This window comes from Rhododendron vialii, chromosome 10a (assembly GCF_030253575.1).
Source record: "Rhododendron vialii isolate Sample 1 chromosome 10a, ASM3025357v1".
Classification (NCBI taxonomy): Eukaryota; Viridiplantae; Streptophyta; class Magnoliopsida; order Ericales; family Ericaceae; genus Rhododendron; species Rhododendron vialii.
This window is the reverse complement of record NC_080566.1, coordinates 25,146,204-25,218,292: the sequence shown is the minus strand read 5'-3', so window position 1 is coordinate 25,218,292 and position 72,089 is coordinate 25,146,204. Positions and strand designations below refer to the sequence as shown.

Below are 72,089 nucleotides of genomic sequence, written 5' to 3'. Positions count from 1 at the left end.
TCAAATGGGATTGAAGTCCTTAAAGGCAACCAGAAGGTGGCAATGGAGCCCCAGCACTTGGCCATCTTCCCCTAAAGGCTCGAATGCTCCAGTCACATAGAGGAAGTCGATCTCATGGTCACGAGCAGAATCTGGCAGATTGAGCACGAAGCGCTTCTCTGCCCTCCTAACTTTGAAGTAGTAAGTATTGTACTCAGGGTTTAGTACTATACTATACCACCACTGGATGTCCCAGATTCCTAAATTGGTCTCTATAATCCCATTTAGGGCTATAGTCCCCATTATCAGTCTAAAAACGTTCGTAGAAACTTGCATGGGTGTAAGACGGTACTAGCTCAAAATCTGGCGAAGTAATGGATGTAGGGGGAAACGGACCCCACCTTCGACAATGGACACGATTGGGATACACATTCTATCCCACGATCCAGCATCCCTATCCGCTCCTAATGGGGCGAGTTCAAGCCCTACGTTTTCAGGAATATTGTATTTTTCTCTAAATGCCGCCATGGCAGCAGGGGTATCACAAAGCTTCCTAAACTTACTGGGTCTATGAGGGTTGTCATCCGCCATGAGTATATTCAGAAAAGGAGAAACAATGGAAATGGGTACGAATTGAAACCCTAGAAACGACCCACGAATCTGAGAAATGAGATCTCAGATGGAAATCTAAGCAGATGAAATGAAGTGAGAACGAGAAATCTTACAAGAGTACTGTGACGATTCCCTGGGTTGCAATCAAGTTTGCAGATGGCGGCGATGGCGGAAAGCTTAGAGAGAAAGACTGAAAGTTCGAAAGTTTTGGGTAAAAAACCAAAAAGAGCCCTTTCAGGGGTTTAAGGTTGAGAGACGGGGACGAAACGTTTCCTCTCACGCCGTTACAGGTAAAAGTAACGGAAAGCAGAAACCGTTCTGACGCCGTTTCATAGAACGTTAGTTCGAATTTAATGCTAGGCATATGAAACATGCCACGTGGAGTCACTTACCCCGAAATGGTATAATGACAAAGGCGCCAAAAGGCATCAATGAAATTTTGAACTTATGACTGCACGGGATCAGAGGGGTCTGGTCTAAATAACAATTCAGTTTCTAAAGCATCATATATTGCCCCCGAACAGTGGTAAATAGATGAAGCTGGGGAGCAATTGTAGGGAGGTATTCCCGAGAAAATACATTTAGTTGCCGAACACGTGAGGTTTGGGAGCACGTGGTGAATACAACTGGACTTATCTCCGGGCAGTATGAAGAATAGCGATATGGAACAAATGACATGTGAAGTCCCTGGTCCATGCAGTCTGTTCGGCTAAATAAAGGCCAATGACATGACAAGTCATTGGTGTAAACTATCTGTTCGGCAGATAGGAGACATTTTGATTACGTTTGGACCAAGTTACATGTGAAGTCCCTGGTCCAGGTAGTCTATTCGGCCATGAGACAGCCGAACAAAGAAGGAGCTCCAATCGAGAGTAGGAGCAGAGGGAATACTCTAGAAGATTCCAGAGTAGTCATGTTCCATAAAGGGATAAAGATCCCAAGAATATAGGATCTGAGAAAGATACCCAACGAGTATGGGATGTTCGGCTCTTAAAGGAAAAGAATCCTAAAAGGACTCTTTTCCATAAACTGATAAAGGAAACGAGACTCCTTGATATCCGGGGTTTCCTATACGAGTTAGGAATCCTATGGCAACAAGGATGCTTGGGCAACAAGCATACGAAAATATATAAATATGAGGTAAACCTAGAGGCAAAAGGTACGCAATACTTTGCATTCTTGCTTTCCTACTGATAATTAGGGTTTAATTGCTAGTACGTGATACTAACAAAGGCATCGGAGGGCCTTTGCCACGAGAGGCAGAGGTGCGCTCACCCCCTGTCTATTTTGCAGATTAGGGTTCAGACGACGAGTTAGGGTTCCGGTGAAGAGGCACGAATTAGCCGTTGCGATCCAGTTGATTCGAAGTACCAATTGTTTTCATCCCCCTACAATATTAAAAATACCACATTTCATAATAATCGTCGATTTCGCACATCTTTCATGAAAACGTTTCAACCAAAATCTAGAGGAGCGACCTCTAAAGTATAAAGGGAATGATGTCAAACCATCAGGATACCTAGTCAATACCCCCAACCTTATAACTCCAAATCCACTTTGTCTGTTTAAAGTCCTTTAAGCATGGACACTTGTTTAGATACATCGACAGAAAATATACATTTCATCAAGTTAATCATTATCCATGATTCGACTTAGCAAACACTTCTAAAATATTCCAACAATATTGAAACTCTTTAATCAAAACATGTAAAAAGGACATGCATGTTTCACCTAGTTCTTGAAGACGCAGCTATAGGTACACACATCCGTACCCCAACTCCTCAGTCAACAACTCCTAGTTGAAGAACACAAACCATATATAACTATCCAAATGCCTAAGCTCACAAAAAAAGAAGACTACTCTCCTAACTTATAAGGGCAAATTTTCATAGTCGTCCCTCTAGTTTTACAGTTATCTCACTTTCGTCCCTCTAGTTTCAATTGCTACCAAATAAACCCTGTAGTTTGTTTTACGTTCCAAATTGGTAAAATCGCTAACACTATTAATGAAACTAATGGAAAAATATGATTAAAAAATTAAGTGTTCCACTTTTCAATCCGGTTGAATCGGTGCGAAGATCTTTTTTTTTTATTTTATCATTTTATCCTAGTTGGTCCTAATGAATTTTTGGCTCTAAGGCCTTTCAAAGAGCACCCGAAGACTCCTTATTTAGTTTCAGGGCTCTCTTAGGGTGCTCATTGAAAGACCTTAGACCCAAAAATCCATTATGACCATTTAAGGTAAAATAATCAGAAAACTAATATTTTCGCACCAGTTCAAACAAATTAAAAATTGGAACACTTAATTTTTTAACTATATTTTTTAATATATAAACGGTGTAAAAAAATAAGTGTTCCAATTTTCAATCCATTTGAATAGGTGAGAAGATCTTATTTTTTTGATTTTTTTTAATCTTAAATGATCATAATAGATTTTTGGCTTTAAGACCTTTTAATAAGCACTATAAGAGAGCCCTGAAACTAAATAGGAAGTCTTTGGGTGCTCGTCGAAAGACCTTAGAACCGAAAATTCATCACGATCATCTAGGATAAAATGATCAAAAAAATAATATTTTCGCACCGATTCAACCGGATTGAAATTGGAACACTTAATTTTTTAATCATATTTTTCTGTTAGTTTCATTAATGGTGTTAACGATTTTACCAATTTGGAACGTAAAACAAACTACAGGATTTATTTGGTAGCAATTGAAACTAGAGGGACGAAAGTAAGACAACTGTAAAACTAGAGGGACGACTATGAAAATTTGTCCAACTTATAATTCAAGTAATTGTGCCTATTAGGGGTAAATGGTTACACTCACACCCTTCTCCTATCATAAACATCCAAGTTTAGAACATTAGATTTGGTTTAAGAACTCAAAACTTCATACATAGAGAGAATTTTAGGTACAAAGGCTTTTATTGAACCGGTTAATAAAATCTGCCATTTTTACTTTGAAAAATCATAACTTATTCATACAAGGTCCAAAAATGTTGAAACCAACGCCAAAAGTTGCATAATTTAAATTATTATTCTTAGTAAAATATCTCAGATTCATAAATTAAGATGATAGTTCTCAGTAATCAAAAGAATACAGATGAACTGCAATTTATGTTCCAGTCACACGGCCCTACTTAAAAAATTCACTGAAAATCGTATATTTATCCAAATAACTTGAATCCAACGCGCAAATGTCCCTAACATAAAGGACTAGTCCTTGTACAAATATTATAGCCACAAAAGTTGTGAGAAATTTCTAGAAATCAAAAGAAGATAGCTCTGCCCAGATTTAGAAACATATGTATCCATCCATATTCCAAATATCATAACTAATTCTATGTTGATCAGTTTTACATGTTCTTGGTACCAATCTTTTCTTCTTTAAATGTACTTTAAAAGTTGTGCAGACTTTAAAAATTGAATTATAGCAGAAGGGTTCTCAAAATATGAATTTTTCAAAGGGTATTAATTTGTCTCTAGAAACTGGAGTGGTTTTACCTAATCTTTTTTTATGGTAATCAACTCCTAACACCTTAAAACCCCATACATATATTGAGAATGTGATACTAGATGTCCAGAATCAAAGGCTTAGAAATCCTTAATTAGGGTTATTCACACACACAAAAAAAAAAAAAAAAACAATTACCTAGTTGATATTGGCAGAGAAATTTGGTGTCTAAGGGCTTGAGGGTGCTAGCTACTGCTGCTGCTTCTTCTCCTTCTTCTCCTCCTCTCTCTCTCCCTCTCTCTACCGTACTCTCCTCTCTCTCTCTCTCTCTCTCTCTCTCTCTCTCTCATCTATGTCTCACTAAATTCCTAGAGAATAATAGTAGCATAATTTCATATATGCATTAAAGTAAAAACAAAATATACTAATTTTCCTAGGGTGCCACCACACATACACTTGCCCAAGTTAGTGGGTTTTGCCAAGTGTTAACTTGGTCTTGACAACTAGCCATGCACACATGGCTAGTTTTAGAGTGCAACTCGTCTGTGGCTCGAAAAATTGTATGGGCTTCGGACTCAGAAAAATATGAAATTCGCACAGTACCCTAAATAAAATATTCTAAGAATAACCCCATTCTCGGAATTTCAAGGAAAAATCCATAACTGAGAGATTTGAAATGCCTCGCCCGATTGACTTGTGAAAAGTGCTTATGACTCCGTTCGCAACCGATAACTAATGTCAGTCACAAATTATCATCGTACTAATATTTCTAACGTGAGGGCTCTCACAAAAATAGTCTAACCGATAAAGAACCAAAACAGACCCACCATAATATTGTTGCTATCGATAGGACCAAAATTCCTACTGGTAGAACTTGAGTTTTCAGCGCACGATTTCAGGTTTTTGACAGATTTCACCCAACAATGAAATGAAAGTTCAAACACCCGTAAACACACCAAATCAATACATAAACACATAAAGGAGGAGAGAAATCCCTATCTCAAGTCCAAAAGTCGAAACCAAAGAGTTCCAAGCAAACTCTAGCTCCAAAACCTTTGAATCAACCGAATACTCCCATTCCAAGTTAAGACCTGTGAATTCCAAGCACGAGAACACTTGAATACAACAAATGCAAGATGGATCTTTGTGAGTTCAAGGTATTGAGAGTGTTCTAAGGTGATAGAGAGTGAGAGAGTTGAGTGAGGGAGAGAACAGGAAAGAGGCGTGAGGAGAGAGAGATAAAGGAGTAAAGTGAGTTTTGTTTTTTCTTGACTTTGATATATATAACAATTAATTTATAACCATACACACTTACACACACAAAATACACTTACACACACAAAATCTAGTGTGTGTGGGCCCCACTCCTCATGTGAGGAGTTTGTGTTTTTTGTGTGATCGTAGAAGTGTTAATTAACCCTAACACAAAGATTCAGACGCAGCTACAGATACACACGTCCGTAGTTTCCCCAACTCAGCAATCAACAACTCCTAGTTGAAGAACACAAACCATACATAACTATCCAAATGCCTATGCTCACAAAAATCGAAGACTACTCTCCCAACTTATAATTTTATATAATTGTGCCTATTAAGAGTACTAAATGGTTACACTCACACCCTTCTCCTATCATAAACATTCAAGTTTAGAACATTAGATTTGGTTTAAGAACTCAAAACTTCATACATAGAGTTAATTGTAGGTATATAGGCTTTTATTGAACCAGTTAAAAAAATCTACCATTTTTATTTTGAAAAATCATAACTTATTTATACAAGGTCCAAAAATGTTGAAACCAACGCCAAAAGTTGCACAATTTAAATTATTATTCTCAGTAAAATATCTAAGATTCATAAATTAAGCGGATAGTTCACAGTAATCAAAAGAATACAAATCAACTGCAATTTATGTTCCAGTCACACGGCCCTACTTTAAAAATTCACCAAAAATTGTATATTTATCCAAATAACTTGATTCCAACGCTCAAATGTCCCTAACATAAAGAACTAGTCCCTGTAAAAATATTATAGCCACCAATGTTGTGAGAAATTCCCAGAAATCAAAAGAAGATAGCTTTTCCTAGATTTATAAACATATGTATCCGTCCATATTCCAAATATCATAACTAATTCTGTGTTAATCAGTATTGCATGTTCTTGGTACCAATCTTTTCTTCTTTAAATGTACTTTAAAAGTTGTGAAAACTTCAAAAATTGAATCATAGCAGAAGGGTTCTCAAAATACAAATTTTTCAAAGGGTATTAATCTATCTCTAGAAACTGGAGTGGTTTTACCTAATCTTTTTTTAGGGTAGTCAACTCCTAACACCTTAAAACCCCATACATATGTTGAGAATGTGATACTGATGTTCGGAATCAGAGGCTTAAAAATCCCTAATTCAGGTTATTCACAAATAAAAAATAATAATCTACTACCAAGTTGATCTTGAAAGAGATATTTGGTTTCTAAGGGCTTGAGGGTGCTAGCTACTACTACTTTTTCTCCTCCTTCTTCTCCTCCTCTTCCTCCATCTTCTTCTTCTTCTTCTTCTCCTCTCTCTCTCTCTCTCTCTCTCTCTCTTCTATGTCTCACTAATTTCCTAAAGAATAATAGTAATATAATTTCATATATGTAACAACCCTGATTTTTGGTCAGTAAAAATTTTGTTAAATATTTAAATTTTATTTGAATTACTTATTTTCTCTTTGAGTGGCTATATGATTTCTTGTTAATTTTCGTCGTAGTTAGATTTTGGTCTCGACTAGAAATCCTACTTGGCCAATTTAGTTAGTTTCTAACCGACTAGTTGGAGGAACCGAGCAACCAACTCACCTAGTTGCTAGATGAACCTTTTGGACCTTTTGAACCTTTTGCCTTTACCCATTGGTCCATAATGGTTAGGGTAAATTTTGTCCATTGGACAATAAGCTTTTCATTATAATATTTGTTTAAAGTACATGTAGTCTTTTCAAAATCTTATTTTAAGTATAAAAGTACTTGTACTTCTTTTATCCATTGGTCTTTACCCGCTAGGGAAATTATTACCCATTGGGTAATAGCCTTAATCTTCCAACAAAGTACAAGGCTTTGTTTTAATAATCAAGATTTGGATTCCCATGTACTTTTATGCATTTAAATATTGGGGTATATCTAAACCCTAGATTTCTAAAGTACTTTATTGAATAAAATAGTACTTGTACTTTATTATTATTTTAATAGAGAGAATCCTAGCTTTTTTATTTAACTGGGAGACTCGGTACCACACTTATATTTAAATATAGGGCTTTTATCACATGCTTTAAAGAACTTTAATTATTTTAATATAAAAAGTTTCCTTTTAACTTTTGTCCATTGGACAATAAAAGTTAGGGGATTTATTATCCATTGGATAAAAGGTTTAGTCTTTCAAGCAAATACATGGGTGTATTAAACTAGTCTTTTTCTATTGGGGTATATCTAAACCCTAAATTTCTAAAGTACTTTATTGAATAAAATAGTACTTGTACTTTATTATTATTTTAATGGGAAGAATCCTAGCCTTTTTATTTAATTGGGATACTTGGTACCACACCTATATTTAAATATAGGGCTTTTGTCACATGCTTTAAAGAACTTTAATTATTTTAATACAAAAAATTTCCTTTTAACTTTTGTCCATTGGACAATAAAAGTTAGGAGATTTATTATCCATTGGATAAAAGGTTTAGTCTTTCAAGCAAGTACATGGGTGTATTAAACTAGTCTTTTTCTTAAACCCCATGTGATAAAGTACATAATATTTTATTATGAAAGTACTTATTAGCCTTAATAGCCTTTAAGGCCTAAGATTCTTAAAAGTACTCTTTTATTATTTTATATTGGGGTTTTGTACCCAATTGGATTAATTTAAAAGGGAGTTGATCTTCCTAGAGTATATTAGTACACTAGTTTATTTGTTTAATGGAACATGTGCCTAATTGGATTTCTTTAATGGGATTTTGGATTTAGAAAATCTAATACCTTGGTACTTTCTTATTCTTTCTTGTAATATATATATATATATATATATATATATATATATATATATGAATGTACTTTTGCAAGAGAGAGAGAAAGAGGAGAGAGGGCCGAGAGAGAGAGAGAGAGAGTAGCCGAGAGAGAGGGAGAGAGTAGCCGAGAGAGAGGGAGAGAGAGAGAGAGAGAGAGAAGGAAGATTTGATTGTACCACTCTTGATTCCTATTATCTTCCTACATCTTTCAAATCCATGGGTGAATCTTTTTCCTAGCCAAACTTAACTCCCCATTTGTACTTCTATGATTTGTTTAAAACCAAATCTTGTACCATTGTCTTCTCCTTTCCAAACAAATCTTCCTTAATCATCCTTAGTACAAATCTTAGCCATGCAAGCCTAGGGTTAGACTTTGACCTTCCATGAGTGCTTGACAAGTGTCAAAATTTGAAGTATGGAGAGCGAGGGGGGGGGGGGGGCCTTGAGAGAGAGGAGAGGGCCAAGGTTTTGCCTATAAATAGAGCCATTCCCATGCCATTCAACTCACACCTTCACCTAGCAACTTCTCTCTCTAGAAAAATCTTGTTCTTTCTTTGTTCTTTCTTTTGTTCTTCATGTTCTTGAGTTCTTCAAGAAACTCATCCTAGACCGCCACTAAACCGCCACCCGACCACCCTCCGATCCAAAAAGCTTAAGTAGTTTAGTCAAGAAGAAGTTTCGAGAGAGACCTTTCTCTTTCGAAGCTACCGGAAGCATTTCGTAGGAGGTTACTCCGTCCGATAGCCGACTACCGCCAAGAAGTAAGGTAGGATCTCCTTATCTTCCACCCCAAGTATAATGTAGGAATTCCTTATCTCTATTCCTAAGTATGATGTAGGAACCATATTTACTCGATGAATACGTAGGTTATTTACCATGTGAATCCAAGTATTCGTATTTTGATCTTTAAGATGATTATGAGTATGCATATATGAATTACTTGTATTACTTGTGGTGTGATAAAAGCATAAGTGATTTCACTCCAAGGGCGTCCGTACATGTGGCGTTGTGCTTTGAATAAAGCATAAGTGATACACTCCAAGGGCGTCCGTACATGTGGCGTTATGCTATAAGTGGTGATTGAGCGTGATAAGTAATATAGAATTGGATGATCTTGTTAGAATGTTTCACGCTTACTTTTGTCCTACCGCGGAGTCTATGCATGAATATGAGACACAAAAATCGAAAAAGTAGAAACATGACACCTATGGTGTGGATAATGATGAGATGTGTTTTGAAACCGCAATGTGGCCGGACTTGGTAGCCCATTGTGTGTATGGAAACCCGCGATGTGGCCGGACGTGGTAGCCCATCGTGTGGATTGTGAAAACCGCAACGTGGCCGGACTTGGTAGTCCGTTGTGTGTATGAAAACTCGTAATGTGGCTGGACTTGGTAGCCTATTGCGTGGATTGTGAAAAGCACAATGTGGCCGGACTTGGTAGCCCATTGTAAAGATTGCCAATGCGGTCGGACGTGGTAGCCTCATTGGTAATGTGGCTTGGTTATCCGCGGAGAGGAGCCAATGCAAGTTTTGTGTGCCAATGGGAAACCGGGATGGCGGAACCATTGTGAGGATACTCGGGAACCTAGAACGGCGGAACCGAGGTTGGGTGTGTTAAACAAATGATTTTGAAAGGTTGATTTGTATATGAAAATGTTGACACGGTCTACGATGAGTCGCGTAGGAGAAACTCTGAAATCTTGGACACCAACGATAGTTATATAGCGATTGCGTATGTGTTAATGATATTGTCTTTTGTAGCTGTGTATACACGTATCATGTGGAAATCGATATTTTATTATAACCTGTTGTTTGTAAGTTATGGGTTAGTGGGTATAGGATTGTTCTGCTGAGCTTTTGTAGCTCACCTTCTTTTGCACTTGGAGCTTGCGTTTGTGAGTACACAAATCCTTCAAAAATTTAGCATATGATGGAATCTGTTTGATAGCGTCAAGCAAGGGAAGATGGACGGTTACTCGCTTAAGCACATCATAAATATCAGTGTTCAGATTTGGCTTGGCAGGCGACTTAAGTCGGTTAGGATATGGAGCGGGAACGGTGAACGCTTGTGGAACCTCAACTTCTTTGGCTTTTCCCTTCTTTTCTTCCGTAAGAGCTGGTTTGGGAGATTCCCCATTTGGTGTTGTTGGCTTCAATGGTGCCGGAAACGGTAGTAAACTCGGCATCACCGGCGGCTCCACTTGGGCATTGTTCACTGTCTTCCCACTCCTCAAAGAAATAATAGCCTTGGATTGCTCGGGGAAAGTCACCGAAGAGCTTCCAAGCAAATTTTGACTTTGAGGGTTTGCCAAAGGTTGAGTGGGAAGCTTCCTTTTCTCTTGTTGTAGAACGCCAATTGACGTAGTCAACTTGCCCATTTGATTCCTTATATCGTTTAAAGCTTGAGCGGTTTGCTCGTTGGTAGTAGTTTGCATTTGACAAAACACATTCATGGTGTCCTCCAAAGATCGTCGAGGAGGAGGTGCTTGAAGGGGAAACTGATTTTGCCCTTGAAATTGGTTTGGCGGTTTGAATCCGGGAGGTCCTTGAGATGGAACCGTAGGGAACCGTGGCTGACCTTGAAACTGAGGTTGGCGCCAAGTTTGATTCTGAGGAGGAGGAGGACCTTGAGAAGTTGACGAGCCGGCCTCATTCTGGTTACCCCAACGGAAAGCCGGATTAGACCTCAACCCCGGATTGTAAGTATTGGAATATGGATCCCAACGTTGGTTCAATGCACACACCTCTTCCGTGGGAAGTTGACTATAATGGTGTCGAAGCGCGGGGATCGTATGGCAATTGTCAGTAGAGTGACCCACTGTCTCACAAATGACACAAACTTCTTCCACTTGGCGAACCTCCTTCACTTCTTTCACTTCTTTCACTTGGACCGAATCTAGCTTCATTTTGTCCAACTTTAACGATAACTCATCCAACCGCGTCTTTAGACCGTTATGCTCGTTCACCGAAAACTTACCGGAGCCTCCCGGTCCTTGATTTCTCATAGCTTGGTCACCCGGATCAATGTATTGCCAAGTTTGAGCTCTCTTGGCCAAAGTGTCTAAGAATTCCCAAGCGGCGTCGGGGTCCTTCCCCATAAAATCACCACTCCCCATAGTATCCAATAGCTGCTTGGACTCCCGATCACAACCCAAATAGAAATAGTTAATCACAAGATACATGGGAAAATTATGGTGTGGGACAGCTGCGAGTAAATCCTTTTAACGCTCCCAATACTTATAGAAGGCTTCCCCATCTTTTTGCTTGAAATTTTGGATTTGATCCATGAGACGCTTAGTTTGGCTGACCGGAAATAACTTTGTGGTGAACACGTCTTGCACTTCCCCCCATGTATGCAAAGAGCGGGGTTTCAAAGAATGGAACCACTGCTTAGCCTTGTCTTTGAGCGAGAAGGGAAATAACTTCAGGCGAGCTTGATCTAGCTGTCCCAGCCCGGTCATAAAGGTGCTAACGATAGTCTCGAATTCCCGAATGTGAGCATAGGGATCCTCCAATTCACGCCCCCGAAACTCTGGTATAACCCGATGGTACTCTGGCTTGAAAGCGAACGCATTAGCGGCAGTGCAAGTGGGAATGGCTATAGGGGAGACATGTGGAGCTCTTTCTGGCGTTAAATAATCGCGCAAGGTACGAGCTGCCGGTTGATCTGCCATTGGGCTTAATGGAGGTGATAACTCACGAGATGCAGATCGATGTAGCCGATTCGATAAGGGGCTACAATAGATATTGAGCATACAACCTGCACAATCCAATTAAGCAGACTAGAGGGGCTATGCCGCCGCCTCGTTCTCAAACAGTCCCATGGGGTTATGCCACCACCACGGCTATATAAGCAATAATAAATAGAAAGTAACAAGGCAATTGATGTTCGACTAGCTTCGTTAAACCTCAAGTCGAATTGGTGGCTCAGTTAGAGGTATCCGCTAAGTCGACCTCAAAGTACACAAAGGAAAAATAAACGGAGTACTTACAATGGTTTGTCGATCCTCCAAATAGGCTATATAAAAAAATCCCGGCAACGGCGCCAAAAATGCTTAACCTTCAAACCTCGCCTTCAAATAAGGTTGAGAAAAACCCCAAGCGTAGAGCTAGGTCGTCGGTAGCATAATAAACCGGTAAGACTGGGATCGTACCACAGGGAATTCGAATATAACCTAATCGGATTGTAGGTTAAAATGGTAGAATGCAGCGTTCAAGACGGGCAACTTGGTGATGCTTTGAAACGGTGAAAATTGCCAAGGCAAAAGACTAGGAAAATGCTTAATTAACTTAAAAGAGGCAAGTCTAGGGATTTTCTAACCCTTGGCTTAATGAAGAGAAAGAGAGTTAGAAACGAAGGAAAAAGAGAGAAAGAGACTTGGGAGAGTTTAATGAGAATAACTCTTGTGAATCCCCTTGCATATAAATGCAATGTGGGGTATTTATAGCCAAAGGGAGACTGAGGGAGGGTAGTAACCAGATGGGTTGAGGCTGGTTGGGTTAGAGAGGGAGAGCCTCCCATGCATTAAATGCATGGGACTATTTGATGGAAGGTGTAGGAGAGAGAAGGGAACAACTCTACACGATTACAATCATTAAGAAACTGTTCATCGTACTGGGGTGGCCGCAAAAGTCTTGTGCACATGGTTGAATAGTGGCATTTGACGGGCGTTGATCGGCGTACGTAATCTGTGTACCTGAGTGTGTCAGTGGCAACTGAGTCAATGGTCGATGACTGACACATGGCAGTGTACTAGTATATGCAAGTAGGGTTTTGCTAAGGCCATTTGGTTCTGGCTTGAGAGGCTTGGAAGAGGTTCGACAATGGTTTGAATGAGGTTAGGGACACTCAAAGCTCAGACACACCAACAATCTCGAGATGTTCTTGACCTTAATCATCATCGGGGAATCAAAGATCGTAAGTAAACTAATCCAGATAGTCCAGAATAGGGTGTCTACAGGCACAAATTCGAGTGACCTCACCCAATCCATCTAAGGAAACCTGTCTATACCTCTCACGGAAGGCTAAAGGACACGCTACCTTAGTCTCTTTTGTCCCCTTGCTTCTTCCTTCACCCCTCTAGATCACTCATCTATTCTCCTTTCTAATCATTATCCAATAGCACATCTCCAACTCATACAAAGTTCACACGTAGGCTACCTTAAAAGAACCCAATCCTACATCAGGCAACTCTACTGGAGAGGCGTATTTTTTGTTCATGATCGAGACACGATTGAGAAGTCAGATAGAAACCCTACAAGAGTGAGCCATGCAGTGCGAGGAAGTAATATTAGAAGAAGTTGCTGAGATTATCAGTGGCGAGGTCGCCATATATGCTCTTAAAGCTCCAGGAGGGACAACAACAGATACAAGATACTCAAAAGCAGCTGCTCACAGCTCTCGCAAGTCTCATAGAGGTTATTATCGGGGCCTTGCTTAGCGCCCTAGCACAGGCAATAGAGGTTCCTCAGCAAATCCATGGTGGAAGCGTTCCACCAGAGACGGTGTTACCTTAGGGTACACCACAGAGTCAGAATCTTCCTCTAACATCACTTGGAGGTCAGAATACACTACAGGCTACACTGGGAGGAACAAGGGTAGCAGCGGCGTTAGGGTCTATTGATCAAAGACCCATTAGTGCTAAAAATAGTTCTGCCATCAGTCAGCTCATCACTTTGGCTGATGTCCAGGTCATTCTATTGAAAGAGAAAGCTAAGGTTGTCTTATCCTTCCTCCAAAGCCAAGAAAACCAACCTACTATTGTTACCACTTCAACCGCACAAAAGTAGCAAGGGGCAGCGACAAGAAGAGAAAAGATAGAGAAGCTTTCAGGCCTGCACCCGATTATCCTCAGCATGACAACTATGAAGAGCCCTACCCAAATTACAGAAATCAAGAGAGAGCAGTGAACATGGCAGAGTGTTACCCTTTCATGCTAGATGAGGAAGAAGTTTTAGAGGGCTGGGTTTATATAGCCTCTTGTTACAAAATCATTGAGGATTTCGCGACCTATCCAAGCCCCATTATCACGCTTGATCAAAATTTAACGGTCAAGGTGTTGCAGAACAGCACTAAGTTCAGAGCTTTCTTCGATGGTTTTGGCTTCACACCAGTCGCGAGATTAGAGATGATGAAGGTCGTCATGGCTATTGTAGAAATCCATCAGGAGGCCTATATATTCGCGGAAGGATTGGCCCTGCGAATTAGAAGAGATAATCACTTTCACAGATGCAGACCGAGGAATGCCTTTCCCCCCACAAACAGACCCTTGTATGCGACAGCTCATGTGAATGGAGTAGAGTTGAAGCTTGCTTTCCTTGACGGTGGTGCTACCATAAATCTCATGCCTTTGTCAACTTTCAACAAGATCAGGATTCTACAAGATCGGATTGTCAAAAGCCCCATAACCATCACTGGTTTTTGGGGTGATAAGAAAGGGTCGCTAGGATACGTGGTGGTGGATCTCGCGCTCGGTGCCATGTGCGCCGCTACTAGGTTCCACGTCATCAATGCAGAAACCAACTACCACATTATCCTAGGACGAAGTTGGATGCACAAGTATGATGTGGTCTCCTCAAGCTATCATCAATGTTTAGGTGAGGAAAAAAATTCATCACCAATTATTCATTTTTGGTGACAAAATATTTCGTCATCAAAATACATTATAGGTGACGAAAAATAGATTTCGTCACCAGGTAGGAATCCTTGACAACCTTTAGTCGACAAACAATTTTTCGTCACCCATACTATTTGTGATGAAAAAATATGTCATCCGTGACGATTTTCTTTCGTCTCCAAAGACCAAATTGCAACCACGTATTTAGTGTATACAACCCTTTGCTAAATTGTAGGGAGGTGTTCCCGAGAACATACATCTAGTTGCCGAACACGTGACGTTTGGGAGCACGTGGTAAATACGACTAGACTTATCGCCGGGCAGTATGAAGAACAGCGATATGGAACAATGACATGTGAAGTCCCTGGTCCATGCAATCTGTTCGGCTGAATAAAGGCCAATGACATGACAAGTCACTGGTGTAAACTATCTGTTCGGCAGATAAGAGACATTCTGATTACGTTTGGACCAAGTTACATGTGAAGTCCTTGGTCCAGGTAGTTTGTTCGGCCATGAGACAGCCGAACAAAGAAGGAGCTCCAATCGAGAGTAGGAGCAGAGGGAATACTCTGGAAGATTTCAGAGTAGTCATGTCCCATAAAGGGATAAAGATCCCAAGAATATAGGATCTGAGAAAGATACCCAACAAGTATGGGATGTTCGGCTCTTAATGGAAAAGAATCCTAAAAGTACTCTTTTCCATAAACTGATAAAGGAAACGAGACTCCTTGATATCCTGGGTTTCCTATACGAGTTAGGAATCCTATGGCAACAAGGATGCTTGGACAGCAAGCATCCATAAATCTATAAATATGAGGTAAACCTAGAGGTGAAAGGTACGCAATACTTTGCATTCTTGCTTTCCTACTGATAATTAGGGTTTAATTGCTAGTACGTGATACTAACAAAGGCATCGGAGGGCCTTTTGCCACGAGAGGCAGAGGTGCGCTCACCCCCTGTCTATTTTGCAGATTAGGGTTCCGACGACGAATTAGGGTTCCGGTGAAGAGGCACGAACAAGCCGTTGCAATCTAGTTGATCAGAAGGCATCGATTGTTTTCATCCCCCTACATAAATAAAACCCACACCCTTATAACAATTTGCTACATATAACCCAAAAAATACCCTCGAACTTCCCAAATTACCCTTCCATACCCCAAACCAATTATAATCCCAAAAATTTGAACTTTTCCCCTTCCCCCCTCCCTCTCTCTCTCTCTCTCTCTCTGTTATCCCTCTTCTTCTCTCTGCTCTTACTGTCACCACTACCGAGCTCCATCACCCCCTCTCGTCGCTCCCTCTCTCTCCCCTCCACCACCCATTCCCATCACTCACTGTTAGCAACACTACCAACACAAGCATTCAAGTCTGTCTCGACATTGTCGGATTTATATATTCGAAAGTTGGACATATTTTTAGATTTATATATTCGAAGAATTTTTGAACTATGTGCGGGAAATATGAACAATGTTCGGATTTTAAATATGAAAATTACACATATTTTCAGATTTTAAAATATGTAAGTTGGACATACATTTGGATTTTAAAATCCGAAGTTTGTACATACTTCTCGCACATAGTTCAAAAATTCTTAATATATACAAATCCGAAAATATGTCCAACTTTCAAATATATAAATTCAAAAATATGTCCAACTTTTAGATATATAAATCTGACAAATGACGGGAAAGACTTGAATACAAGTGCTCGTGGGCTTGCCAACGGTGAATGATGGAAATGGGGCGTGGAGAGGAAAGAGAGGGAGTGATGAGAGGGGGTGATGGAGTTCACTGGTGGTGAGTGGTGATGGAGCTCGGTGGTGGTGGAGGTGATGGAGCTCGTTGGTAGTGGAGAGAGGCCGATGGTGGTGGTGGTGATAGAGCTTGCTAGTAGTGGAGGATGGCTAACGTCGTTAGTGGTGGTGGAATGGCTGCTGGTTAGGGTGGTGCTATGGTGGCCAATGGTCGTGGTTGTGGAGGGGGAATAAGATGACAGTAGGAGGAGGGACAAGGTGATTAGTCTAGTGGGTGCTTGTATTTTGATGGTTGTATGTAGTAATTTTAGGAGTATATATATGAGGAAATTTTTGTCCGATTTTTTTGAGTTTTAAACGTGTTGTATTTTGCAAATACGTGACTGCAAATAGTAACACCCAATAAACAAACAAACATGTTTGAGAGAGATTTTGGATGTGTATAGGCCAAAAAAAAAATTAAAAATTATCTATGCTAATATATAAATAGCAAAATTAAATTTCGATAAACAATGACTACTAAGTAACATCATTGAAGGCTAAATTAAGTATTTTGTAAATTTCAAAGATAATATCATCAAAAATCTTTTGTTTATCAATCTCTTCTACCCATCTCAATCTTAGCTACTGATCAATCTCTTCTACTCATCCCAATCTTGGCTACTAATGCAACTGGTGGAAATCACTGTCTTAGGGGAGAGTATATTTTGCAAATAGATAATCTTGTAACTCTTTTGGATGCTCAACTGGTCACTAGATGAATGTTGTCATATTGGCTGTTACTTCTCAATCTGGATTCTTGGTCTAACTGATATCAATATGTGTCCCTTAGAAACTTATCTCATTTCTAGGGACACTTGAAGGGGCTTACATGGCATTGATACCAGAATTGCTTTGTTGTGGGTGATTGTAACTTTGGATCAATATTGTTTTTGGTTGCTGCACTAAATTTTGGGTAGTGTCTTGGGTGGAGCTCTGAATTCTCTTGTCCCAAGATGTTTGAGTTTCATTTTGTGAAGTTTTGAGGATTTTATCTTCACAAGATGGTTGGTGTTCATTTATACCATATTTGGGCATATGCCCCCCTATGTGTGTGGGGTTGGGGGGGTGGGGGAAGATAAATGTAACCTCATTGAGGGCTAAATTAAGTATTTTGTAAATTTCAAGGATAATATCATCAGAAATCTTTTGTTTATAAATCTCTTCTACCCATCCCAATCTTGGCTACTAATGCAACTAGTGGCAATCACTGTCTTGGGAGAGAGTATGTTTTGTAGATAGATAATCTTGTAACTCTTTTAGATGTTCTTCTGGTCACTAGACGAATGATGTCATATTGGTTGTTGCTTCTCAATCTTGGATTTTTAGTCTAACTAATATCAATGTGTGTCCCTTAGGCTTTTAAAAACTTATCTCATTTCTAGGGACACTTGAAGGGGTTTATGACATTGATACCAGAATTGATTTGCTGTGGGTGATTGTAGCTTTGGATCAATAATGTTTATGGTTGCTGCACTAAATTTTGGGCAGTGTCTTGGGTGGAGCTCTGAATTCTCTCATCCCAAGATGTTTGAGTTTCATTTTGCAAAGCTCTGAGGATTTTATCTTCATAAGATGGCCAGTGTTCATAACATCATTGAGACCTAAATTAAGTATTTTGTAAATTTCACGGATAATATCATTAGAAATCTTTTGTTTATCAATCTCTTCTAACCATCCCAATCTTGGCTACTAATGCAACTGGTGGCATTCACTGTCTTGGGAGAGAGTATGTTTTTCAGATAGATAATCTTGTGTTTTTCAGATAGATAACCTTGTAACTCTTGTAGATACTCTTCTGGTAACTAGATGAATGCTGTCATATTGGCTAACTAATATCAAAGTGTGTCCCTTAGGCTTTTAAAAACTTATCTCATTTCTAGGGACACTTGAAGGGGCTTACATGACTTTGATACCAGAATTGCTTTGTTGTGGCTGATTGTACCACTGGATAAATATTTTTTCGGTTGCTACACTAAATTCTGGGCATTGTCTTAGGTGGAGTTCTGAATTCTCTCATCCTAAGATGCTTGGGTTTCATTTTGCGAACTTTGAGGATTTTATCTTCACAAGATAGCTGGTGTTCATTTATGCGCGCCGCCCCCCCCCCCCCCCCCCCTCCCGGGTGTAAGATTGTGGATATGGAGCTTGTTATCCAATTTTGATTAGTTATGTTTTTTACTTTTTGGGTTGATTTCTTATCAACTTTGGGTTGAGTAGCAGATGATTGTCGCAGGTAAGGTGCCAACATGGTTGGGATGTTATCTTGGCGTTGTGATGCTTTCTACTCTTGTAATCCTTTTTCATATCAACAAAATATTTTTCTTCACTGTTGAAAAAAAGAAATCTTTTGTTTATTGAACATATGGAATAAGTGAAATACGAATGTAAACCTTAAGGGCCCGATTGGATGCTGCATTAGGGAGGGGTATTAGCTCATTTAAGCGGGATGAAGGGATGAGCTGATGTTTTTTCCTTAGTTTGGGTACAAGTTTCTCCCCTAGATGGACTCATCTCTCTTCCAATTTTATTTGGCCATGGCCAAATTCGGATTTAGGGCCAAAGATTATGGAATGCTCTTGATCAAGGCATAAATCATCCCCCTTTATTCCTCCTCCCCCCGCCCCCCTTTTTTTTTTTACCATTTCTCCCCTCCTCATTTGCCATCTCCCAACCCCTAATACCCCTAACCCACAAATTCAAAACCCTAAACCCAATTTTCACAAAATCTAGAAATTCAAAAACCAAACACTTACACAGTTCAAAATTTTAGAACACTTACCACAACGAACACCCACCGCCACTGCTACTGCTCGTCACCACCATGAATCCCATAAGCCAATTGTGAGCTAGAAGGAACCCTAGAAATCGCAAAGAAAAATGGAGGAGAGAGAGATGGTCGGGATGGTGAGAAAGATCGATCGGAGTCCATGGAGGGGGGGGGGGGGGGGGGGGGGGGGTTACCGGAAAAGAGAGAGAGAAAGAAAATGTTATTTGGGTAATTTCACTGTGCAATCGACTTTGTCGACTCGAGTAGTTGAGGCCCAACAACAAGATGAAGAAGCGGGAGAGTTTCGCAATAAATTCCTTTGTGGAAATGCTTGAGAAGGGTGGATGATTCATGCCGATCAAAGCTTGCGGTACCAAGGAAAATTGTTCGTACCCATTTCGTGTCGGGAGGAAATTTTGAGAGAATTTCACCATTCACCTTTAGCTGTCCATTCGGGGGGAACGAAGATGTATCAAGACTTGCGTAGACAGTTTTGGTGGCCGAGAATGAAGAGAGACGTTATTTTCGTGTCCAAGTGTCTTACGTGCCAACAAGTGAAAGCCAAGCATCAATGACCCGCGGAGGAGTTACAACCATTACCTGTGGCCGAGTGGAAGTGGGAGAATGTGACTATGAATTTCATTACCGGGTTACCAAAATCGCTGAGGGGGCATGATGCCATTTGGGTGATAGTTGATTGATTGGCCAAGTCAGCACATTTCCTACCTATTCAAGTTTCGGATTCGATTGATACACTTAGTCAATTATATATCCGTGAGATTATCCGCTTTCATGGAATTCCCATTTCTATCGTGTCCGATCGAGATCCAAGGTTTACCGCGTGCTTTTGGCAAGGTTTGCAGGCCGCTCTTGGCACCAACTTGTTGTTCAGCACCACGTATCATCCTCAAACGAACGAGCAATCTGAGAGAATGATTCAAATTTTAGAAGATATGCTTCGGACTTGCTTTATGGATTTTTGGGGTAATTGGGAAGATCACCTACCGTTAGTCGAATTTGCATACAATAATAGTTACCAATCTAGTATCGAGATGGCACCGTATGAAGCTTTGTATGGGAGACCATGTTGATGACCCGTCTGTTGGACTAAGTTGGGCCAGGCTACGTTGGTTGGGCCGGATTTGATTAAAGAAACCTCCGAGAGCATGAGAGTGATTCGTGAACGTCTTCTTGAAGCACAAAGGAGAACTACCGAGCAAGTCAAAGTGATTTGTCAATGATTGTTAACTATGCGGAGTAGGCAAAACAGTTATGCTGATCGTCGTCGCCAACCATTGTCATTTGAGGTGGGGGATCATGTGTTCCTCAAAGTGTCACCACATTGGGGATTATCTCATTTTGGGCAGAAGGGCAAGCTTTCACCGCATTTTATTAGGCCGTTTGATGTTATCAAGAAGATTGGGAAAGTCGCGTATCGATTGGCTTTGCCACCAAGGCTATCAGGTGTTCATGATGTGTTCCATCTATCGATGCTGCGAAAGTACGAGCCGAATCCGTCACCTGTTCTAGAGTGGTCCGAACTAGAGTTGGAAGCCGATGCATCTTATACAGAGGAGCTGATACGTATCTTAGATTCGCACGAGCAAGTTTTGAGGGGTAAGACCATTCCGTTAGTGCGAGACCTTTGGGGTACGCTCGGAAAGAAAGAGTCGACGTGGGAAAGAGAAGACGAAGTAAGGGAAAAGTATCTGCAATTATTTCCGAATTAACCAATGTGAGTCTCAAAATTTAAATTTCAAGGTTGTTAACAAATTGTTTAGTAATACTTGTTGTGGCATGAGCATGACTAATTGATGCATGGGTGTAGTTGGCTTGAATTGTCCAATTTCGGGACGAAATTTCTTTAAGGTGGATAGAATGTAGAGACTTGTAAATTATTATGTTTTCTAAAACCGTTTAATGTGTGGAAGATCGTATTTTGATTAGGTTATGTGTTTACTAATGCGGGAGTACGGATATACGTCTACCGTTGTGTATCGAACACTCGGAAATAGTGAACTTTGAGTTTTGATGTTGTAATGATGTTTGGAAGTGTTGGTAGCGATTGAGGTTCGATTCGATGTTCGTCGATAAAATTTCATTTTTCTTTAGCCAGTACTGGTACTACATTTTGCCCAGTACTGGTACCCGTTGTCCAGGGTTGTGTTGTTTTGGCATTTTTGGGTTTCAGTACCGGTACTGGGAATCGCCCAGTATTGGTACCCGTTGACATTTTTCAGAAAATGCAGCACGCATTTCAGCCCACTATAAATACCTTATTTACCATTTTTCACACCAAAACCCACGAAACAGATCTGGAAACACCCCCTCTCACCTACCCCACTCAAATCTCTTGATTTCTACCTAAAATCTTCAAGATTCAAGGGATTCCTACCTTAAATTCACTTGATTCTTGCATTTGGTGAGCAAGGGGTAAATTTTGTGTTCTTGCTCTCACTTTTTAGCTCTCAATCACGTTTTTTTCTCTCTCCTCCCAATCACTTGTTGATCTATGCTTGTTTATCTTGTGTTTGGGTTATATCTACTCTAGATCTTGTAGCAAAGCTTGGGTGGAGCTTGTTCTTAGTAGATTTAAGCTTATAGCACTTGGTAGACTTAGGGTTTTGCTCAAAACCCACTTTGGTAGGGATTTCTCTCTTTTTCTACATGTTATGTGGTGATTTCGTGTGATGTTAGTGTTTGAAATGCTATATATGGTTCGGGTGAAACACTTTTATGGCTTGAGAATTGTATATCTTATGAAAGTTGTATTATTGACTTGATTGTTAAGACCCATGAGGTATTTGTGGCATGCTTGTGTATGTTGGAATGTGTGGAGTTTGCCATAACGCAAGGGGTGGAAATGCGGAATCGCAAGGGGTGGAGTTTACCGTAACATAAGGGGTGGAAACACGGAATCGCAAGGGGTGAAAATTCGGTGAAAGAAATGTGTATGTGTATGTGTATGTGTGAGAGTGTTTGGATACTATTAAATGGTGATAGTACGTGTAGTTATTGGATTTATCATTGTGTGCTTATTCCTTGTACTCTAATGATTTAAGATCATTAATAGCTCACTTCTAGCAACTAGAACTTGCCATTTAGCTTGATTCACTATGCCCATGTTTATCTCATTAGCATATAGATTTTGTAGAGATTTTTCCTACTGAGCTAGTGTAGCTCAACCTATCATTCTTTTCAGGTTCTAATGTCGGACAATAGCTTGCATGCCTCGAGTGTTGGGGATGTGAAGACATTTTGGAAGCTAACTGCTTTTAGTTACTTAATCATCCTGTAATGGTTTTTCTTTTGATAAGATGAGTTTGTAACTAATTAATTCTAAAAATTCTTTTTGACTAAATCGTTTGTAACTAATTAACTTGTTCATACTTGTACTTAAGCTTATTTTGGGCCGATGTGCCAATGTTGAATATTTCTTAACTTGGGAACTTGATTTGTAAATTAAACAGATGGGAACCTCTTTTGGGTATTATTTATCTTATGCGATGATCTTTTATCGAAGTGGTTTATTTATTTATGTTGAAAATTGAGGGCGTGACAGATTTTGTTTGATAAATCTTAATGAGCTTTATTGTACAAAGTTTTTAAAATCACTTAAGAGATTATATATTTTAAGATATAATCAATTGGAAAATAACATGCACTCCCAAAGAGAAGCAACATTTTGGAACAGAACAAGTACTACTTTTTTATCTCCCTTCATAAAAGTCATAAAATATGGGTCCACCCTTCATAAATAGTATATCGCTACCTAATCCCCTCCATAAATAATACCCTCAAAACTCATCCTATATCCAATTGGGCCTAAGAAAAAGTGAATCATTTCTCACCGAGCGGCACTCGAAAGTTGATCAGAACAAAATTAGTGGGGATCCAAGGATTCTATATGGCAACCCGCCCTACAGAGCTGTAGTACATCAATCTGGCTTCTATTTCTGCAATGGACAGCTCGGATTTTAATTCGAGCACTGGATGGTTCAAATTAATTGGAACTTGGATTAAATTTGAGTTGTCTGTGCCGAAATTGATGGCCTGATTGGCCGCACTACAACCTTGTAGTTTGGCTGTGCACTACAGGAAACCCCAATCTGTTGATAATATTGGGTTTTTCAAAACAGTATGTATCGGCTGGTACTCGTAAATATTTGCTCGTGTAAAAAAGGAGGCAGGATCCTCTATGCCAAGAATTCTTGTCCCTCTGTGCTGAGGAGTTTTCCGGCCGTTGAATTTAAATATAAAAAAATACACAACAGAGGCCCATGGGTTTTCCGGCCGTTGAATTTAATATATAAACAAAAAATTGCATAATTCAACGGCTGAAAACCCCCTCGGCATAGAGACACAGAATTTTTGAGACAGAGGAGATCGGACCCTAAAAAAAGCACCTAATATAGTATTTGAACACGCCCCACAATTCAACCTCGCTAGCTACCTGTCGCAGAATTCAAACTCTTCCACTGAATTTCCACGAGGAAAGAACGGAAGAAGTTGAAGAATCAATGGAAGGGGAAACTTCACCGTAAGCGCGCTAACGCACTCCTAATAATCTATAACACTAAACTCGACTTAGCAAATTCAATTCCTAACCCATAATCAAGTTATTTTATTCATGTAAATCGATTCAATTACTAAGAGCCGTAAGTAAGCAGGTTTGAGAGCAGTGAGATGCTGGCATCATTTCTCGCATCCACCCCACTGCTTTCGGAGTCATGGAAGCTCTGCAGCCACGCCAACGCGGCCACGCCCGAGAGCTTCGTGCGGAACAGAATCGGAGACGTGAGTTACGTGGCCTTTTCGGGCATTCAGAGGGATGCCGGGTTGGATCTCGGTTGCCGCCGGAGCCTGGTGGCCGTGGACACCGCGGCCGCTGGAATTTTCCCAGCGTTGCAACGTTACGGCAGTGAAGCAGAGGAGCCCGTCATGGTCCACGCGGGGATGTTACGTCTCTTCCTCTCCATGATTAAATTGAGAAACTTTCAAACCCAGGTTAGTTATTTCTGATTCCTATCCTATAATTGACCCAGTACATATGCTTATTTTCGGTAGAATTATAGCCAAGGAATTAGGTAGAAGTCTTTCCATTCTGTTTTCTGGAATACATATTCTCACTAAAAAAGGATATAAAATAAAAATATTGCATGAAATTAGTTAGCTTCACTGAAAAAATTACATTCTGTCAATTCCGATGGTACTTATCGCAGTGGTTAATGGACTTACCTCAAGGGGGCTTACCACCCCAACATCTCACGGTTGATTCCCCTTGACAACGATTTGTCCTTGAACCACCTCACCTCAAGGACGGAATCGGGATTTCTTCAATGAGAGGCCAAACTATGAACAATAATTTTTGAAATTTCAAAGTTAGGGAATCTAATAGTTTATTTGATTTGGGTTTTGAGGAGATTTTTTGGGTAATTAATGGAGAAAGATAAAAAAAAATGAGAGAAATAATTGAAGTGAAAACTGATTGAAGAACGCACACAGAGAGAGAGAGAGAGAGAGAGAGAGAGAGAGAGAGGGGTTGGATTTTGGGACCCAAAACAAATATAGTCTAAAGCATTTAAATGTTTAAATAAAACCCAATACAAAAAAAAAAAAAAAAAAACAATCTATTGTGGCTCTTAACAAACAAAAAATAACTAATCTTAATATTTTAAAAACAAGTGGAGTGGAGTGCAGGTGGTATACTCCCATGCAAATAGGAATGGTGCGATTCCCAAAAGCACTCATCCCCCTTCCTAAGTTCCCTAGGATGAAGTAGATTTGATTTAACGAATAACAAAAAATTTATTTAATATATATATATATATATATATATATATATATATATATGTTTTGGGTATTTTAAAAAAAATACCCAAAACTACACAGGGGCCGTGGCCCACATAAGCCCTCACATCGTTCCGTCTCTGCCTCACCTAAAGCAGACGCATGGAAACGGCTGTGAGAGTAGTTGAAGAAATTAGTCCGGTTTATAATTATCGAGACACTCTTCATTATCAAAAAATGGAACAAAAAAAAATACACTTCCATTCTGTTATCTGGCATTCATGTTCTTACTGAAAAAGATAAAATAAAATTCTTGCATGAAATTAGTTGACTTCATTGAAGGTTTCTCAGGGTTCCAGTTTATAATAACAATATGTGGCTCTGCAGTATAATATGTACAAGAAGAAAAAACCAAAAACAAAAAAAGAGTAAAACTAAACGGACTGTTGAATATCTTATACAGCTCTGTAACTACATAAACCAAAATAAAATATCCATAAATCATCAGAATGGTTAAACATTACAGATTAAATGTTGAAACTTAAATGGTGTACGTTAATACCATTGAATATGAAGAGTAGACTTGAAGGGAAGTGCTACAATACACATCCCTTATTTAGGTGTGTATCATATGCACCCTTATTAAAATACACCAAAATGTTATGAATCCTAAAATGTTACGAATCTATTGCTAAAAAGTTACGAATCATATTGTTGAAAAGTTACGAATTTTTAGTATAAAAGTTACGATACGAAATAAAATGTTATGAATGACCGGTCCTACAAGTAATTTTTTATGAGGTGGCACAATATGAACCACACAATAGGTGCATATGGTACACACCTTAAAGGGGTGTGTATTGAAGACTTTCCCAGACTTGAATATTGATCTTCATGATACAATTGATATTTTGGTTTCTTTATCGATTTTAATTAAGTTTTGTTGTTAGCATATGTTTAGACACGCAAGTAAGACCCTGTGGTGAAAATTTGAATTGGAAGAGCCAAATACAATTTTTAACTAAATGGATGAAGCTAGACGTGAACTTTTATATAATCAAAGAATCTTTATATCTGCATTGGCAATAGGTTTGTAATTTAAATCAGGCATAAGTATTTTTTTGGCTCATATTTACTTTAAATGACTTCTATTACGATGTATGACACGCACCGTTTTTATTTACATTACATGGAATGAATGTAAACATGATACGCAATACATTATTATCATGATTTGTAAATTGGTCCCCGGCTAGTGAACTGTGGAAGGTTTCTTAAAATTAATTAAAGTGTGTGCATGAACTGGTCTGGACATATGAGTTATCAAGAAAAAAAAATTACTCTTGTTTCCCTTTTTCCCAGAGACCCTTACGAATAGTTGGCAGGTTCAAGGACCTCAACCAATTTCATCACCCGAAAATTGCGTGTGGTTCTTTTTGTTTTCGACTGTTACTGTGGCATTCCCTAAGTGATTTTTCTTTTTTTAAGGCGATAAAATGTTAGGGTTAGTTGTTAGTTGTTAGTGGTTACAACGAGAATCAAATTCCTCTTCTATGATGACACGAACTCAAAACCTCTCCTGAAACGCAAAAAACCAACCACACTAGGTGTGATATTAATTCTTTGATCCTAAGCGATTAAGGGCTTCATAGTCATACTTTGATCCTCTGCTTCGAGTTTTCCGACCTCGTTCATTTCCCATATATGAAACATACTTTCCTTCATATTATAGAACAAAAAACATATACTCCCCTGTCTTCGTCCCTTTTTTAAGTGTTTTTTTAAGAAAAGACTTGTATTTTCAGATAAAAATAAGTACGTTAGTGCATAATTTTTTAAATTTTTTTTGTACCAAATTAAAGATCTCAATTAGTCATTGGTGGAAATAAGTTTTTAAAAATATGCACGAAAATATCTTATCCTTTTATTCAGAAAATTGCATGTCTTTTCCTAAGGGACACTTTTTTTTTTTTTTATGAGCTCCCTGGGGGACACTTAAAAGGGGCCGAAGGAATATCATTTTGTGCATATAACAAAGGAGAAAGCTATGGTACACTTAATTGTACAATAGAAATGTTACATATATTTGGTATATGTTACACATTTTTTTGTTACCTACGCAGAGTGCACCTTGAAAATGTGGTACTCATAGTTTTGGATGACGATAGGAATTTTTTGGTGAAATTACAGATTAGTTAGTACGGTATACCCCAAAATAATTCCGCATTTTTTTGGTTTAAGTTACGATTGCTTTTGATAACCAACAATTTTGTAACCAAATTTTTTTTAGGGGGGTACGCGGCTTTGACCGTATTTTTGCATTGAAATGTTCCAGGTTTTTTAGGCAAAGATTCGACTTGTAACCGAGAAGATTAACATAGGTGGCTTATTTTATTTCCTATTGGTGTTTTATAATGATCACTGACTTAGTGCGGAGGGTACCGTTCACATTACGTACAAGCTTTATTGCCATTTGTTATTTGGGTTTGAATTTTTTTTTTCCCAACGATTAAAGGTGTCTAAGCCAGTTCACGCTCATCTTAACTAATTCTTTCTCCGATCCAGTCAAAGACTGACCATTCACATCGGGATTATCATACGAAATCACCTTCTTACGATCTGACCTCAAAATTCAAATCAAACCTTAATCAATTATGTAAGAAGCAAACACATTAAACAACGGGACTAACCCTTGTGCTAGTGTGGTTTTATTCGATATTGCCCATCATTTCTCCAAATTGGCCACCGCGTGCCTTGTGCGCTAATAAGCCGTGTTTTGACTTGAAAAGGAAGTGTGGTCCTTTCACGCCGCGTAATTTCGTGGCCCATTCAGCCGGGAGGGGCCCCAAAAATGTGTTGGTTTCATTGCACTCTACCGCCTTAGGAATAGGAGATTTGTTTATTTGAGCAAAAGTGCTACACGCATAATAGTTGTGTATAACATAATACATAATCAATTTCTTGTCGTCCATTGCTATAATAAATGGCCAGAATTCGCTCAAACTCTTTCCCGGAAAAGTTAAACTTTTCTCTGAAAGATATTTTTTTAAAATCTGGACCTTCCAAATACATCTGGATGGTCAGAATTACGCACACAACGGTTGTGCGCGTAGTATTTTTGAATAGTTTTTATTTAGAAAAAGGATGCTAGAAAAATACTTCCTCCGTTCCAAATTGAGAGTCCCTTTTGGGGATTCCAACTATTTAAGGGGACATACAATGATTACACTTATAATGCCTATCATTTCCACTATTACCCCTATATTCTACCTATTCTATAACACTTATATTCACATGTGAGGGACACTTTTGGAAAATCACCAAATTTTTCCTCCATTTTTTTCCTTCTATTTTTGGAAAAGGTACATCATTTTGGAACAACCCAAATTGAAATAATGGACTCCCAATTTGGAATGGAGGGAGTAATTTTCATCGGATGTCCTTCAACTTTTTGAGTTTTTTAGCCATAAGGCCAAAACATTTTTAAGCGCTTTCATAGGGTTTTAAGGTGCACTTTCTTATTGTAGGGTTTTAGTGATTTAGGCACTTTCATAGGGTATCCTAATATTTTAGGCATTTTCATATATAGAGTACCCCAGGATTTTAGGCACTTTCATAGGGTACCCTAGGATTTTAGGCACTTTCATGGAGCACATTTGTCCTTATGTTTGATTGCAAAAACCTCTCAAACCACTCGAGATCTCTCTCAGTGTATCGAGAATTGTTAGGGTCCAATGCATACTGAACTCTCTCAGGCCATAAAACACCAAAGTGCATGTTCTTGAGCTCAAAAAATGTAAATATAACAAATTTTTGACTTAGTCTCCCTAAATATATCCTTAAATTTGTCTTAGGAAAATTAGCCATAAGGACGGTAAAATAGTTTTTATTTAGGTGAAGGACACCAGCAAAATAGTTTTCAGTAAAGGTCCTTCAATTTTTTGAGTTTTTTAGCTATAAGGCCAAAACATATTTAGACACTTTTATAGGGTTTTAGGGTGCACTGTCCTATTATAGGGTTTTAGTGGTTTAGGCACTTTCATAGGATACCCTAGGGTTTTAGGTGCTTTCATGGGATATATCCTAGGGTTTTAGGCACTTTTATAGGGTATTTTAGAATTTTAGGCACTTTCATAGACACATTTGTCCTTCTGTTTTATTGCAAAAAGTGTTTGTCCTTGAGTCTAAAAATTATAAATATGTGAGATTTTTGGCTAAGTCTTCCATTTCTCTTCTAGTGTGTTTTAAAAATGATAACAATGTGTGTAATTTTAAGCATTCAAATACTATTTTTTTATTAGAACTCAAAGCAGGTACTTGACATTTTGGAGCCCGAAGAGAACTTTAAAGTTGCGGCCCTACATACTTTATATAACACACAAACTAAATAGTAAGTCAGCCTAGGAATGAAAACTTTTACTCCTATATAATAAGGTAGGTAGATGAAATTATCGAAATATTGATTATTACAAGAACATAAAATGATCGCTTAAATAGCACTCCTCTTGGCCAACCAAAAAATAAATAAATACACACATTCCTATATATCACTCTTCTTGCGCTTTTACCTTCAAAATTGATAATTACGCTACCATAATCCATCTATTCCGTTCAAAATGGGCCTATTTTTCTCGTCTTTTCTTAGAGATAGGCCTTATTCGAAGACAAATTTGAAATTGCATTTTAAATAAAGTGAAGTGCAAAGAATTTTTTTTCTCTTTCTTTTGAGGGATACAAATAAGAAGTTCACATAAACAGCGAAGTTACAAAATCCCAATGTTTCAGAAGTCTCGTCTAATATGAGATGTTTAGTAATTTGTGGATGGTAATGATATATTCCCTCCGTCCCAATTTAAGTGTCCCTTACGGAAAATTGTGCATTTTAAGAAGTCAAAATTTTTACTCTAAATTTCTAAAAGTAACCTTAAAAACTGTGAACTTAATTATATGTATGAAAATCGCTTATATCTTTCAATATGAATCTCAAAAAGTATGTAATATGGATTGTTTGATAGATCTCAATTAGTTTTATTATACAAACTTTTCAAAATCATGAAAAATATTATAAATTGAAAAATATTGTCAATCTAAAAATGACACAAACATAAAAAAACTTTCAAATCAATGTGTACTTTTTAGGGATAAAATTGGAAGTTTGGCATGTTTTGATGGTTATTTTTAGAAAGTGGACACTTATTTTGGGACATCTCAAAATAGAAATATGAACACTTAAATTGAGACAGAGAGAGTATATATATTTGTAACCCCATTTTTAGGAGTGATATGGAACATGAGATGATAAATACAAATTCAGAGAAGAGAGTAATCATAACGATCCGCGAACTTTAGATTAAGGTCTCTATAACAGTATATATCTATAAGAGAAACAACAAACGGGTAGGCGTAAGTTCTTAAGTGTGTCGATTTCAACTTGTATAGTTATTATTTTTTGCCTTTCTCCGGACCGTTTCGCTAAGATCAATTAATCCATTCAAAACCATCTCAAGTTAGATAGAGTTGTGACTTTTTCTGTCTAGTTTTGCTAGAAGTACATAGCTAGGGAGAAGTAAAGGAAAAAAAAGCAGCAGTATAAGCCATGAGGCGGAGTCAAACACCACCTCTAAAAGCCAGCGCGCGGATCTTTCTTGAAGGAGTGACGACACACCGACACCATATAGAATTATAACTTTAGGAAAAAACACATGGGGGGATGTCTGATACATTTAGTCTCACGTGATAGATGATCGCATAGTGATGTGACATTGTTACCCTATAATTACTTAAAATTTCCTGATGAATCCAAAGTTTGTACATTCAATGTTTTTTAGTTTCAATAACGGACCTGTGCGGACCATTCGCTCGTACACTAATTCTTGCAAAAACGTGCGCAGATTAAGACAACTTGTGGAAATTAGGCAGGAGGAAGACAAAATGGAACATGACAGACCCCTTTAACACTACGCTCGTAGAGCTACCAATCAAAATGAGAGGCCCGACTTTGGTTGTTGAGAAAATGGTGAAAGAAAATCCTCGAGATCCACCCACCAATCCATAGCTACAGAAAATCCTTGCTTTTTTTAGGCGGTTGTTGATATATTAGTTTGGGAATGACTTCGGTATCTCCGGTCATTTTAAAGACACCGTAACTTTTGACATAACAAAACCATTATGAGTATAATCAAAATCTATTATGAGCATAGCCAAAACCATTATGAACATAACAGAACCATAACAAGGCATAACTTGTTTGCTATCTTCACCATTAATGTTCTTCTCATTCTTTTTTCCTGACAAAACAAAAGTTTATTTTACTCTTTGCTTTGTCATCAGTTCTTTTGTAGCTCATTACACAAGTTTTTCGTAATCGGGGCAGAACTACATGGGTGAGGTGCTCGGGCAGGCCCCACTTTGGCTGTGACCCCTACAGTTATGTATGTACATTTTTGCGAAAATGTAGTTAGATTTTAATAAATTGGCACCACAAGGCTCAAATCCCTTATATATATAGTCTGTCTCCTGTAAGGACCATCTCATTTTAATAAAATACGGATCTCCCTTTCCCGATTGAATTTCGATGATCCGAGCCGCTCAATGTGTTCAGAACGTGATTTTAAAGGTACTCTTAAAGAAATCAGCAAAAAATATGACTGGGAATGGCTTCATCCGAGCAGTTTTTGTTTGTTTTTTATCGAACGGTTCAAACAAAAACTGCTCGGATGAAGCCCTTCCCGGTCATTTTTTTTGCCGATTTCTCGCGGGTACTCTTAAAATCACGTTATAAACACATTGAGCGGCTTGGATCATCGAAATTCGAACGGAAAATGAGAGAAATGGAAAGGTTCTTATTTTAACTAAAATAAGGTCTTCCTTATTTGAAAATGACTATATATATATATATATATATATATATATAGTCAGTCTCAAATGAGGGAGTCTTTATTTTAGTTAGGACCTCCTCATTTCTCCCATTTTCCGATCGAATTTCGATGATCCGAGCCGCTCAATATGTTCAGAACGTGATTTTAAGAGTACCCGCGTGGAATCAGCAAAAAAAAAGACTGGAAATGGCTTCATCCGAGCAATTTTTATTTGAATCGTTCGATAAAAAACAAACAAAAACTATACGGATGAAGCCTTTCCGGTCATTTTTTTTTGCTGAACACATTGAGCGGCTTGGATCATCAAAATTCTATCGGAAAAGGGAGGTCCTTATTTTATTAAGTTAAGATAGTCCTTAGGAGAAGGGGAGTGTGTATATATATAATAAGATTCCTAGTTGAACTTTTAATTGTCGGCACAACCTTTTTGAAAATCCTGATTCCGCCACATACCGTAATGAAACCCTAACCATTTTTTTTTTTTGAAATCCTAACCTAACTACGAGTCAAATGTAGTGACATGACTTGATGGTGTGGGAGAGGCCTACACTTATATTCTATGTTCAAGACATGCATGGAAACAGAGGAGCCCTTTGTCATCTAGTTTTAGTCTACGGGTCAATCAAAGACCACTTAATTTGGAACTAGCTAGCCCATGGACTGGGGTTGGGCGACTCTCCTGTCGGCCAAACTTGATTAGTGGGTTATTGAATTCAATTCAAACCAGCTTTCTGCATGTATTGACAGATTTTCATGGCTAGTCTATTGACCACCCATCATGTCCTATTAGGTCATATATACTGCTGTTTCTGTTCTTTTTCTTTTTTCTTTTTTCTTTTTTTGTGTGTGTGTTGGTTCTTCAATTAGATATACGTGTAGATAAAATCACGGCACATATCCGTAACAACGTCTCCTTGTCACAAAACAAATTGAGAAATAGTAATAGCTAGTAGTAGATAAGAAGATGGGACCATGGTTTTAAAATCATCCACCCTTACTAGGAGGGAATTTGGATTTGCATATCAAGTGCCTGAATTGAAGGCCTGGTAGTGAAGCCCTCCGTATATGAGGCTTGTTGTCTTAGTTTGAACCTCATTCACACGTTCTCGTATCATTGACTGTTTCGAATTTGTTTTTGTTTTTTTTTGGTAAAGTGCATGTCCTGGTTTATGGTAGGAGGACATAATCCCTTTGTAAGAATCTCAGTTGGATTAAGAAGTTAATGTACATGGAGAGGTCACAATGTTTTGCAAACTTTTAAAAATACTGAAATCTGAGTTTATTTTTCTTTGTTTGTAAAATTCACCTTTTCATTCATAATTAAATCGAACATTCAACAAGTTGTTGGACAGTATTTTCACAGCTTTAGATTTAACCATATTAAACATATGTTTCAAGAAGGTGATACAAGATGTGTGATCCCTTATTGCGTACCGTGTTTGATAATAATTATCGGAATTTTACTAAAAAGAGATGAGCCTCTTGATTATTTTAGATAACCCAAGGTGCCCGGCTAATTTACGGGCCGACGACTAATTTCTTGGGGACCTCTCTCACAGTCCACTTGCAAGGGATGATCCTCTTGATTTGTTCTCTCTCAAAATCGCAAGATGTCATGTCTTGCTATAGTACTAAACAAATGAAAGAACTAGGAAATTTTTACCTCATTTAAGCAACGAATGCTGCATCAAATCGCAATTATATTCCACATGTCTTTTCTTTTGTTAATTTCTTCTGGAGTCGAAATGAACAACCAGTAGAGGATAGGGTACTAAGTATATATAGTCTGCAATTATTTTACAAAGATTAGTTTAAAAGTGTTAGCCCCTAATTTCGAATGTTGTTCATTTTTTCCAATTCATAACTATCAATTTGCTAAAGCAATTCACCTGTATCTCATGCAGGTGTTTGACATAATGAAGGAAAGTAAATTAGTAGTTTTCACAGGTCACTCCCTCGGTGGAACAATGGCTTCTCTTTCAGCCCTGTGGCTCCTCTCACATCCTCAATCTACTACGACCGTCCTATCACTCACCTTCGGCACCCCTCTCCTAGGCAACGTCGCCCTTTCCCGAGCCATCCTCCAAGAAAGATGGGGAGGAAATTTCTGTCATGTGGTGGGAAAGCATGACATCGTGCCAAGACTTCTCTTAGCTCCTCCATCTCCCCTCACTCCTCACCTGCATTCCCTTCTTCGGTACTGGCACTTGTCTATGACTTCCCCGTATTTCAGACTCCTCACACTTGAGTTGTCCGATGAAGAGAAGAACTCACTATTTCTCTTTGTGTTGTCTTCTGTCGAGGCATTGGCAAAATCAGGAGAAAGTCTTGGGAGAGATTCCTTCTGCCCTTTCGGGAACTACGTGTTTTGTACGAATGAGGGAGCTATTTGTTTGGACAATGTGGTGGCTGTTGTAAAAATGCTGCACTTGATGTTCGCTACAGGTTGTGCAGCTTCTTGTATTGAGGATCATCTCAATTACGAAGCATACGTTGGGAAGGTATCTTCGGAATTCTTGAAGAGTAGAGGCTTTGCAGAAGGGGAGTTGCCTGAGTCAAGCTATGAAGTTGGAGTTACACTGGCATTGCACTCCTCAGAGATAGATTGTCGGGTAAACCACTGCACCCCAAGCTTCATCTCAATTCTGACATCATTGACAATGTCCTTTTTGTTTATAGCTCTCATTTAGCGGAAAACAAAAAAACTTGCTTTGGAAGCTGTTTTTCTAGAATCGTTTTTGGAAAAAGATTTTTGGGGACAAATCCGCTTCTCAGTGAACACCGAAAAGTTGTTTTCATTAAAACGGAGACAGGGAAAACAAAAAATCAAATACCTGAATGATCTTTTTCATATTATCTTAAACTTGCAGGCACCAGTCTGGGAACCAGCAAAAGACTGCCTAAAGACGGCCAAACGCATGGGGCATGCTCCCAACATCAAGAGTGCTAACCTTGCAAAAGTTTTATCGAAATTCACACCATTACGAGCCCAAATCGAATGGTACAAAGCATCTTGTGATGCATCTGATGATCGAATGGGGTACTATGATACATTCAAGCTAGGGGGACCATCAAAGAAGGATGGCAAAGTTGACATGAACCGGAGAAAGCTTGCCCGGTTTTGGGATGACCTAATTCAAATGTTGGATACAAATCAACTACCTCATGATTTTCACAGGAGAGCAAAATGGGTAAATGCTTCCCAATTCTATAAACTCCTAGTTGAACCATTAGACATTGCAGAGTACTATCGAACCGGAATGCACCGAGAGAAAGGGCATTATGTGACGCATGGAAGAGAGAGAAGGTACAAACTTTTCGATAGGTGGTGGAGTAATACAAAGGTCGGTGAGGAAGAGAACAATCAGAGGAACAGGTATGCTAGTTTGACACAAGATTCATGTTTCTGGGCGAGGGTGGAGGAGGCGAGAGATTGGATAGAGAATGTCAGGAGCGAGAGTGATTCTAGGAAGCTCACTCTGATATGGGAGAATATCAATAACTTTGAGCAATATGCAAGAAGTCTTGTTCAAAGAAAGGAGGTGTCTATCGATGTCCTCGCAGAAAATTCAAGCTACAGCTTGTGGATGAAGGAATTAAGAGAACTGAAATCACAGCTGCAGCAATTCTCTCCTTAGTTCCCTGGTTTTTTCGGAAGGGGAGTCATTCCATAGATTAATGCTTTGTACCGCGATGTTCCTTGTTAACCGGTGACATCTTTCAAAACTCGAATTCAATTACTGTTAGGGAGAACTTTATATATCCTTCTGTGCTTTATCACTTATCAGAGAGAGTTAATGGCCCTCCAAATTAAATTTTGGCACGCATGTTCCAAAGATCTAAAGGATCCCAAAGTTTTTCCTATTTTTTATTTTAACATAAAGGGAAAATTAACTTCAAAATCTAGAAGCAATGGACCTTTGCCAAGATATTGCATAAGAAACGTTCATTTCAGCTCGGCTAGAAATGTGTTTCACGTCAATATGTTGAAGCAAAAAATTTATCTTGTTGACTGTTCATTCCTTGAAACAATTACATTCTATATATAACAATCAATGTTCCTAGCAACATATCATGCTACTCCAGCAAAATCAAAAGTGAGCTTCAGAGCATACACACAAAAATTCAATCGAACTGTGGGAGTCAGACTTTCCCATTTGAAACATCAATGTTCCTAACAGGCCCCTTAAACCATTTTCTGGCATCTACTACCCACCAAAGCAATATGACACCAAGACCCACACCCAGAGCAACAGGTGCATAATTGAAAGTATTCCAAGTGATCGGATAATACGTTGGGAGAAGGAAAACGGAGCAAGTATAACAAATCCATAACACAGCCACCAAGCAAATTGGCCTGCTTGCTTTTCCCAAGTAAAATGGTCCAGCTTTGAAGTTCTTTTCGTCCATGGTCAATCTTGCAAATATTGGAACAGCGTAACCACCAACCCAGCCTATCGTGCATATGGAAGTTATTGCCGTGAAAATTACATTTACTTTCAGGATGGGGAGTCCGAGAAGAATGCATATGGCTGCACAAAGCCACACTGCGTTCGAGGGAACTTTGTGTTTCGGGTGAATTTTTCGCCACACGGATGAAAATGGAATCCCACCATCTCTTGCTAGAGCGTATACCTGAAGGATTATGCATGGAGATCCACAATTACACTTCAAGAAATAGGTAAACATTGGTATGGGATGGTCTAAGATGGTATTTCTAAAATGAATAGCAAAAACAATTTCTGAGACCTCGCATAAAATTTCCAAATTTTGTAATGTTTCATAGTTGCTCGAAATATTATTCGATTGAGGAATCCTAAAAAAGATACTGATTTGTTCGATAATTAACATAAAACTCAAGTTCATTTGCGCTTTATCCATCTTTATGTGCAGAAAAAAATGTTTTTGTACCTCTACCTTGCAAAATTAGAAGTTGATTCTCTATATATACTATTAGTCTGTTAGCATCTTCAATATGCCGATAAATATTGAAACAAAAGTATCGGCATATACTTATAGACCATAAAAAAAATTATCCTACATTGCTTACCACTCTGGCTGCACTTGTGGTGATTGAAAGCCCACCAAAGAAGAATGAGCCCCAGATGACAAAAAGCAAAATGATAGCACCCGTAGCATTGTGATATCTCCCGTGGAATGCATCGTAGAGTATTTGAGCTGGTACAAATGTCCCAGCAGTTTCGCTCGTTGGATCAAACAGGTAGCTTGGATTCTGAATGATGAGGTGTAATCAAGTAAATAAGTGAAAGTAGGCCACATCAAATTTGATATTGGAATGAACTTAGCGAGACATAATCACCGCCTGGTGAACAACTTTAAGCTAAAATAGTTGCTCTACACTGAATAAAAGCTATTCTGCCATGAGTTAATTCTAAATGCCCCCAAGAAAATAACAAGCAACATCAATTTGAAAAGATACCTGAATGCTGAAAGTGAGGGCCAAGATGTAAGCCCAACCAAATACAGTAATTATTCCAATGCTAGAGAGAATGGCAATTGGTCCATTCTTGTCTGCACCCTTCGTTTCTTCAGTCAGATGTGCAGCAGCATCATATCCGTACAGTGAATACTGACTGACAAGCAGAGAGAGAATTGCTGCATAAGCTTTGCTTGATATCCCAGTAGATTCTGGTGCCACTTCAAAAGAAGTGAACACGTATGAAGCAGGCTGCGTTGTCAGCGCTACAAGGGGTAGCATAATAACTATGACAAGTCCTCCAATAACCTGTCCAATAAACTTGGTTAGGAAATATGACCAGTTCATCCTATGCACTAGTATAGTAAATCAATATTGTGTTCCTCTTCGAAATCTAGAAAGTAGGAGGTTCAACCAAAGATGGTGTGAGTTTGTTTCAATCCGTGTTTTAGTTTACATTTTATTGTTGTCCTGTTTTCTTAGAGAGTTAGTATCCAAGTCTGCTCTGGGCTCCAAGTGTTCTGAACTTGAATTTTCAATTTGACTCTTGACACACAATCTAGGCACTTCTTGAAAGGAAACGGATTGTGCTTATCTATACTAAGATATATTGGGAGAGCATCAATTTGGTGTCTCTCTTTATATAAGCCCTGACACGCTTTTTAATTTCCAAAATCATTCTAAAGTACTCTCATATTACACTTTGAATGGGCATATCTTACCTTAAGAGATAAACTGGGAAAGAAAATGAAGTCCTCAAATTACTGCTTCCTTCAGTTTTTAAATCCTGAACCAATTTCAACTGCCAAAATTTTCTATCACTCCACCCTCATACTCCATGAATCCTCATAACCATTGTAACACGCAGTGGATGAAAGAGAATTTACACTGTTTTCCTCATGGTACTGATGGAAATAATGATTGGGAGTTCATAACAGACTTCGGAACACTAGAATTCATTGCATCTTTCTAACGGTGGCATGCTTTTTGGCGAGTTGATCGAGGTTAGTGTTCATTGAAGTGAATATGATGGATCTAATTTTTGTCGAACCGAATGATGAATTGTCACATTTGATCCCTTGCGTGAAAATCAAGTGTTAAAAGGATATATTGGTTGTATCCATAAAAGTGATCTCTTGATGAAGTGCGTTTCCACAGTTGAAATATTATGCTTTGTGACTCACTCATGGCATCTCTTTTTGTGAATGTTTGTTAATTTTGATAATAGAAAATCTGACCTTATGAATCATCAATTCATGAATGGGTGAATTTTGTTAGTCATAGGTTAAACTGGAGTGATAGGTTGTAAATTGAATTTTGTTAGCGTGTGCCACTCTGCTAGTTTCTATTAAGGCCTTGAGGAAAGAAGTATTTAATCATCGAAGTAGATAGCAGAAACAGTGAAGTCCAGTTCACAAGATCAAAGTTTCTTAACATGCTTTCAGGAAATAGCTGAGGGATACATTCTACACTGCACTGTTTAAGGCAATGACTTCGTGAAAATATAACATCTAAGTTAGATCCACGCCCTAACCAGTCCTCCTAGTACCCTTGACAATTGAGAATGGTACCATACCAAGAGTAATCAAAATCCATAGTTTATCCGGTGCTCAATGATATTGTTTAGAAACTGAAGGATTATGACGATATTTTTGACGGTATAAAGGATACGCTAAATGAAAGTAACAATTGACACTTGAAAGCAAGCTACAGAACAAGTTTATATATAGCATACCTGCCACCATATTGAAATGACATCAATGAAAGCAATAACTTCCAAAGCAAATGTGTTGAGGAATGCCCATATCACAGTAAGGCCCATGTACATGCACAAGAATAACCATTTTGGAGCCAAGTAGCCTCCATCCTTATTCGTGCCGGAGCATAACAGAATGATACTTTGCAAAGTCTGAGAACCTGCATAAGCCTAAAATAAAGAGGTTAGAGACCAAACTTGGGAAGAAGTAATAAAATCTCATGTCATTCTTATAGTATTAGTTTGTGCATAAGAAATTATTACCTGTGTTCCTATGCCCGCTATTAGCCCTATTGTCTCAAGCCAAGCACAGCACCACGATGCGAATGGCCCCCATTTGGGGCCTGCTAAATGGGCAGCCCAGAAATAAAGAGAACCCGTTGTCTGTATAATTGGGAAATTCGCCAACAATTTGAGAAACATATATATATATATATATATATATATATATATATATATATATATGGCATCATGGATTAGGCTTCCTCAACTAATTAATTAAAATCATGACCTACATAAGCAGAAATTCAAAGTTACAAGGAAAACGTGTTCATGCATTCCCTGCACAGTTGAAAAAGTTTCCAATATAATGTTAATTGGGTTATCACAATAACTTCCATAAGTATATATATAGTTGAAAAAGTTTCCACTAAAATGTTAATTGGACCTCATCAGAAGCACACGTAACCACTCATTTACGTGGGGTCTATACACTTAGTCGTGGACTCCGCAAGAAATGTGTGGCTGTAGAGTGGTCCGGACCATCACGTGGCGGTGCTCCCGGATTATTGAATAATTTCACGATATTGAGGTTTGTATATATTTTCAAGTCAAAGGCGTGTGAGTTCTTCAAGCATAAGGCACTGTTGGGCGCATAACGCCCGTGTAAGGCCTACATAGAGTAAGAGAGCCTCGGGAGTGGTTGGTTATTCAGTGCTCTTGGAGCGCATTACATAGTGCTTATTTTTTTTATTACACATTTGGGTTGGAGTCACACACTTTGTCGTAGAATTCTTACTGTGATAAACATGGGTCATAGAGTGGTGCTCCATGAGCAATTAAATAATTATTAAATTTCATAGGGATCACGTGCTCCTTCATACTATTGTAATCTTCCACAATAGCCCTAAATATCTAGGGCACTGCTATTCGCAACCCTTTATTTTCTCCCATAGCCCGTTAAAAATTTTCAATTATACTCAACAGTTAGTTACCGAAATTGAGATATATTTTCAGCATCCAATTACCGAAATATAATATTTTTTTCAACAGCTATTTACAGAAAATATATGTTTGGCAGTTATTTACCGAAAGTTGAACATATTTTCGACATATAGTTACCGAAATATAATATTGTTTTCAATAGCTATTTACCGAAATGTTATGTATGATTTTCAACAGCTATTTACCGAAATGTTATGTATGATTTTCAACAATCATTTACCGAAATGTAGTGGGCTATGAGAGAAAATAAAGGGCTGCGAATAGCAGCGCCCAATATCTATTACACTTTCAATTATCCCCAAAAGAATATCACTCGTGTCCCCATATATTTCTAAATTATGAAACCAACCAGGCTTTTTTATGCCTTAACTCAAAATATATATATATGATATACAATCCGGCTCTTATGAGGACCACTTCATTTTAATAAAATACGGACCTCCCTTTCCTGAAAGAATTTTGATGATCCGAGCCACTCAATGTGTTCAGAACGTGATTTTAAGGGTACTCACGAGAAATCGGCAAAAAAATGACCTGGAAGAGCTTCATCCGAGCAGTTTTTGTTTATTTTTTATCGAACGGTTCAAACAAAAACTGCTCGGATGAAGCCTTTCCAGATCATTTTTTTCGTCGATTTCCCGCGGAAATCTTTAAAATCACGTTCTGAACACATTGAGCGACTCGGATCATCGAAATTCGATCGAAAAATGGGAGAAATGAGGAGGTCCGCATTTTAACTAAAATGCGGACCTCTCTCATTTAAGACGGACTGTATATATATGTGTGTGTATATATATATATATATATATATATATATATATATATATATATATATATATATATATACACAGTCCGTCTCCTGTAAGGACCACCTCATTTTAATAAAATGCAGACCTCTCTTTCCCGATTGAATTTCGATAATCTGAGCCGCTCAATGTGTTCAGAACGTGATTTTAAGGGTACCCGCGAGAAATCAGCAAAAAAAATGACCGGGAAGGGCTTCATCCGAGCAATTTTTGTTTGTTTTTTATCGAACGGTTCAAACAAAAACTGCTCGGATGAAGCCCTTCCCGGTCATTTTTTTTGCCGATTTCATGTGGATACCCTTAAAATCACGTTCTGAACACATTGAGCAGCTCGGATCATCGAAATTCGATCAGAAAATAGGAGAAATGAGGAGGTCAGCATTTTAACTAAAATAAGAACTCTCTCATTTGAGACGGACCGTATATATATATATACGGGGCGGTTCAATGTATAACTATTTAGACACCTAAAAAAACATCCCATATCTCAATCACATAGTTTCCGATCAAATTTTTATGATCCGAACCGTTCAATGTGTGCAGAATATGATTTTAATGGTGCTCACGAGAAATTAACAAAAAAATATTACCGGGAAGTGCTTATTTTAAGAAGTTTTTAATTTAACCGTACATTAAATCTAAGCTAAAAACTGCTCAGATCAAGCCTTTTTTTTTGTCTTTTTTTTGCTAATTTCTCGTGAGTACCCTTAAAATCACGTTCTGATCACATTAAGTGGCTCGGATCATCAAAATTTGATCGAAAACTATGAGGTATTTTTTTAGGTGTCTAAATAGTTGTTCATTGAACCGCCTCATATATATATATATATATATATATACACACACACACACATACACACACACAGTAATTTTCAAATGAAGAGATCCTTATTTTATTTAAAATAAGGACCTCCCCATTTCTCGCATTTTCCGATTGAATTTCGATGATCCGAGCCGCTCAATGTGTACAGAACATGATTCTAAGAGTATCTGCGGGAAATCGGCAAAAAAAATGACTGACAATGGCTTCATCCGAGCAGTTTTTGTTTGAACCGTTCGATAAAAAACAAACAAAAACTATTGGGATGAAGCCCTTCCCGGTCATTTTTTTTTGCTGATTTCTCGCAAGTACCCTTAAAATCACGTTTTGAACATATTAAGCGGCTCGAATCATTGAAATTAGATCGGAAAAAGGAGGTCCGTATTTTATTAAGGCCTCGTTCGGCTAAATAAATCAACTGGCTTATTTTTTTTATCCTTATTCCAACTTTTTTTGTATTTTCTAGTTTTTCGTCAATTTTTTTGGGGATTATTGTATCGTCATGACAAAAGGAATCTAAAAAGTATAAAATTACTATCGAAACCTAATTTTTTTTAATAAAGAAAAAAATAAGCCAATAAGCCAATTTTTTCATCTTTATTAAAAAAAATTGGACTTCGATCATAATTTTTTACTTTTTAGATTTCTCTCGTCATGACGATGCAATAATTTCCAAAAAAATTGACGAAAAACTAACAAATACGATTTTTTTTTGAATAAGGACAAAAAAATAAGTTAGTTGGCTTATTTAGCCGAACGGGGCCTAAGTTAAGGTGGTCCTTATGGAAAGTGGACTGAATATATATATATATACACGGGGCGGTTCTGGAGACACTTAAAAAAATCCCCCCAAGTTTTCGATCGAATTTTGATGATCTGAGCCGCTCAATGTAATCAGAACGTGATTTTAAGGGTGCTCGTGAGAAATCAACAAAAAAAATGACCGGGAAGGGCTTCATCCGAATAGTTTTTTATTGAACTTTATTGAACGGTTTAATAAAAAATTGCTCAAATCAAGCCCTTCCCAGTTAGTTTTTTTGTCAGTTTCCCACATGCACTCTTAAAATCACGTTCTGAACACATTAAGCGGCTTGGATCATCAAAATTTGATCGGGAACTATGAGATTAAGATTTGGAGGATTTTTTAAAGTGATCCCGGAACTCCATTTTGGAGTGCCATGCGAATGATCGGAGCCGATCAATTTGTTTAAAACATATTTTTGAGAGTTCTTGAAAAAAATCAACACATTCGGATTTCGGTAAGTGTTTGATTGATTCATTTATTTTTATCCTCTTAAATTTAGGGACAAATATCGATCAAGCCCTTACCGATATCTAAATGAGTTATTTTTTTACGGGAACTCTCAAAATTATGTTTTAATCAAATTGAATGGCTACGATTATTCTCTTGGAGCTCTGATTTTATGTGTGTCAAAATATGTATTTCCAGAGGATCAAAACTGCCCCCAGATATGTATTGCGCATTTAAACAAATTCGAATCGATAAGCTAAACAAGAACATTGTATACCAATAAATTCTAGCCGGTCTAAAATATCCTTAAAACATAGAATCTAATAAATTTATCAGAATAGATTTGATCGTCAAAACCAATAAACTATCAAGTATGATAATTCATCAAAACATAGACATGACTAACACTGTATATGACAAAAACAAAGTTCCATATTTACATACTAGTGTTTGCCTGTGCTTACGGCAATACCTACCATTTGATAGCATTTTTTAATACATTTGTAAGAGTGTAGGTGTTTTCTTAATAGAGTTGGAAAGCACACATAAACCCTTGGATCAAATGAATTTCAATACTTCTTTTAACTTGTGTTTGTGTGGTCTATGCACGCTTGTGTTTTATTAAGTAGATTCGCATGGGTCAATTCAAATATGATAAATTCACGGTTTGAGCGTGTGTGTGTTTTTATTTTATTTTTGGCAGATTTATTCATGTGGAAAAATAAAGGGGTGAAAATAAATTTTGACGCAATGGCGAAACTGGTATGCTTGAAAGGATAATCACCCGTGAAAAAGAAAAGAAAAGGATAATCACCGATGAATCAAACATAGTGTAATAATGAAAACCAATCATCATCTGATTTAAAGATTAGAAACAAGGGAAACGAAATTCCAATACCCACAATGAAGATCGAGCGGGATTGCAGAGACCTGGAATTATTTTATTTTATAATTTTATTGTGTGTTTGAACAACTGTTTGGATCAATCACTTTCTGATTATATTTTGAGCTGATTTCCCATAAGTAGCCTTAAAAATATGTTTTAAACAAGTTAAACGGTTTGGATTATCAAAATATGACTTGGGAATGGGAGGTCAGCACCGTAAGAGAAATGAGAGATATGAAAAAGTCTACAATATACACCTATTTTATGGTTCATTCATAACATTTTAATATGTTTCGTAACTTTTGTTCTAGAATTTATAACATTTCAACAGTATGGTTTATAACATTTTCATTATGATTCATAACATTTTGGTGTATCTCTTAACCTTTATATGATTCGTAACTTTTTAACAATACGATTTGTAACATTTTCTCTATAATTCATAACATTTTGGGGGTGTATATGATACACATATTCAAATAAGGAATGCATATTGTAGTCTTTCCTAATATATATCCACAAGTGACTTCAAAAATTTGCTATTGATAACTTAACGGCTATAAAAGGAGTTTCCAAACTCCAACAGTTTAAATTAACCCGGCCGGCCATGTCAACCAAAGTCATTAATGACTGAAGGAAGTTATAACGTTCTAAAGTAAATGAAACATGAGGACTTACAGGAAAAGAGGAGCAGATTTCAGCCATTGCAATGCCAACAAACCAGGTGAAAAATGACACCACAACCCATCCCCAAACAAGGCTTGCTGGCCCTGCGTATAGCAGGCTTGAACCATACAGAGGAGTTATCCCTGTGAAAAGTGTCATTGTCGAAAATGATATTGCCAGCGTCTTGAACAGAGTCTGCAACAAGATTACAGGGACAAAACATTTCACATAAACAAATCAAAGGACTAAATTAATATTTGGGCGCCAATAACAAACCCATAGCTAGGGTTTGGCCAAGTAAGTAGCCAAGTAGGCATATACTATGAGGAAGTAAATAAGTATTTTTCCTTTTTGAGGTCGCATACTCAAATCCTATGTACAGAAGTCAAACATTTCAAACTTGAATTATTTGAGATGCGCGTAAGCTGACCTAGACATTCGGTCATATATATAACAGAAAATGATGTAAACAGTATTGAGATTAAGAAAAAACATAGAGTGGGAATTTCAAATCACCATCTCTCTCCTGAGTTCTTGCTTGTATCCTAGCTCATTGAGCCTTTTCTCCCCTGAATCCATTTCCCCGACGAGGGTCATTTCTGATAAGTCGTTCCCCTTCAATTCAAATGGAAATCCAGCTCAAAATGTAAAACTATATATGCTGAACTGGCTTTTAAGAGAGAGAGAGAGAGAGAGAAGAGAAGAGGGACGATCGAGTTATTTATTTTAGTTGGGTCGGGACGGAGTTGACTCGTCCAATTAACTTACTACTAATATTCGTTTCGGTGTCCCTAAAATGTGAAAGGGTACGGTTGAAAAAACAAGAGGGGGGTTGGGTTAATGTATGTTTGTTCAACTCAAATTAGTTGGCCGAGTTTGAATTTTCGTTATTGCTGTCTCTGTCCTCCAAACAGATTCCCAAAAAACGGCTACGCACGTTGAATTAAAAAATGAAGTCCAATTTCACATTTTGGTCGGCTAGGTCAACTTCTTTTATTTTGCTTGAGTACTTTAATTTCCTCAAAATTCAGTTTTCATGTGTAATACAGTATGTTGAGCCAATTTTCAGCGCAAATGTAATTTTTGGACAGTGTCGTATCAATCATATATATGCTCCGCACATTTCTTGTAGTAGTAGTATTATTTAGCAAAACTTCATAAAAAAATCTTTTCTCTTAATGGTCCGGATCCGCGGAAAATCTATTCGTGCAAACAAATTGTCCGTGCATCCGGACCATTGAAAACATAATTCAACGGCTAAGATTGTGGTCCGGACTTAACTCAAAATCCGGACATCCTGACTGGATCCGAACTATGTATATTTATATATAACCTAAGTAAAAGTTTGCTTACTAAGACCCATCGAAGGGGGAAAACTGCCCATGGAAGAAGTCCCAAGCTCCAGTGCATGAAGTCGGAAAGTCTACTCTTACCGGCCCAAAATCCCGATCGGAATCCTGACGCCCTGCCGGACACACTCCGGCCACCGGAAGGTCGATCCGAGCTGTCCAAAAATTCTAGAAAACAAAACCAAGTGGGCTCTAGCGGGAATAAATGGCATCCAACTGGTGTAGATGGCCGATCCAAACAATCCATTTTTGTGTTTGGATCGGCCAAAAATGGAGTGCTTGGATCGGCCACCTACGCAGGTTGGATGCCGTTTATTCTCGCGCAAGCCCACTCGGTTTTTTTTTATATAATTTTTGGACGGCTCGGATCGGCCTTCCGGAATGTGCCCGGTGGGGCGTCGGGATTCCGATCGGGATTTTGGCCGTCGGAAACTGTAGCTTTACTCGCATGAAGTTACGTTCGGCCAGTCGTAATTTAAGTCATTCAGTAACTCATTAACGGCACCTGTGGCCAAAAAATAAATAAATAGTAAAAATAGTAATAACAAGGCAAAAGGCATTTCGATCTATATGGAACAAGAAGCTAGAGATGATCCGGCGCATCACAACATCATCAATATTAACCTAATTTATGGTTACACACGGGGGGCCATGCCAGCTGTTTCCCTTGATACTAAGAAAGAAATTATAACTCTAGCTATTTGTTAATGATGGCTAAAATTGAGCAGCGCAACCACGTAATCCTTTCTGGATAGATTTTTCATTTTAGAATACTGCCTAAGAATCAAATAAAATAAAACGTGAACAGGAGACGTGTCTCAGTAGTTACCATTTTTATATACGCAGTAGTTAGAGCACAAATAATAAGGGGAAACAAGTCAAGGCATCAGGAGGTATTAGGGAATTATATATACAAATATAATTCAAGTTGAGAGCGGTAAAATGTCATCAGCTGGTAACCACAATCAAGTGGTCACACTCCAGAGAGAAAACATGTGGGCTCCACTAAGTTTGGTTATTAACAAAAAGTTGTTAGTTTTAATTATTCAAAAGTCAAAATTTGATTAGTTGGTAAGAGGTTACTAAATTTGATTAATTCAATATGAGCACTGTTTTTGAACAAATATTGTTAATCTTAACAACATTTGATTTTTGGTTATGTCACTACGGATGCTCTAATGATTGTTTTCTTTTAGAGATTTGTCCATTGTGACTGAACTAAATACAATAAAATAATAATGCAGCAGTACTACAGTCACCGCACTAAGCCCATTGCACATGTCCACTGCACGCGTGCGGGACCCACTCCGGATTTCAAAAAATACATAAAAATATCCATAAATTTTAAAATAATTTTTTATGAGATCCTGTAAAATATCAGTTCTAACAGATATCGATAACTCTTTTATTTTTTCTGAATTCGTAGGAGTGACTGGATAGTTTAGCAGTTTCACCCTACAAAACTAGGATTGAGACCGAGTTTCCCTTTCTACCAATAAGCAATACAATACTCAATAGAGCGACTCAGGGTTGAATTACGCACCTCTAAAGGAGTGCCTGCTCGACCTAAACAACTTGGCATATGTCGGCGATACTCGTGGGTTGAGGAAAGACTTCTTATCAAAAGAATGAGTGGTGTGATGTGATCTACTCAATTAATGGGGAACAGTCTGCCGTGTTGGTTTAAACTTTAGAGAGCAGACACAAGAATATTCTTGATTTTTTTATCGAAATCCAAAAAAAAAATACTTACCAATATCCATTGAAACTGATTTTTTACAAGACCCAATAAAAACTATTTTAAAATTTATGAGTATATTTTGTATTTTGTGGTACTCAAAGTGGGCCTCACATGCATGCGGTGGACATATGCGGTGAACCTAGCCTTTCTGATAATAATGAAGGAATAAAATTGTCACGACCCTAGCCCGTTCCTAGAGTTTAAGTCATAACAAAGCGACGGTGGAAACTCCCACCAATGCCATTTCAAGTAACAATTAGCAACAACAAAAGGGACAAAACATAGATTCAGCGGAAACAAAACTTACATGCATTACCATAGCGAACTCTACAGGTTATATACATGGATTTCTTTGTTAACCCTTTAGAGCTGTGCCTTTTACATGTTTTACAATATAATTACAGACATACAAGTCTCAAAAGTACAGCTTCGCTATCCACAAAAAAAAAGGGTACAAGTCTTCTATTTATAGCCCATTCACAAAAAGTACAAGTCTTCTATTTACAGCCTATCCACACAAAAGAGACCATGTTGACACTTTAATCTCTGTTTCCTGAAAGGTGGAGAAAATACATAAGTTAAAAGCCCATATCAATGACCAATATATAATTTACACGCTTTTCCATGGAAATGATAAAAATATTTCATAGAGATTCAATCATAGAAACATAACATTGAAATATAAAGCACATTCTCCATAGTCTGTGTAGCTACTAGGTGTCCCCGATAGTGGATATGCTTCGATGTCTTAGCATTACCCCATAGCGTATAAGTGTCACATTGTAGGAATGCCTTTGTTAGATAGGAAAACATAGCCACGTTTCATTGATTTCCATAGAGTTCAACTCATAGTACAAAACATGTAGAACAATGTTTGAATTGAAAAACTTGTATAAAACCATGTAATTTAGGCATTAAGTCACTCACCTTGATCCACAAGTTGACTCGAACTTTCTATAACATTCAATCAAATAGAAACATGTTTAGACAATGCTCAATGATCCTATATATGCTTAATATAATGTCCTAGAAGTGTTTAAGTTCAATTCAATCCAAGTTAAATCATAACTAATTCAATTGAGATCCAAAAAGAGTAAGACTAGGACCTAAAGATAGCTAACTCACAATAGTATTCCCAGAGAGATATCGAAAACCAAAACTCCAAATAGTTTCATCACAATAAGGCAAAACCGATCAATATTTTTGAACAAAAAACTTCAAAAAATCACCATAAATCAAGCTTTTAACATTTTTCAGGGATTCAAGGGTCAAAAATTGCGAAACTAGATATGCTACAAAAGTTGTGAAGCAACCCAAGTCAAATTCGAAACCTAAGGATGGAAAATTGAGCAAATACAATAGGTTCACGAATCTGTTTGGAAACAGATTTTCTGGTTTCAACCCAGAATTCGGAAAATCACTATAAATTGAATTCTCAAAGATTTCGGGCGATTCCAGCAGCAAGAGTACAAAGCTTTAAGTCTACTTTCTATCTTACGAAGGAACCAATACCTAATTGGAAGTTTAAGATTGAAAAATCATGTAAAAACCGAGACCCAATTGTAGACACCCCAATTTGACCTAACGATTATTCAAGTCCCACATTGGGAACCATCCCGATGATGAATGGATACAATGATTGCTGATTGACTTCTCGTGAACCCATGGACTTATGGTGAATACTTTTAACCACTTAGAAGACCCAATCCAGAGCCAAATAGCCTTTCAGAAAGAAATACAGTATCCTATGAAAATCTATCTTTCGGCCGTAACATTGATCTCACGACCTCAACATCATTCTTTCACTCATGAAACATGTTGCTTGGAAATCTCCTTGAGAGATCGATTCCTCAGCAGCCAGATCTATTCTTCAGCCGCCTAATCTATCCTTCGGCTGCCAGATCCTTTAACCGACTGCCAGATCGTCTATTTTCCAGATTCTGAAATGTTCTGTCATACATTTGATCTGATCCTCAAAACCCTAACAGCCTTTCTCCAATGCGTTCGGGCTACGAAAGCAGAATCGTCTAGAGATCTTATTGCCCTAGAATTCCTTATTGATTCACGCCATTTGATTGGCCGAAGTGAGTCACCAATTGCCTATATAAAGGGCCCCAAGGGTTCCGAAATTAAGATGTTCATACACCCTCTCTAGCCATGAAACCCTGCCAATATACTCTCCCATATCCCATCTACAAAAGCCCAAACCTCCCGAAGGCAACCGCGATCCGACGATCAAATCCCAAAGTACAAACCCTAACCCTAGGTTTTTCGAGAAGCAAATCAGTCAATCCCCCCCAATCCGAAGCAATCAAGCCACTAAAGGATCAAGATGGTGAGGCTCAGGGGCTTTTGGTTCGTTTTATTTTCAGTTTATGCTTGCTAATCGTAGTACTTTAACTCTCTGTTAGTTGTTTAGTTTGGTGTGGGGAAGAACATCAGTTGGGTCTTCGATCCATCGGCCGGTACATCGAACCAGTAAGATTCCTCGGTCGTGACATCAATTCACCGGCCGAGGGATCTATTTACTGGGACATATTTGTTTTCTGCTTATTTTGATGCATGCTTTCAATTACTGTATTGGCTCACCTTATTCACTGTGTAAAGGCTAATTAAACAGATTACTTGTTTAGGATTAAATAAAGCAAGCATTAATCATATGTCAAACAATTATGGGTTAGTCTCACGATTGGGCAAAGAGTGGTGTCAACACCTTCCCTTTATTGTACTTTTGGCTCCTGTACCCGGAATTTCTATCTATTTTTCCTAGTTTTCATAAACTAGGTGGCGACTCTATTTTGATAACCGCTATTGTGTGGCGATGTTCCTAGCCATGGGAATATCCACAATCTTGGTTTATGAAGCAAATAACCAAACAAGCAACCAACGACAATCAATCTACATGGCGACGCCCTGTTTGGGAGGTGTCTACAATTTTTGGCGACTTTGCTTGGGAATTGATAGCCATAACCAAAAAGTTCGACGTTGGATTAATACTTGATTTATCTAATTCTTTTATCATTTGCATCGAGCGAGCAACCTCGTTGAGTTCACTTAATATCCCGGCATGTCACGGGCTATGTTAGGGGTTCCAGCAAACTCCACAGTCATTTGTACCTAGTAGTATATCAAAAAAAGGAATTACTCGATTACCGCCTATGATGGGCTGGTGAAAGGACTGGTGCCCTTTTGACAACGGAGCACCCTTGAGACTACCGAAGCCTTTCATGTGTTAGAAAGCTATAGAACTTATCAAAATAAGACAGGAACCCGCAGGTTAAGGAAATTTTCTACATTTTGCTTTGAAGTTCTTCCTCACACCCTGTATCATTTATTGTAACATATCTTCCTATGGAGAAGGGTTGGAATTTTCAGCCCAAATCCTAACCCTATAAGGCCAAGTACTGACTTATAGGTATTTTACTTTAAAGTAGGCATGATAGGTAAGCCAAGAAAGCAACCACAACCAATTTTATACTCTTACAACACCCGAAGTCACGCCAAACAGAGGTCTTTGCAGCCGTCTTGTCTATCACCTTCACCTGTCAAAACGCCTTCACCGCAACGGTCCCAATCACTTCTGGGGACTTTGTGGTCATCTTCTCAGTGAACCCGATCATCTATCAAATCCCAAGCTTCACCAAGCAATCCTCCGACTCCCATGGCAGACAACGACACCACTATTGCAGATCTCCAAGCTCAAATCGCTACTTTACTAGCAGAGAAAGCAGTAAGAGATGCTAAGGACGAAAAAAATCGATAGAAGATGAGAATCCTCTAAAAGTAATAACAACAGAGAACCCTGAATTAGCCAAACAAGTCAAGGAGATCAAACACGCTCTGGCCCGTTCACAGGGGGACCAAATTCTAGACTTTGAGAGACTCTGCCTCTTCCCAGATTCTCAATTGCCTGAAAGATTCAAAATGCCAAACATTGAGAAGTTTAATAGAACAAACAACCCTAGTAGCCATGTCCGCCATGTTATCAACACCTTGAAGCCAATGGGTTTGAATGACGAGCTCATTACTCAATTGTTTCAAAGGACTCTCACTGGAAGTGCCCTTGATTGGTTCCTCACCCTTGAATTTGTGCATTATCATACTTGGTCAGAAATTGCCAATGCTTTTGTCAAGCAGTATGCATACAATATCCAAATTGAGTAATGACTAAGTAGGAGTCGAGCGAATATTTTGTCACTTTTGTGCTAGATGGAGAGAAAAGGCTGCAGCCTAAGTATCTGAAGCATATCTACACTCAAATTATAACCAATTTCAAGCGCCTACATGCTAATGGGCTGCAGATTGAAGAAGGGATCAAACTAGGACTCATTGGGAAAGAAGAAGCTCCTTCACCCAAGAAAACCTTCCCAAACCATGCATCTCATGCTTTCGTAAACGCTCTTGACCCAGCCTTGCCGCAAGACCCTTTCCAAGCCAGCCCTTCCTGAAACTTAAATCGACTTTGCCGCAACTTTAATCCTCTCTACATGACTCTCTCCCAAGCCTTAACCATTCTAAACCATCAGGGGCATATCAAACCCCTGAACAAACCACCTCCTCAGCCACCTTATGGCCCAAACCATGACCCCAACGAACAGTGTGCGTACCATCAACACTTTGGGCATGAGACAAACAAACTGCATGCGTCTTCGCCATGACATTCAAGACCTCATTGATAGTCGAACCATAAAACCCCCACAGCTTGATGCACAAACCAAACCACCCCACAATACCGAACCACCCCAAAATATCAATCTCATAACATTGTCTCACAACCTCATATACAATCCCAGCCAATACATTGTCCAAAGCACCCAAGCCAAGCCAACCCTGACTTTCCCAGAGGAGGATGGATGTTTCATAATGGAGGAAGAAGAAAACAATGAGTCCGATCAATCAGAAGTGATCGATCCCGACATGTCTGACAAGAGTGACGGAGAAGAACAAGCAAAGGAAGCAGAGCTAAGGAAATGGAAAGAGCATTTGTAATGGCCCTGATTTTCAGTCAATAAAAATTTCATTAAATATTTAAATTTTATTACTTGGATTGCTTTTAAATTCCTATAATTTGTCGTAATTATATTTTAGCCCCTTGAAATTCGTGTATAATTCATTTCTAACCGACCAGTTGGAGAAACCAAACTAGGAAGTCACCTAGTTACATTTCCCTAACCATAGATGGACCTTTTTGCCTATCTTTGAACCTTGTGAACCTTTTCAACCCTAGACTTGAAAATTGTTTATTTATTTTCTTTTATTATTTTGGTTTTCTTCTTTATCCATTGGACGATAAAAGTTAGGAGAACTTTTATCCATTGGATAATAGAAATCCTATTCTTTATATTAAAGGTATTCATTGAAAGATTTGATTAAGTACTAATATCTATAAAAGAATAGAATTTTATAATTGTTTAAAAGGATATTTTTGATTATTTAACTATAAAAATTTCCTTATTACTTTTGTCCATTGGACAATAAATACTAGGGGATTTATTATCCATTGGGTAATAGGGTTAATCTTTCAACTAGTACAAGGGTTTTATAAACAAATCATTTTCTAGATTTCACATGTGTTGATTAGTACCAATATTATATTACATATATGCACATGAGCAAAGGACACCCATGCATTGTTTATTAGATATTCTTCCACCCCCCATTATCCATTGGTTATTAACCGCTAGAAAAATTATTACCCATTGGGTAATAGCTCCTACCTTCCAACAAGGTACACTACAAGAAAAATTCAATTGGGTGACGAATAAAAATCGTCACAAATTACATGTTTTTCGTCACAAATAATATAGGTGACGAAAAAAAAATTGTCGACTAAAGGTTGTCGAGGATTCCTACCTAGTGACGAAATCTATTTTTCGTCACCTATAGTGCCTTTTGATGACGAAATATTTTGTCACCAAAAAGTGAATAATTGGTGACGAAATTTTTTTCCTCGCTTATTGTGCTTTTTGATGACGAAATTTTTTGTCATCAATTATTCCTTTTAGCGACGAAATTTTTTTTCACCAATGTGACACATCGGTGACGAAATTTTTCGTTGCAAAAAATGTTTTCATATGGGAAAAAAAATCATTCTTTCTTGCTCCTGCTGGGTTTCGAACCCGAGTCCATTGAGTTTTTCGCGCAAGTTCCAACCAACTGCACCACACACACTTTTCAATAAATATTTGAAATATCTAATATATAACACATATGCTTAACATGAAAATATATTTCGAATGTAATTTGGAACCTTTAAACATTAAAATTAGCAAATTTGATAAACATGAAAGTTGTAGGCAATTGAGTTATTGTTCAAACCCAATTTGAATTATCTCAATCGGAGTTTTTAGTAAAGAGTTACGTCCGAAATACATTTAGTGACAAAGCGCAATTCATAAATTTCATCACGCAAGGTACCCATTTGACGACGAAATATATTTTTCGTCGCTGAAAGTGTTAAAATGGTGACGAAAAATAATTTCGTCACCAAAGTTAAGCATTTGGTGACGAAATAAATATTTCGTTACTAAATTGCTCTCATTTGGCGACGAAATATATTTTTTGTCACCAAATGATTATCTTTGGCGACGAAAAATAATTTCGTCACCTTTTTTAAGCTTTCGGCAACAAAAAATGTATTTCGTCGCTAAACAGGTATAATTGGTGACAAAATTATTTCGTCACAGAAGTTATCAAAATAGTAACGAATTTATTTTTTCGTCGCCAAATATACTCATTTAGTGACGAAATTAAATTCCGTCGCCACTTTTTCGTCACCAATTTTAATTTTTCTTGTAGTGGTACAAGGCTTTGTTTTTATATTCAAGTTTTGATTTCCATGTACTTTTATGCATTAAAATATTGGGGTAAATCAAATCCCTAGATTTCTAAAGGTACTTTATTGATTAAACTAATGCAAGTACTTTATTGTTATTTAAATGGGAAGAATCCTAACCTAATATTTAATTATGGTACTTGGTACCACTTCTATATTTAAATATTGGGCATTTGTACACATGTATCAAAACCCTAGATTTGTTTAGTACAATATCTATTAGTTTAATCAAAACATGTGCCTAATTAGAATTCTTTAATGAGATATTTGATTTGGAAATCTAGTACCTTGTACCTTTTGGCCTATTATTTTTCTAGGAAAATCTTTACCCATTGGATAATAATTGCTAGGAAAAATTTTATCCCTTGGGTAATAACCAAGACTTTTGCTATAAATAGCACCTCATTCTTGCCATTCAACTCACACCTTCCAACCTAGCAACTTCTCTCTCTAGAAAAACTTGTGTTCTTCCTTTGTTCTTGCTTGTTCTTGAGTTCTTGTTATGTTCTTCAAGAAACTCATCCAAGACCGCCACTAGACCGCCACTCGACCACCCTCTCGATCCAAAAGTAGTAGTAGTAATAGCCAAGGTCAAGTTTCGAGAGAAACCTTTCTCTTTCGAAGCTTCCGGAAGCTCCCGTAGGAAGTTACTCCGTCCGACCGCCGATTACCGTCCGTAAGCCGTTACTACCGCCTAGAAGAACGGTAAGGAAATCCTTACTTACTTACTTACTCAAGTATAACGTTGTAGTTTTGAATTTCTAAGAAAGAACGATTTTCGAAAGTTAAAACGTTACCATGTGAATCGAAGTATCGTATTTTGATATTCCAAGGAGTATGAGCTTGCATACATGAATCGAATGTGTTACTTGTGGTATATTATAGAATTGGATGATCTTGTTAGAATGTTTCATGCTTACTTTTGTCCTACAGCGGAGTCTTTGCATGTAAACGAGACACGAGAACCGAGAAAGTAGAAACATGGCTCCTAGGGTGTGATTAATGAAAGGAAATATTTTTCGAGAAAGGAAATATTTTGAAACTACATTATGACCGGTTTTGGTGGCATAATGTGAGTTGGGTGTTTGTGTTCCAATGAGAATCCGGGAAAAGCGAAACCATTGTGAGGTTGTGTGTGTTCCAATGGGAATCCGGGAAAAGCGGAACCATTGTGAGGTTGTGTGTGTTCCAATGGGATTCCGGACCAACGGAACCATTGTGAGGTTGTATGCGTTCCCATGGGAACTCGGAGCAACGGAACCATGGTGAGGAATGGCTTGGTTATCCGCGGTACGGAGCCAATGCAATTGTGTGCCAATGGAAACCCGGCGCGGCGGAACCATTGTGAGGATACTCAGGAACCCGGCGCAGCGGAACCGAGGTTGGGTGAGTTAAACAAATGATTTTGAAAGATGGGAACCCGGCGCGGCGGAACCATTGTAAGGATACTCGGGAACCCGGCGCGGCGGAACCGAGGTTGGGTGAGTTAAACAAATGATTTTGAAAGGTTGATTTGTATGTGAAAATGTTGACACGGTCTACGATGAGTCGCGTAGGAGAAACAAGGAAATCTTGGACACCAACGATAGTTGATTAACGAATGTGGATGTGTGATTGCTAGTGTTGTTGTAAATGATTTACTGTTGTAAGGTTGGTGGGTAAGGATTTCCTATTGAGCGTTGTAGCTCACGGTGTTACCTTTTGGTGACCCTGACATATTATATTGGTGGTGACGCCGGTATAATGTGTCAGACCTCATAGATGAACAGGGTGAGATGTACACCTTGGAGGCCTTCGGAGCCGAAGAGCTAGCCAGGATGGAGAAAGAAGCGGAGCAGTAGATAGGAACCCTAGTTCCCTCCGTTATTTGAATAAAAGTACTTTTTTAAGGTTTATGATGTAATAATGAGCCAGACTCACTTCGTTTTATATAATAAAATGTTTTTTTTAACGTACCCAAAATTCAGGGCGTTACAGCATTCCTGGGCAAAACACAATTTGGAGGATCCCGACATTCCGTTTGTGGAGGATGATGATTGGTTGCATATCTGGTTTGAAAAGAGGAAGAAGGAAAAGGAGAGGGTCATGATGATGATAAGGCATGCCCGCTTCGAACCTGACCAAGTAGTGGTACCTATCAATCGCCCAAGAATCCCAACACCTCCAGTTGTTTGGGAAACAATCAACCTTATAGAAGAAGTGGATGAGTTCCAAATGCAGCCGCGGGTCAATCCCTACGAAGAGTGCGACTATAGTCAATGGGTAGAAGAAGGAGAAGATCTGGACTTCATATACACAGATCCATACAAAATAGAAGAAAATGGCTTTGACGAAATAGAAGGAGAATATGTCGATCTGCTTGATGGGATCTCTTTGGTGTCACTATTTGATCAAATGGAAGTAGCTAATGACTGTGTAACCAATAGAGAAGTAACTCGGGCAGACATTTCCATCTGGGGACTGCTCATGTCTCAAAGAGGTAGCCACCATGCAAGCTTCAAAGATGGATCCAATACAAAGGCTCTGTTTGGCAAAGAAGAAGGTGGAAAAGAGTATAAAATTGTGAAAGAAAAAGAAGATGACCCCAAAATGCTGCAGTTGCTGAGAGGTCACAACGTGGCAAAGAACAATAAACATTGCTTTTGTTTTCTAAATCAAACTAGGACATGTTTTGGGCCCCTGTTTGGGCATTCTATTTTTGCAAAATGAATTCCTATTTTGTCTTCTAAACTATGCTTAGTTATTTGATTCCCAAATTGCGATTGCCATATGCTATAGTCTCTTTGCCAAAAAAGAGAAAATTTAAGAAATCAAGTTCTTTGTGTCACTGACAGAAAAGAAAGTAGGGATGAACTTCAGTTGCTTAGGAAACTAGGTTTTTGTTAAAACATAGAAAGAAGACGTTATCTCCGCAAGAACACTTAGAGTTAGATTGCCCATCATAGAAGTACAAACACGAAGGAGATTCAGAAAAATATCTCCGCCAAGATTCCTCTCCAAAACACATAAGCTCTCTTGTGAGAAGTGCTCGTTGGATAACTTGAACATCCAAGCAAAAGTAAGAGTAGAGCCTGTTAGGACAAGAAACCGCAAAAGCACAGCTTAGGCAAAAGTTAAGGCATTTGAAAGCTCGCTAGGGACTCGATCAACCTCCATCAGGTAACGTAAGCAAAATTTAGAGCACGTGAGAAGAAAAACCAAGAGTGGAAACCCAACCTCAAAGGTTATGATCTTTGGAACTACATAAGAGTCCTGATTCCCTGATTGGGATACGTAGGCAATCTCACATTGAGATGCGACCTAAACATTTGGAGAGAAGGAAAAGCATTGAGAGATTTGTACTCAATAATAGGCATAGCTAACCCTGCGTATTGAGCTTGCAAAAGATGAGTATGCTTTTTTCGAGGAGTTGACAACGACAAAAGAAACAAGAACCATTGTTCATCCCCTCTGACTTAAGAGTCGTTGACACAATAAATAGGGTATCTCAAAAGATTCCCAAATTTGGCAAATGAGGCTATAGGACATGATAAAAGCAAGGCGTAAATCAAAACCAAGCATGAGAAGGAAGAGAAAAGAGGATACCACTTGGCTAAAGACAAAATCTAGTTTCCTTTAGAAAATATAAATAGCAGCCGAAGGATCGATCCCTCGGCCGAAACATAGATTCTTCAGCTGTGAAATCAATTCCTCGGCCAGTATTACTGTCTATCAGTTAATGCTTGTTCAAAACAATTTCAAAAGTCATGTTTTGACTGTCGCATGCAAACTCAAGACATTTAAGGGGCATGAAAAGCATTTCTCATTTCATGAACAAAAGCTTGTTTACAAAATCATCGCTGTGGTTGCTTTTGCTAAACAGGTACAGTTTCTACTTGTCTTTTTACTGACTATGAACAGGAGAAAATCCTAAAGTTAATCATGACGGCACCTCCTAGACGACCTTTGAGACAAAGACAGGGATCGATCACTAGTCCCCATGCCCTCCCCATTAGCAGCTGGTGCTCGCTTTGCCTCAAGCTGCAGCAGAAAGAGGAACACAAACACGTAGAATCAAGAGATGGTACAGAGCAAATAGAGTACATGGGAAAAACTATACCTCGAGGATCCGACGGCGCTGCCTCCGAACCAAAGCCTCCGCACTTTGATAAGCATACAGCCATTCCTGTACTATCTCAACAGACACCTATGCAAATAATCAAGCATTTCAAACATTGGAACTGTTGACACCCCAATCTGGGCTTCCAGATTAGTTTACTAACGGCATTTGATTCCCCGATGATGAAATGGATTAAGAACACCTTGGGAATGATAAGTGGTTGAGCTTTGAGCGTTTTGAAACCCCCAAATTTCCCAGAACCCTACTGGCACATGCTGGTTGAGAACCAGTGCACGCGGGTTGAATTGCCAGGTGTTAGTCAACGGTCAAAGTTTGACCGTTGACTCCTGCGTGTTGGTTTGGTCTGCGCGCGCGTCCGCGACTTGCATGCGCTGGTTAAATTTGCAGCTGATCCTTTAACTTTCCATTAATAGAAGATTTCCATTAATGGAATAGTTTCCTTTAATGATTCTATTAATGGATGGTTTCCATTAATGGAGGGTTTTCCCCCTATAAATACCCCCCATATGCTTCTATTTGAAGGGTTAGAAAAATTCATACACCTTGGGTTACGGAAAAAGGTTACAAAATCTTACACCCCATTTTCATACCTCATTCAACCTAAAACCTCAAAGCTCAATACTCTTTCAAACCCAAAAACCAAAGGTATAACACCCTTATTCTACTTGTTGTTCTGATCCCTGAGGGGGGCTGGCAGGGTCAAGACTGGTAATCAATACCATGCTTTGGCCCTAAAGTTGGCAAGGTTTCAAAAACCGTAGAGGCAAGAACGAGCGCGCGTTAGTCCCATGTTTGCGCGTGCCACAAAGTGGCAGCACGCGCGGATCTACGTGGGGATTGGTGTCTTGTTGTTTTATGTCCTTCTTTGTATGTAGATCCCTGTAAGCATGCTAAAAACCAGTTTAGTACTTTCTAATGTTAAAACTGTTAGCTTGCATTTCAATACTTAGTTCTGTTATGTTGGAACACCAATTGGGGTATATCTGGATATGTCCCAGAGCCCCAGTTATGTGAGAACAAGTACTTGAAAATAGCCTGGATGGGCGCGCGCAAGTTACCAACTCGCGCTCACAGGTGGGCTTGTTCCAGTGATTTACAGTGCGTTGCTCTTTCATGGGTGACTTGGCCCTAGGCCATTGTTTGTGTCCCCACACTGTTTATGGGGTGTTTTGTTTATTTGTTGGGCTTTTCTATTTTTAAACTGTGTAGTGTAAATATTATAAACTGCTTGGTTTAGACCTGGGTGTGCATTGGTCCTTCCAGAACCCAGAGGAGGGTAAAAAAAAAAGGCTGCGAGCAAAGCAAATATGCGCGCACATGTGTAGGATTCACGCACGCAGGATTGAATCACATGCAGTGATCTGCGTGAATTCGATCAGTGCATGTAGATTCTTTCTTGTGCACGTCAATTCAAAACAGTGCGTCGGGTTTTGCTTTGTTAAACAGAACCTGGCCTTTATCCTATTTACTGCTTTCGCATCCATGTTATCGATCACATCTTAAGAACTGTTACAGTTTTAATCCCCATTAAATTGTTCCCCCGCCATAAATGGCTAAAGAATTGATTAATCAAATAGAATCGCAAATGTTTTCGCAAATACCTAAGTAGAGACCGATCTCCAGATTGGGTGAGAGGGGTGCCTTAAAACCCTTCCTCTCTTGTAACCTAGCTCCTGAACGCAGATATGGTTATAACGGACTGGTGCCTTCACCTTTTTCAAATCAAACAGTGCAGTGAGCGTTTCAAGTTCGATTCCTTGGGTGTCGGACCTTCAAACCCAAGTGGCGACTTTGAATTGAGCACTAGTCCCACTAGCGCTCCCTCGATCTGCCTATTTTTCAGGGCACGTTGCCCACAGGAACGCAAGATACAATGATAAAGCAGTGAAACAAAATTAGAAATGAAGTGATACCTATGAAACCCCGGCTGGCAATGTGTAAAGCTGGGTCGAACAAGGAGTAAGCGCCAAACACTCCTCCTCTCCATCATCAGAATGGAAGGAGTGCTTCGTCCCAACCTAACCGTCGAAATAGGTTGAACTACCCCAAACGTTGGGCTAGGTCATTGTCAGCATAATATCCGGAAGTCCGAAATCGTTCCCACAGAGATGGTCTTTAAAGCTTGCTAGGATTTTTAGATGTAAGGGTTTGTGGCATTTAGACGGCCAACTTTTGGTTTTGCTTTGAATGGTGATAAACACTTATGAAAACGACTAGAAAATGAGTTTGAACTTAATTTAACAAGCGGCAAGGCGTTGGGGTAACTGATGCCCGTAACTTTAGCCATCAAACCATTCTCAACGAAAACACGGTTGAATTGCACGGCATAGGCTATCAACCAGAGGATTTAGCTAGGAAACCATTAAAGACTAGAAGTGTAGTTTAGTAAACAAGTGAGCTCTTTCATTCTTTTGGCAAACACGAGGCGAGACATAGCTCACGGAACCACATGAGCGAGCATATGATCACTGGAGATTAACATCAACAAGTTTTGTTACATAAAAGGCGAACCACACACATTTACCAACCAAACTTCAAGTTTTTGGTTGAGAAAGGCAGGATAAACATAAGTCACAAGGCGTTAGTCACCCCGTGGCCAAGCCTAATCGACTACTCAAACATAATGAAGAGACTAGAAAGCTTGCTAATTATTGAGAACATGTTTAACGGAAGAAAACGAAATTAAACTTGATATTGTAAAAGATCCAACACCTACGAACAACTTTAATACTCGAGAAATTAACGTAACGTAAATACCTTATCGAGTCCTTGAGGAATTACACTTGAAAAGAGCTTAAAAGCATTAATGGAGAAAAAGGCTAAAAGTTGTAATGAATTCTTTTTTAAGGAGAGAGAAGGAACCCCCTATTTATACAAAATGGGTACTCTCTCACAAAAATATCTAAGAAACATACTAATAAAGGCAAGTATTCCATAAATGGAAAGCCCAAAAAGTAAGAAATATCTGGCCGAAGGCTCCCCGTATCAATACAGAATATGCTAAGTATCGATACCATGCTGTTAAGTCGAAATGGACCATCTCTCGTAGCTCTCCCGTATCGATATGGATTAATGCCGTATCGATACAGAAGTCTCTGACTTCCCATGAAGCTAATGCGTATCGATACGCATTAAGGCTGTATCGATACGCGTTAGCTTATCTTCAGGTCTTCAGGCAACCTTCAAGAGTTGGCACCCGATGGCTCACCGGCTTGCCCGACGCCTCACGCCTTCGCTCTTGGGTCATGCTGGCAAAAGTTCCACCGGGCAAGGATACTTGAACTTCCTTGGGAATTAGCCTCGTGATCAAAATATGCCATGTAAGGATGATTTGCCTGAAACACTTAACAAACTACCTTACGAACATTATTGAATAAAAACGACAAATTATAACTATTACAGCTACAAACTAGGGGACGTAAACACCACGATTAAGCAATCTTAGGTGCTTATCACACCCCCCAACTTGAGCGTTGCTAGCCCCTAGCAACAAAACTATAACAAAAAGGGAAAAGCAATCCTTCCGTAAAAACTACTTAGCACTCGCCCAACTTGTAGCCAAATAGCAAGAGTTAAAAACAACTCAATTATTCCAACATAAATTGCAGCCGACGATTGAGCGATTAGCTAATCATTGAGTGAATTATAAACAAGTATCCAAAGTGAGAGTCAAAAGACCAAAGGTGGATACAAAGCTATAACATTACCACTTGCGTGCAAAGTAACCATATCCCACAAAAAGGTGCTCGAATGAGGCACGGTGAACAAAAATGCCTAGCCTTATGAGTGGAGAAGCACCATTAAACAGAACTTAAGACTAAACAATTTAAAACTTGATCGCCGAAAGAAACATGCCACAAACCAAAAATGCTAGCTATCAACTGATAAATCAAAATGGAATCAAGGCATACTAGAGATCTACTAAGGACTTCATAGCATATATTGACATTGGTTTAATTAAAGAACGGTTAGCAAAATGAGGTGGCGACCATATATTAGCCAGGATCAACTACCCTTGGCCGCCACCAACTCCAACTACCAAGTCATAGGCCACATGCCGGCCTCAATAAAAACTTTCTAAACTACCAGTTAAAAGTGTAACCAAACTAAACTAAAGACAGTAAAATGAAAGGATAAGAGGTGGGCTGTCAACCACCATGCACCCCGACCAAGTTGAGGGATTTCAAACTACTCCTCCGACCCTACTCATCATCCACAAACTTTGGCTCACCCCCAGCGAAATCATCACTATCCTCATCCGGCTCCATTGGTGGTGGCTCATACGGTTCACTAGCTTGCCCCGCACCGCGACTCACAACCCAATCCAACTTGTGATCTATCCTCCTTTGCCTCCTCGCATTGTCTCGGGTTTCCTTCTTAATCTTCTTCATGCATCCCATAATGGCCACCCCTTGGCAAAATAGTAACTTGTTCCAAGAAGCTGAACGGGCACCCTTTGGTGGCAAGGTAGTCAAGTATGCCCCACGCGGAGCAGCAGCAGCAGTAGGCCAACACTGAGAAATACTCCTAGTGAGAATGGAGCTATTTATATCGCCCGGATTGAGGTTTCTCGCGTTCCACAAACTTTGATTTTGGGACCTTTTGAGCAAATCAAATAGCGGTCACCAAGCATGGAAAAGGCAACCTAGAATTAGCTGGGGCCTTCGCCTTAAAATCAATCATTTCCAGAAATATGTACCTCACCCAATCACATACCACATCCGGATTCATAAAAGCGTGAATCAAGCCCCCCTCATGAATATCCGGCTTGTTTTCAGTTCCCCTAGGGTTGAAGTTATGGTGCACAAGTTGATTAACAAGCCGATAGTTATCCTTGAATTTCCCGTGTACATGAGGAAGACTCGCCTCCCTAGGGTTTTTGTACAATTCCTGGACAATGATGTCATCCTTAACATACTCCTCATCTGGGTAATTCGTATCATCAGAAGCTGGTTGGCGGTAATTCAGGAGTCGTGCTATAAACCCCGCGGTAACCTCTATGGAAACCTTCCCAATTTTTGAGGTAATCTTAGCATCTTCTTTACCCTCGTCCTCCTTGGACGGACTTTTCGAGATTGGGAGCAAGGTGTGGGCTACCACAGCCCCGGGTGAGATCGGGGCAGCCCGAAAAACATACCGCTCCGTCGAATCGATTTGAAAAATTTGAGGAGTCGCCACCCGGATTTATGGTTCGCCACCCGAGAAATCGTTTTTGATTTGAAAATTGATTGATTTGAATTGAAAACCAGAGATCATTCGAGGGTTCGGAAGCCATGTTACGAGGGGGGAAGGGTTTTACAGCACCCCCCTCGCCCGACGCGATGTCGGTCTCTACTAAACATTTGTGGGATTTTTCAAAGGGATTTTGTTTCATTAAGCATGTAGCAAGTATCCACAGGTATAGCAAATAGAAGGTGTATGCTGGTGCTTGTGTACAAGGAGTGATGAAATGATGATGGACACATGCATGATGGCAAAGTAGTGTAAACTGCCACTGGATCAACTCTTGAGCGCTCGAGAGCATTCTCGAGCGCTTGAGAGTGTTACTGACCAAATCCTGCAGAGTTTGTTAGTCACAAATAGGATGCCAAATAACAGTGTATGCTGGTGCACGTGTATAGGGGTGATTATGTGATGAAAGACAACAAGATAACAGGAAATGAAACGCTGCTCACTGGCTTCACTCTCGAGCGCTTGGGAGTGTCTGAACCCCACCTGCACATTCTGTTAGTACTGACAAAACATAATGTAAAGACTGCAAAATGAAATACTATTAAGCAGACCACTGGCTCAGCAGAGGACTTGAAAGACTGAGATAGGACCTCAAGTTTTCAAATCATGTATCCTTCCCATTGCACGAACAGATCTACAATTTTAAAAGAGCAAATGTACACATCTATGCATGCAGAAGCTCAGAAAACACAGAAAACTGGGAAAATGGAATGCAATGGCATGCATGCACTCCCGAGCACTCGGGAATGGCTTCGAGCGCTTGGGAGTGAGCTGCATGCCAGCTTACTCTCAAATAGAAAATGGCACCACTTCATCATGCAAACACCCTTATCTAAGTTTTTAACAAGAGAAGATCTTATTTTTAACTTAGGAAAACTTTGTTCTTACTTGAGATTTGTAAGAAACATTTCTGTTTTAGGAAAAATGATCTTCTGTGTCTGCATGCCAGAATAAAACCATTTTATTTAAAAGTGCACCTCACCCTCAGCCAACTGCTTACCAAAATGCCATGCATGGGACTGGAAACAGTCCCGAGCGCTCGGGAGCACTTTTGAACGCTCGAGAGTGTTTCCAGTAGGGGTTTTGGGAAAACATTATTCGTGGACTCTTTACTCTTGCTTTTTCACTAAGGTCTCCCAACCATGCACCCAGCATTAAGGACTGGGACAGGCTGAGAGAACCCCCCTCAGAAGGGAGAACAGCCTCTTGATTTGAACCAAGGATAGAAATATTTCTACATTTGCTTGACACTTTGCTCCTTGGATGGTTGTGAAAGGTGAATGTAGAGTTAAAAAGACAAGAGATCAGAAGCTAAGAGTGTTCTGGATTTCTTGCCATTTTCCTTGATGATTTTGAAAAAAACCTTTGAAGTTGGGAAAGAAGTTTGAGTTTGAAAGCTTTTTCCCTTGAACAAAAGAGAGAAAAGAGGAGGGGTTTAGAGAGAGAGAGAACTTTCGTAGCCTCCCTCTTCAGCTGAAAAACCAGGTATATATATAGAGCATATAACCCATGGTTTTGAAAATGAAATGATTTTGAAATAAACCCTTTTTTAAAGAAAGAAATCTTCAGCTGATATCTTCTCTGATTGAGGTTGAGTGTTGACTCACCTCAGCCGGCTCAAAGGGAATGCAATGATGGCTTGCATGGATAGTGGGAATCTTTTTCACCCATTGGGCACTGGGAGAGGTCTCGAGCGCTCAGGAGTAGTCTCGAGCGCTTGGGACTTCACTCTCGAGCGCTCGAGAGTGAGCCAGGCCAGTGGTTTTTGGAAAATAGTTTGGAGCGCTTGGGATTGCTTCCAAGCGCTTGGGAATGATTTTGACCATTTTCTTTTTAAATCCTTTAAGGAGCAACGTCTCAATTGGTTCATGGCTTGTTTTGATCCATATTCATCATCGAGGAGCCTCAGGGCCACAAATTAAGGAAATTCGACAAGTCCAAATTGGGGTGTCTACAGTTGCCCCTCTTTGGACGGCGCTTGGCATCATGTTTGGATGCGAGTGTCGCCCAAAGATCGAGACAACCCAATTCGAGCCAAATCGAATCCTCAATTTACGAATTAAATGCAAATAAAAAGCATACAAGCACTCAATGCATGAGGTCGTGTCTTTTCAGACTGCCTACGTACCCCGTTTGTAGGGATCAGACCAGCGTAGTTCTTTGGGGCAAATGCAAACACGTGTAATGCATGCACTAGAAAGAGATCGACAAATGCTCTGATAATGATAGAAACAAGAAATGGGGCCCATCCGCTACTCTGTTCGGTGGACAAAATGATGAAAGAAATATTACGCGTTGGGTAAAACTTCTTGCGAATACATCGACGATTGTAGAATTTAGGAAACTTTTATCGACCTCTAAGCAGAACTTTTTGGGCAAATGAGGATGATCCAGAATAGATCACGAAACAAAATCCACCGTCGATTGCTTTGTCTCGACTCGGACTTAAACAGGACTGAGATTGATTTTGTAAAAATTCTTGATAGACAATAATCATTAATCAAGGTGAAATGCATGAGCTTATGAAAAGCAAAAAAATGGCATGGCGACGAAAAGAGTCAAGTGCTCTGGACCCACTCCCGAGCGCTCAGGACCATCGCTGGGGTCCATTGCCCTTTCATCTTCCTTTTTTGATTTGGGGATTAAAACCCTGGTTCTCGAGCGCTCGAGAACCAGATCGACTGCTCTCCTTCTCTCTCGATTGCTCTCACTCTCTTGACTCTCTCAATCTTCTCTCTCACGATCTTGTGATCCTCTCTCTCTCTCTCACTCACGATCCTCTCTCTCTCTCGATCTTGGCATGGCGAGGGGGGATGAAGATGGGGTGATCGGCAGCGGCGAAGGGGTGGAGCCTAGCGGTCAGGAGGTCACGGCTGGTGCCATGGTGGTGGCAGCTGGGGGGAATGGAGGTGACGCAGGGGCTGAGCCCAGCGACGGGGACGCCACGGCTGGTGCCACGGTGGTGGCGGCTGCTGGTGACCAGGGGGTCGCCGGAGGGAGTTCAGTGGTGGTTGCTGCCGGTGAGGGTGCAGAGGTGGCGGCAATAAGGGGCTCCGGTAGCGGGGACAGAGGTTCGGGCAGTGGAGGCGGGGGTTCGGGTAGGCCTCTCACTCCTACCGTGGAGGAGTTGTTTGCGGCTGCCGAGCGGGCGAGCGACGGGGGGATAGCCGACCGCGGTGGTGAGGAGGTAGTTGGTGGACAGTTCAGCGAGACGCCGGTGCTGAGGACGGCGACGGTGTTAGAGCCGAGGAATGGGGACAGCGGGATCGGGGCCTCACGCCCTGTTCCCTTCGTGGATGGGGACTTCCTGGAGGACGCGGAGCCTCGGGATATCTTGGACACGTTTGGTCTCGACCCTGGGGTTGCGGCGGTGCTAAGGGACGCTAGTACGCCTGAGGACCGGGCTTCGGCGTTGCTTTTAGGGGCTTTGCTGAGCGGAGCGGGCTCGGGCACTCCAGAGGTGGTTGTACCGGAGGTGGAGGAGTTGGGAGGGGATAGGGTGGATGCCGAGGCGGCGGTTGAGGTACGGGTTACCGCGGTAGACGAGGCGAAAGCCTACTTGGAGGAGCGGCGAGCCTACCTGGCGGGGGAGCGGCCCGAGTTCACTCTGGCTACGTATGCTCCTTGACTACACTTTTTTGAGCCTGTGGGGATGACGGCTTACATCCCCGGCTACACTGACTACCCTGAGGAGATGCTTCTCCGGGACCGAGCTTCACACGTCTCCTCTGGGTGGGCCACGGTGAGTTTCCGATCACTATCTTTTCTTGAATTTCGCAAATTACTTCAAATTTTATTTCCTGCTTGAGATTTGATGCTATTTCTTGCTTTGTTGAAATAGCGCACGACGGACGTGTACGGCCACGGGGGCTCAGCCAGCTCACTGGCACACTTCAGGGCCTTGCCTGAGAGGGTGCGAGCACTGATGGAGGCAGCAAGGTTCGGACCCTTCGTACAGCTGCTGATAGTGGTGAGGGTGGACCGGGCTGTGCTTACAGCGCTAGCGGAGAGGTGGTGGGACACCACCAATACCTTCCACTTTCGGTTCGGGGAGATGACGGTGACGCCACTCGACTTCGCGGCGATCACAGGGCTCAGGGTTGGAGGAGACCCGATCCCTTACGACTCAAGTCCGATGCTGGACGACGCGGCTTTGAGGTGGTTCCTCGGGCGAGTGCCACGCCACAGCGGGGGGATGGCAGCTTACGGGCAGTTCGTGGAGTACTGGGACCACAAGCCTGCGACCAACGAGGAGGCGGCCCAAATGGCCCGGGCATACTTGCTATACTTGTTCGGGGCTTCTTTGTTCCTGAACAGGCGTAGTCGGGTGCACCTTTGCTATCTAGCGGGCTTGGTTGACTTGGGACAGGCGGGACGCTTCGACTGGGGAGGTGCTGCTCTGTGCACGCTCTACTGTCTCCTTGGAGCTGCTTCTCGCGGGGTTGGAGACACAGTTGGAGAGTACTGGCGAGTGTTTGAGGTATAACTTTGAATTATTGCTTTTGAATTGCTTTCGACTGCTTTACGACTTGAATTATGCATTTGAGATTGATTCGACTTGAATTACGAAACTTGCAGCTTTGGGCTTACGAGGTTCTCAGGATGTTCCCACCCGAGAATACTTGTACGGACCCGAACTTACTTCCACGCGGCTTAGCCTAGGGTAAGGCGTACCGGAGAGCGAAGGAGCGACGAGGGGAGGTGATGACTTTCCGGCGCTAACTGGATAACCTGACATGGGTTGTGGTACGATCGACACTTCTTGCTTTTCTTTTATCAAATTTTTCGGCGAGTAGACTTATGAATAAATCCAAAATTTGAATTGCAGGTTCGCTGGGACAGGTGGCGGGGATGGAGGCTGACTTCCTTCCGAGGAGTCAGGAGGTGACACGGAGCAGGGTCCTACTAGAGTGCCCTCTGGGCTGGTAGTGGTACCTGGGGGATCGAGTGACTCGACAGTCACTTGGTCTTCCAGCATTCGTGGTTCCTGGGCTGCTTCCTCCACGCGTGCAGAGGACTGAGTCCTACACTCGCGCTGAGCTTGAGCTATTTACCGTGCCGGACACGGATCTAGAGAGGCACCTTCGACGCTCCTTGGACTACGCAGCTTATGCAGATCGGTACTTGGCGAGGAGCCTGGGGGTGGAGGAGGAGTTCGAGAGACGGGTAGCCGGAGTGGGAGCTTGAAGGGACAAGAGCGGAGCGCGGAGCCGCGGTGGTCGCTCTGCACGGGGTCGGGGACGAGGTGCTAGAGCCCCTGCTAGTGGGCGAGGTGCAGGTACTGGAGGTAGGGGAGAGGGGAGCACGAGGGTTCCAGAGACTGCGGAGACTTCAGCACCACCGGCGTTGCCGACGCTGAAGTGGACTATAGGCTTGATGAGTTCATCGGGCGCACGGGAGGTGATCGACGTGCCACATCTCCCACAGCTGCCGATACGGTTTCCTGCTCAAGTATAAACAACATTTCTGCTTGCTTTGTATATTGACCATTCCCTGTTTGCATATTCTGAATCTTGGATCATTCTGCAGGTGCCGCGAGAGTGGGCTGAGCAGGCCGTGATGCTGATGGTGGGGATGCGCCACCTCTTGAAGGACTGCGCTAAGGGGAGAGCCCTTCAGACGAGACCTGCCCCTGTGACTGCTTCTCCTATTGCCACTCAGGTATAACATGCACATATATTCTATATTTCGATTTGAGCAAAGTTACATTCAAATATGCACAAAATGAGAAAATGTTTGTGATATGCAGGTGCAGCCACGACGTTCAGCTAGGACGTGTCCGCAGGGCACCACGAGCCTTCCTGTTCCTGCCAGCACGCGAGGTCGGGGTGCAGGACGTGCGCCACGGCCTGCTGCGGGTGCGGGACGGTTCGAGGTTTTGCCTCGGGAGGCGTCTCAGCAGAGACCAGCTCGCATGGAGCCGGAGGAGTCAGAGGAGGGGACAGAGGAGTCCTCCGAGTCACGTGTCCTGGGGACGTCGGACTCGAGTACTGCTTCTGGTTCTTCTGACGACGACGGTGATGACGAGCCCGAGAGTTCTGAGTCCAAGGGACCACGACAGAAGAGAATTCGACGGGTCTGAGCCTCGTGTTTTGCTTTGCTAGCTTTACCTTGTACATAGGCCTGCATGCCAGTGCAGTTGTAGATTTTGGGCCTGCATGCCTCAGTTTTGTTCGGGCCTGCGTGCCCCGATAGTTGGGATTTGGGCGCGTGTTTGCCCCAGTTTTTGTACTTCTTTCTTCACTCATTGTAAACACCGTGTTCATTTATGAGAATTCGCACTTTATTCATTTATTCGTTCGCACTGCTGTTACAGAATTGTATTTTATGAAATATGTTCGTCTAGCTTTGAAAGAACATAAAGAGTACGCGAATTTCGACCGATACTCTCAAAGTGAGGAATAAAACTTGACATCGACACCAAACGACAAACTTTCGAGCGATCGACCATGAAATTTAGATTTAAGGGCTTTTGATCGTAACCGAGTGCGCTGCGCAGTTGACAATGAGTATTGTGACTCGAGGGGACCGGGAGAATTACTAAAATGTTTTTGACAATCGACACTTGCATTTAAAATGATGATTTTGGTACGATTGAATGATGAAAGCTTGAATTAAGAGTGCTGACACGTTTTTGGAGTGCGTCAAACAGTCATTGAGACCCGTCATGGCTCGAGCGTGTTGCTCGATTCGACCAAATGCCTTTGATACGGATTCCGACATGCTCAAGGAGTGAAAACTTTGGAAAACTTATGATTTTTCACGTAACACACTTGAATACTCGACAAAACACATGGACAGAACTGCTGTACCCCTTAGACAACTGCTGGGAACTGTTAAACTTGATGAAACAGGGTTTCAATGTTGCATGGAAGCCAAAATGGGGAAACTAGAATCTGCTGCAAAACAGCAGTACTCTCGAGCGCTCGAGAGTGGTCTCGAGCGCTCGGGACTTCACTCCCGAGCGCTCGGGACTGCTGTCATAGACTGTCCTTTGCTGTTTTCCAATGCCACTTGTTGGCTGTCCTCTGTTGTTTTCTTCTGCTCACACGTTTTCAATGTGCCTGAATGGCTTCGTATTAGCTACTTCCCCAGAACAGAATGGCTTCCCAAAGCTTGACTTGTGGTTTTTCCAATATTTTCCAAGTTTCCAAACTTTGAATTTTGAAAAGATTTTGAAAATTATAAACTTGATGAGTTTCAAGGCTGGTGGGGAAGTGGTGTTGCCCACTTTAAGCTTCTATAAATACCAGGCTCTCCTTTGGTAAGCCATTCACACTTCATTTCATCATTTCCCTTCAAAAATCCATTCTTTCCATCACCATGCTAAACCAAGCCTTACTTCGCCCTTGGTTGGACAGTCTTGAAGGCATCGACTGGCTGAACTTCCGAGGGCATCGGCTTTACACCCTAAGACATCTCCAAGAGGTTGCAATTCGTCCCGTCTTGCTGCATGCGGCGGCGCGCTTCTGGGATCCAGAGGTGCACGTCTTTCGCTTTGGTTCTCAAGAACTGTGCCCCACCGTCGAGGAGTTTCATGCTTATCTCGGAAGCCATGACTCTGCTGAGCCGGTTGTTCCTATGATCAGGGAGAGCATGAAGAATATTCTGAATGCAAAGCTGGGTGTTAGTGGTAACGTCGCTGATTTTCTTACTCGGGGTAATGCCATTAACATCGTGTAGTTGTATGAGAGGTTCAGCCCACCTGGAGACTTGACGGATTTCGAGCACCAAGGTCGTAGGATGATGGCTTGTTGCATTTGCCTCCTGGCGGCCTTCTTGTTGGTTCCGTCCGTTGGTCAGCCCAATTCCTCACTGGTGGGGGTTGCTGCTCAGATTGAGGCTCGCAAGGATGTTGCGCCATTGGTTCTTGCTGAAACCTTGATGGGGTTAGATGCTGTTCATGCTGGTCGCACAAGGGTTTTTGGTGGTAGTCCGTTGTTGCTGCAGGTTAGGGACCTCACTCAGCTCTCCTTTTTCTATTTCTCTCATTCATTTTACCTCGACACTCGGTTCAGGCTTTATCTGGCTCCTTACTTGTTT

At 40.0% G+C, this 72,089-nt stretch overlaps 5 protein-coding genes across 5 annotated transcripts; 4 read left to right on the top strand and 1 right to left on the bottom strand.

Annotated features, from left to right (window-relative positions):
- Positions 1-20,504: 20,504 nt before the first annotated feature.
- On the top strand, positions 20,505-20,984 carry LOC131303033 (uncharacterized). The gene has a single exon (XM_058329825.1). The coding sequence runs from the start codon at positions 20,505-20,507 to the stop codon at positions 20,982-20,984; it is 480 nt and encodes a 159-aa protein (XP_058185808.1).
- Positions 20,985-23,675: 2,691 nt separating this feature from the next.
- On the top strand, positions 23,676-35,709 carry LOC131303981 (lipase-like PAD4). The gene is made up of 4 exons (XM_058331067.1): positions 23,676-23,794; positions 23,925-24,261; positions 33,827-34,534; positions 34,793-35,709. The coding sequence occupies exons 1-4, from the start codon at positions 23,775-23,777 to the stop codon at positions 35,558-35,560; spliced, it is 1,833 nt and encodes a 610-aa protein (XP_058187050.1). The 5' UTR covers positions 23,676-23,774; the 3' UTR covers positions 35,561-35,709.
- A 226-nt stretch (positions 35,710-35,935) lies between these two features.
- On the bottom strand, positions 35,936-45,511 carry LOC131303982 (amino-acid permease BAT1 homolog). The gene is made up of 7 exons (XM_058331068.1): positions 45,286-45,511; positions 44,782-44,964; positions 39,380-39,499; positions 39,095-39,286; positions 37,363-37,668; positions 36,973-37,155; positions 35,936-36,557 (listed from the first exon to the last, which is right to left on the bottom strand). The coding sequence occupies exons 1-7, from the start codon at positions 45,364-45,366 to the stop codon at positions 36,066-36,068; spliced, it is 1,557 nt and encodes a 518-aa protein (XP_058187051.1). The 5' UTR covers positions 45,367-45,511; the 3' UTR covers positions 35,936-36,065.
- Positions 45,512-66,846: 21,335 nt separating this feature from the next.
- Positions 66,847-67,674, top strand: LOC131303032 (uncharacterized). Its single transcript, XM_058329824.1, has one exon. The coding sequence runs from the start codon at positions 66,847-66,849 to the stop codon at positions 67,672-67,674; it is 828 nt and encodes a 275-aa protein (XP_058185807.1).
- Positions 67,675-69,509: 1,835 nt separating this feature from the next.
- LOC131303031 (uncharacterized) lies at positions 69,510-70,128 on the top strand. Its single transcript, XM_058329823.1, has 2 exons — positions 69,510-69,707; positions 69,796-70,128. The coding sequence occupies exons 1-2, from the start codon at positions 69,606-69,608 to the stop codon at positions 70,126-70,128; spliced, it is 435 nt and encodes a 144-aa protein (XP_058185806.1). The 5' UTR covers positions 69,510-69,605.
- Positions 70,129-72,089: the final 1,961 nt, after the last annotated feature.

What these genes read in the sequence shown, in the direction of transcription:
- LOC131303981 (XM_058331067.1), top strand. Translation starts at nt 23,775, where the DNA reads ATGGAAGGGGAAACTTCACC. An exon ending in TGAGAAACTTTCAAACCCAG is followed by an intron (nt 24,262 to 33,826) that starts GTTAGTTATTTC and finishes TATCTCATGCAG; the next exon opens with GTGTTTGACATAATGAAGGA. An exon ending in CCTCAGAGATAGATTGTCGG is followed by an intron (nt 34,535 to 34,792) that starts GTAAACCACTGC and finishes TTAAACTTGCAG; the next exon opens with GCACCAGTCTGGGAACCAGC.
- LOC131303033 (XM_058329825.1), top strand. Translation starts at nt 20,505, where the DNA reads ATGCGGAGTAGGCAAAACAGTTATGCTGATCGTCGTCGCCAACCATTG.
- LOC131303031 (XM_058329823.1), top strand. Translation starts at nt 69,606, where the DNA reads ATGCTGATGGTGGGGATGCGCCACCTCTTGAAGGACTGCGCTAAGGGG. An exon ending in CTTCTCCTATTGCCACTCAG is followed by an intron (nt 69,708 to 69,795) that starts GTATAACATGCA and finishes TGTGATATGCAG; the next exon opens with GTGCAGCCACGACGTTCAGC.
- LOC131303982 (XM_058331068.1), bottom strand. Translation starts at nt 45,366, where the DNA reads ATGACCCTCGTCGGGGAAATGGATTCAGGGGAGAAAAGGCTCAATGAG. An exon ending in AAGAACTCAGGAGAGAGATG is followed by an intron (nt 44,965 to 45,285) that starts GTGATTTGAAAT and finishes ATCTTGTTGCAG; the next exon opens with ACTCTGTTCAAGACGCTGGC. An exon ending in CCACAAGTGCAGCCAGAGTG is followed by an intron (nt 36,558 to 36,972) that starts GTAAGCAATGTA and finishes ATAATCCTTCAG; the next exon opens with GTATACGCTCTAGCAAGAGA.
- LOC131303032 (XM_058329824.1), top strand. Translation starts at nt 66,847, where the DNA reads ATGGCGAGGGGGGATGAAGATGGGGTGATCGGCAGCGGCGAAGGGGTG.